Consider the following 72089-nt stretch of genomic DNA (forward strand, 5'->3'; position numbering starts at 1 on the left):
CAGCCATGGTGGCCTGCGGCAGTAGTCCCAGCGACTAGGGAGGCTGAGGTGGGAGGATCACTTCAGCCTAGGAATTAGAGTCCAGTCTGGGCCACATAATGAGACTCTAATGTCTTAAAAAAAAAGGGGGGGGGGGGGCGGCGGGAAACAGCCAGAAGAAATTCCTTATATATTAAACCTGTCTTTCTTAAGCAAGATAAAGCTCCATTGCTTTATCTTGCTTAAGTACATCTATTTTGTTGCAGACCTCCACTTATGAAATTGGCCCTTAAGCAGAAGCAGAAATATAAGAAGGAAGTTCAGCTCCTGGTTTTACAGTGCTGCAGTCAAGGAACCAGTGAAGGGCTAGTCCTGCTCTGATGAAAAGCTGGATAGAGAAAGATTACCAAGAAAGATCTTAGCCTGAGCCATGTGCTCTGGGTGTCATTACATCCATTCCATTTAGGTGATAACATGAAACCATTACAGTTCAGGTTTGGAGTCTCCTGAAAGATGAAGACCCACACAGAGGAGCTGTGGTTCAGAAGAAGTTATTACAATAGCTTCTCCCACAAGCTACATCCATCCAGAGGAAAGGAATACGTGGTCCATAAAAGCATACTCTTCCCAAGACCTGAAGTAGCAAAGGGGAGAAATGAATATGTTGGTGCCAGTTCCTTCGTGGTTCGCACCACCTAAATAAATAGGTTTCTATTCTTAGGTAAGTGCCTGGTGTTCCATCAAAACACGCGGGCAGGGTAGGAAGAACTGAAACAGACTGCGTATTACTCAAGTTAGACCAGAGGCCTTTCTGGCAACCTCAGGGAGAAGAAAATGGAATGGACAGCAATAAGGACAAAGTGATTTTATATGTGTGTGTGTGACAGCAAGGACACATGCAGGCCTTAGAGATAAGTAGATAAAGCTCCTATGTGAAAGATTAAAAATCAAATACATAATGTACTGTGTTAAAATGTAGAAAGAACTCAGAAAATACAGCATGCTACTGACCTCAGTCCTATGAATTATTAAACTATATAAATCCTAATTTCAAAGGGATTTTATTAATTGCTTTCAAAGAAATTAACCATAACCTCAACAAATCACACTTTTATTGCTTTTTAAAATTTATAACTAAGAACTTTAATGTTCTTAATTAAAAATCATAGTGCTCAAAGAATATAGTTTGAAGCTATAGTTTTTGTCAAAAATTACAACACAAAAGTTTTAGTTTATATAATTAAAATACACACACACATATTTTGTTATAGAATATCCTTTAAAAAGCTAATAAAAACAGTTCTATAAATTCCCGAGTATTCAAATATGACAAGGCAGTAACAATATTTTACTTAGACGTACAAATGGCTAAAATAATCATCATTTTAATTAGAAATATCATGATGAGATTATAAATACAATCCTATTAACTTCAGTGAAGTCTTTCCCATAATGCACTAAAAAGCATGTGTATCCTAAAAAGAATTCTGTAATCAGAAATTAAGAACAAAAGAAAAATTAGGTGGTTGCGCCTCATATGCCAGCTTTATTCTAAAGAGCAGGAAAACAGAATGATCTCTTTACAGTGGTCTGTGATGAGCAGCACAGTGTTGTCTCCAAAACTAACCTCAAAAGCTGTTTTGGGAAAGCAAGTTTACTAATAAATACTCTCAGAAGCTGTCTTGTATTTATTTTTACAGGCAGAGTCTTGCCGTGTTGCCCAGGCTGAAGTGTAGTGGCTATTCACAGGCAAAATCATCGCTTACCACAGCCTCAGACTCCTGGGTTCAAGCAATCCTCCTGCCTCAGTCTCCCGAGTAGCTGGAACTACAGGTATGCACCACTGCACATGCTAGAAGCTGCTTTGCTGGAGAGTATGATTATGTGCAGATACTGGGATATGTATCCAACAGTAAAATAGTTTAGATTTTTGTTAAATCTGCTGAATATCAAGACAAAGGTACCATATGTGATAAAAGGCAAAATGTTCAGAAGCTCATACTTCTGTAAAATAGAAAAGAGAGTTTAGACTGATCAATCACTTCCCACCTATATCAATTATCTGGACATGCTCTTTTGCTCTCTACTTTGACTCTACAACTTTATTTCTCAATTCCCTTCGAGCTGTCTCACTAAATCCCTAAATTTTTGCTCTCTGTTGACATAACAAATCATTAATAAATAGTAAACCTGTATCTTTTACTTCTCTTCTACGATGTGCTATTTTAAGTGCCTGATGTTAATAAAACAGTCAAATAAATATTACTCCTTGGCCTGGCATCGTGGCTCACACCTGTAATCTCAGCACTTTGGGAGGCTAAGGAAGACAGATCGCTTGAGCTGAGGAGTTCGAGACCAGCCTGGGCAATATGGCAAAACCTGTCTCTACCAAAAAAAAAAAGAAACAAAACACAAAAAACAAAACACAACACACACACAAACTACAAAACGTAGCGGGGCACAGTGGTGTGCACCTGTAGTCCCATCTACTTGGGAGGCTGACATGGGAGGGTCACTTGAGCATGGGAGGAGATTACAGTGAGCAGTGATCACGCCACTGCACTCCAACATGGGCAACATAGTGAGGCCCTGTCTCAAAAAAATAAAAAAAAGAAAGTTACTCCTTAAACTGACCCCAGCAATTTCTCAACAAACTGTTCTTAAGATGGTCAGGTTATACGCCATCAGAAACCACTTACGCAGCACTGGCTTACCCTTTTCATTACTTTCTTCTAAACATGGCCATACGCTTACTAAAGTATCATGAGATATAAGGGGGGAAAAAAAGCCTTAAAGAAGCCGATTTCGTAAATCCCTTTAACATTATACAACAACCTTAAGAATTATCTGACCACACCCTGCCTTTCCAGCTTCCTCTTCCCCTCACATCGATTCTCTCTTCTAATTTCTACCTATCTTTCAAAACCCAGCTCACTGTGGCCTCCCACAGCAATTCCTTCTCGGCTACTCCTCCCCAGCCAGGATCAAACACCCCCAATCCCTTTCCAGATAATCCCACAGTATCCTATAATTTCCGTTAGAACAACACAGTATCTTGATGAGAATTTTGTAAATAGGAATTTCAATGAAGCCAGAGATATACCTTAACATACAAATTTAAGCCAATATGCTGGATTTTTAGTTAATTATTAGCTCCCACACTGGTCAACATGTCCCTTGAGAACACAGGCTTTTTTTCATCTCTGTATTCCTAGGGAGTTGCACAAACTAGCCTGGACCAGCTTCTTAAACACTGGCTACTGGACTCTCCTATTACTGCCCCACAAATACCTATGTACACTTCCAGAAACTGGGCAACCAGACGTTCCCTAAACCCAGGATTAACCCAGCATCCCTTGGTCAAAATTACCTCTTCCCCATGCTTTCAAGTCATTCTTGATGTAAGCATCAGTTGGCATATTTAATAAAGTGTGATTGGTTATCAGGGTCTAATTAGATGCAAAAATGAGTCTCTTCAACTAAAGCAGAGGTCTCTTGGAGCAAGGACCCAGTTATTCATCTTAATTCATTCCCACCACCATCTATACATGCCTGGAGACTTTATAAGCACTCCATAAAATACAAAACTATACTTGAGGGTATTCTCAGAACATGTGGTTATGTCTCTTTCATGTCAATAGCACATTTCTTTTTATTGTAGCTCTATCCTACTAGACTGGCAGTTCCTTGAGAGCTAGAACTAAATTTTCTTAAAATCACAAATCTAAATTTAAATTTAAAAACTAATGTACCCTATTTGAGAGAGGTCAGAAGAGAGATCACCTGTAACCTCATTACTGTAGCACAAGGATTATAAATTATTTTCTTTTCTGGGGATTTTTTCATATTAATACTTAATAAACTTATAATGACAATTTACATATAATCTAGTCCTTTTTATATGCATCTTTTCATATTACTATATACCTTGCCCATTTATTTTTATTGGATATATAACCATCCAATGAATGGACTAACCCTAATTTACTCAGCTATTTCTCTTCACATAATATTGTTCACTTCCACATTTTCATTGTCACAGGTAATAAGTCCATATTTTTGATCATTTTCCATAAAAGCCCCTTATATGAAATTACTGAATTAGAGATTATGAACTAACATTTTTGTTGCGACTGAAGCACAGTGCCAATGTGCTTTCAATTTAGAATTATACCTTTCACAGTCCACTAGAAATGGTAGTGGTTTCAGCAGCACTATGTACAATTCCTTGTTTTAAGTCTCATTTCCTAGATTACTAACAAGCCTGAACATATCGCACATGCCTGTTTACTAACCATATTTCCTCCTTTGTGAACGGTTTGTGTACTATGTCCATTTACCTATCACAGTCATCACAGGTATTTTCACTGGCTTGTCATCCTCTGTCTGTCTCACTGTGAATACATTTTTCCAGTTTGTTATTTGCTTTTAGTGGAGTATCTTTTCCTCCCTCTTCACCAAACACATACTTTTTGAAAGTATTTTAGTTTGTAATTTTATCTAGTCAAACCGATTATTATTTTCTGTATAATTTCTTCTAACATTTCTAGAAGTCAGCCTCCAAATCTGTTTTCTCCTAGCTTTATTTTCTTTTATATTTAACCCTTAAACCACAGATAAGGAACATGTCATCTCTGCATGCCCTCATAGAACCTATTTCAGGACCTTTCACATGCTAAGCATTCAATAAATGCTTCTTACATATTCTTTATTAAAAGATAAAATTTAGAAAACAGTAGCCATTATTGGAATCTTACTAGTCTCTTTACAAGCTGATTAATCAATTTAGATTTGAAAGTAAAATAGACTCCATAATGAATGACAAGGCAATGCTGCAGATTTGATGTGTTCTTTCTAGTGCAGGGATACAAATAATATGGTTTAAGAAAATCTGGTGGTCAAGTGTGGTGGCTCAGCCTGTAATCCTAGCATTTTGGGAGACCGAGGTGGGTGGATCACCTGAGATCGGCAGTTCAAGACCAGACTGGGCAACACGATGAAACCCTGTCTCTACTAAAAATACAAAATCAGCTGGACTTGGCAGCAAGTGCCTGTAATCCCAGCTACTAAGGAGGCTGAGGCAGGAGAATTGCTTGAACCAAGGAGGCAGAGGTTGCAGTGAGCTGAGATCGTACTACTGCACTCCAGCCTAGGCGACAGAGCCAGACTCCATCTCAAAAAATTTAAAGAAAAAAAAATTTTTTTTTAATCTGTTTTGTTTTACTGGCAAATCAATTTTAATGTCTATGGTTAAATCAAACAAATTCTTTTTCATATACATAGTCTGCAGAATCATAAGCTGAATGATAGTGTTATTCATTTTTCTAAGTCACAGTCCTCAAGATCACTGTTACAGCATCCTAAAACTACGCAGCAAAAAAATAATGAACAGTTTATTATAACTCACACCATCATATACACTGCTGTATAATTCATAGATGCAACAACTTTTATGGTGATGACACTCTGGTACATTTTCAGTCAGTCATCAAGTCTTCAACAGGAAAATATGTATGTACACACAACTTGTAAATTTAAACCACCAATATCGCCTAGTAAAGAGCATATAGCTTTATTACACTTTTCCAGTTTAATTTTTTGTTGCAGAGAAATAGTCAATTAGGACAAAAAACTTACTACAATAAAAAATGTAATACATGTGCCCCCTTTGATTACAGCACGTTTAAGTGGAGTACCTGTTAATATAATTTTCATTTGAAGACCTATAACACTGTTAAAATGACAGCTGTGGAAATTAATCTGAGTGATGAGGTTAGCAGCGCTGGCTTTATTTTCCTCTAATGGTATAGCATTTGCCTATAAACGTATGCGTATGGCAAATAATTGCTGGTAACCTTACTCTATCCACGTTTTTTGGAAGAGTTGGATCTCCTAATACATAAATAGTCCAGAGAGATTATTGTCATTTCATAACCTTTTCTACTTACCTACAAAACAAAGAAAAATTATATGAGAATATTGTTTGCATACATGTCTTATGGTTTGAATATGTTAATTCTAAATATAAGCTAATAACGCATCACTTAACAAATAATTTACTATTACTTATTTAAGGTAATTTAAGAGAGACAGGCTCCTTTCATAGAAGACAAACATAGTAGGTACATGGTTTGCATGAACATGTCAACGACTTTGTTAAGTTTCCAAGACTGTGTGTTACTAAAATTACAAAGAGGCTGCTCTTTAACTTTCTGACAACTGAGAAACAGGATGATGATTAGAATATAAGTGTATGATTAATAGCCCAACTATCACGAAAGAGACTATCAGAGGCTTACAATAAGAGATACACAATTAGATCATTATAACATAAAATGAAAAGTCAACCCAGAGAATGGTTCTTCATCTTTTTGAGGGAGGCATTCCTGGAAGGAGGTCAACGAAAATCTGAGAAAAGCTAAGGATGCTCCCCCAGACTCCCACACAAGCTTGCACGCAAGCAAGTTCACCTATCATTTCAGAAGGGTTCATCAACTCCCTAAAGCTGATACACACACAATGAATTAAAAGCCCCTGTCACAGGTGAGGCACAGTAATCCCAGTACTTTGGGAGGCAGAGGTGGGAGGACTGAGTCCAGGAGTTTGAGACCAGCCTGGGCAATGTAGCAAGACCCTGTCTTTACAAATAATCTTTTTTTAATTAGAAGCATAATGGCATGCACCCATAGTCCCAGCTACCTGGGAGGCTGAGGCAGGAGGATCACTTGAGTCCAGGAATTCAAGGCTGCAGTAAGCTATAATTGTGCCGCTGCATGCCAGTCTGGGCGACAGAGTGCGACTCTGTGCCTAATAAATAAATACTCCTGCCACAGAGAAATGGAGAAGAAATCATCCATCCATACCAGAAGCCTAGGCTAATGAAGCTACTATAATTGAAGTGACATATAACTCTAAGCTTTCTTGCAGCCAAAGCAAACAGAAAAACTCAACAGGATATATAATTCTCAATGACTGACAGAAGGAACTATGCCATATCATAAGGAAAGAAACTTTTCTCTGAAACTGAATTCTTGAATAATTTATCACACTAATTCTTATAAAGGGAACGGAATATCATAAGAAACAATGCATTCAACAGTTTCATAGGAGATGCAGAAATATTCTTCATAAAAATGCACCTAACAAAAGCTGACAAAATATGAGGAAACAATACTAAAATATAGGACTAAATAGTTTTCTGGTGATCTAGTTTGATATGAAGTTAGAAGTGAGTTCATGCCACCATTTTCCCAATCTCATGTTTATAAAACAACCTCTAATACAAAATCAGAAAACTTTTGCCAAGTAGAGACCTGGTCTCAGAATCCTCAAAGTAGCCACTTCAAGGAACTGGAGTAGGCATTTGAATCTTTACAGATGAGATAATAATAATGTAAAAGATAATTAAAGACCAGCATAGAAGATGGGTTAATAGTACAGGAAATGGAGCCAGGTGGTTTGATCTGAATCATGGCTCACCTACTTAATGGCTGTGACTTTGGCAAGTTTCTAATTGTGACTATATTGCAGTTTCTCACCTGCAAGATTGTGGTAACAACAGTCCTTACTCAGAGTGACTGCGAACTAGCATATATAAAGCTCCCAGAACAGCATCTATCTACTCTTCTAGATTAAAGGGGTAAGACAGGCAAACCACTTAGATCAGTGTCTGGCATGTAACTTACCAGCTACTCTGCAATCATTCAAGAATACATATTCTTAAAATTCTGAGTTAATACACATATTTTAGCCATCAAATTAAAATAACCTGAATTTTAATTAATCTACACATTTATTTTCAAGGTCACTGGAATCCCTAATCTTGGTTAATTTAACTACGTTTATCCTGAATCAATCTCTTGCTTCCCACTTGTTCCCAGTGACAAAAATTTTTAGTGTGTGGAAAACATAATAAGCTTTTAATGAAAATTGCTTAAAGAGTTCTTTTTCTACACATATCTTACTATATATCCAGTATTTTTCAGTCATTTGTTCTCAAATGCGTTCACTTGGCTTCAGCTCTGCTGACCTTGTTAATCTTCAATTCACATATTATGGTAAAGTCATACCTTACTCCAGAATTAGGTTCTTTTTTTTTTTCTTTTTTGTGAGACAGGGTCTTCCTCTGTTGCCCAGGCTGGGGTGTGCTGGTGCAATCTTGGCTCACTGAAACTTCCGCCTACCAGGCTTAAAGGAATCCTCCTACCTCAACCTCCCAAGTAGCTGGGACTACAGGTGTGTGCCACCATGCCTAGCTAATTTTTGTATTTTTTGGAGAGACGAGGTGTGTTGCCCAGGCTAGTCTCAAACTCCTGGGCTCAAGCAATCCTCCCAGGTCAGCCTCCTGAAGTGCTGGAATTATAGGCATGAGCCACCGCAGCCAGCCAGAATAAGGTCCTAAGGTAGTTGCAACGGGCAAAAATTGCATACTCGAAATTACTTTTGAACAGCTCTTAAATCAGTCGGTCAAGTATTCTTCAATAAGGCCAAAATAGCCAGTGTTCCTCCAGCACTGCAGATCACTCACCGTTCATTCAGCTGAATAACAGATGAAGTCGCTGACTAAGTTTAGGAAAGACTAAAAATCACTGTCAGGGAAAGGAGCTATTCACACTATGAAATGCAATCAAGAACTAAAAGGACTTCTTCGATATCTCACTCAGGGACACACATTCACTGATCAGAATAAAAGGAATGGCTGAATGACTCTCACCTGCACTCTTTTTTTTTCTTTTTTTTTTGAGACGGAGTTTTGCTCTTGTTGCCCAGGCTGGAGTGCAATGGCACAATCTCGGCTCACCACAACCTCTGTCTCCCGGGCTCAAGCGATTCTCCTGCCTCAGCCTCCCGAGTAGCTGGGATTACAGGCATGTGCTACTATGCTCGGCTAATTTTGTATTTTTAGTAGAGACGGGGTTTCTCCATGTTGGTCAGGCTGGTCTCAAACTCCTGACCTCAGGTGATCCACCCGCATGGGCCCCCCAAAGTGCTGGGATTACAGGCATGAGCCACCACGCCCGGCCTCACCTACACTCTTAAATAAGTATGTTCTCTCCTTTTTGTAAAGAAGACTATACATAGTTGAATTTACAGAAATTAACAAAAGTGAAATGCATGTGATCTAATGCTTCCACTAAAAATTCTAAAGGTGGTTCTAATGCCATACAAATTTAACGTTTATATTTTATTGTACTGAATGTTCTAAATTCTCAACATTACACTTAGCTAGCACAACTCAGATTTTTCTGGAACAATTTTAAAATTTCGCCTGATCCCCTAACTCTTCCTTCAGTCAAGGATTATAGTAGAGAATTAAGGTGCAGTCTCAGGGAAATGACAGAGAAATTCCTTTCCTACATATGGGAAGGAGTGGAACACCAGTGAGGATGTGAGTTAATTCTGGCCATGTTGTCTAACAAGCGTTCCCACATTCAAAAACAATCAGATGTCTGTTGTGAAGACAACCACCTGATCAAATCATCGACAGAAATGTGTGAAGCTGAGGTACATCAGGACACTAATTGCTTTTTTTGATGGAAGAAAAAATGTACTCAGCTACAAAAAAGATGGGTATCATGATCTATACTTTTGCAACAGTGAAAAATGAGGACGAAATTTATTAGAATTGGGAATTAGAGACAAAAATGCACTTGGCTTGGTATACGCAATGGAATTCCTAAAGCTTTACGCTAATCAGAATTTTTACATGGTAATATTATCGTTCTTTTAAACTGCAAAGTCTAAAGACTTTTATAACTCAGTCTTTACAGTTGCTATCTGAATCAAAATGGAAAACCACAAATGAATTTGCAAAGGACTTTGTACAAGCTAGTCTCTTTAATAAAAGGGGGAGAAGAAGAGAAGGAGTAAATGTCAGAATTATTTTATAAGCAATTTCTGGGGTAGAGTGGCAGTGGAAAGTGCCTTTGCAAATAAGCCTCCAAATTCAGGCTATTGTCAAAGAAATGCCTTTTATCACTTTGTTGAAGAATTCTGCCTGTTTAGGTCCAAATACCCCTACTTAAAAAATAATACCTCACTCCTGTAATTCCAGCACTTTGGGAGGCTGAGGCAGGCAGAACACCTGAGGTTGGGAGTTCGAGATCAGCCTGACCAACATGGAGAAACCCCATCTCTACTGAAAAGACAAAAATTAGCCAGGCGTGGTGGTGGGCACCTGTAATCCCAGCTACTCAGGAGGCTGAGGCAGGAGAATCGCTTGAACTCGGGGGGCAGAGGTTGTGGTGAGCCGAGATCACACCATTGCACTCCAGCCTGGCGACAGAGCGAGACTCTGTCTCAAAAAAAAAAAAATACACTCAGAGACTAAATAATATATAACTAGGTTATTTTCTGATTTAAATATCAGATAATAAAAAAATACAACAATATTAGTACCAGACAAATATGAAACCAACCTAGTTTTATAATATTAATATTTGAGCATTAATGAATTAATAAATAAGAATAAATTCTTTTACTTTTTTTATTATTCAGGAACTGACTTTCTGAAAAAAATGAAAACAGAGTAAAAAGCCCAGAAAGGCACTTTGGGAGCTGAGGCAGGAGGACTGCTTGGGTCTAGGAGTTCAAGACCAGCGTGGGCAACATAACAAGATGCTGTCTCTACAATAAAAAAGGTTTTTAAATTAGCTGAACATATTAGCACACACTTGTAGCCCAAGCTACTAGGGAGGCTGAGGAAAGAGGATCCCTTGAGCTCAGGATACCAGCCTGGCCACATGACTCCATCACTATTTTTTTTTTAAGTCCAGAAAGTCTACATTGTGGTTTTTAATTAATAAATGACCGAATACCTACTACATGCCAGGCAATGATCCACATGCTTTGTCATAATTCTTGGGGAAGACACACATATGCCAGTGTGGTTTTGAATAGAACACAAGACTTATAAAATGTTTCATTTTTAACCAATAATAACCAGGTACTACTCGAAGCTCAAAATATATTTATTGGTCAGCTGCAGTGGCTATAATCCCAGCACTCTGGGAGGCTGAGGCAGGAGGACTGTTTGAGCCCAGGAATTTAAGAACAGCTTGGTTGACATGGAAAGGCCCTCATCTCTACAAAAAAATTTTTAAAAATTAGCCAGGCATGGCCAGGCGCGGTGGCTCACGCCTGTAATCCCAGCACTTTGGGAGGCTGAGGCAGGCGGGTCACAAGGTCAGGAGATCGAGACCATCCTGGCCAAGACAGTGAAACCCCATCTCTACTAAAAATACAAAAGAAAAAGAAATTAGCCGGGCACAGTGGTGGGCGCCCGTAGTCCCAGCTACTCAGGAGGCTGAGGCAGGAGAATGGCGTGAACCCGGGAGGCGGAGATTGCAGTGAGTCGAGATCGCGCCACTGCACTCCAGCCTGGGCGACAGAGCGAGACTCCGTCTCAAAAAAAAAACAAAAAATCAAAAAAATTAGCCAGGCATGGTGGCATATACCTGTAGTCCCAACTACTTGGGGAGGCTAAGGTGGAAGGATCACTTGAGCCCAGGATGTGGAGGCTTCAGTGAGCCATGATCACACCATTGCATGCCAGCTTGGGTGACAGAATAAGACTAGATCTTACATATTTGTTGGCTGGATGCCAATAAATATGAACACTGATTATTGTCAACAACTTATGGGTAGCTATTCAACTGAAGTCTCCTGCTTCTCCTTTTTAAATGTGTTATTTTACTTATCCTTTTATCCACCTACTTATCCTTTAAGTGTTCAACCTCAGGTCAAATAATTGGTGGGAAGATAAAAGATGTATGTGTGTAAATATGAAAAACACAGTTTACGAACTCAAAGAGGCATAGTTTTTCTTCATTTCACAAAGGTCAAGAGGGAACAAAACCAATTATTTGGTAGGCCTCATAAAAGGTTTAAGGTGCTAAGATAACAGATAGGAAGGTGCCCTTTAAAACTGTGAAATTCTACTCTAATATATTATTACTAAACAAAATTGGCTTATTACTCTAATGCCTTCAATTATTCATGCTATTACTATGGATATCAAAGGTCCCTTACTACCTGAATAAGTTTAAGAACTAAGTAAAGCCTGTGATATTTTATTAAGTTTAGTTGTAGTATTTAAATAAAGATAACCAATACCTCGTGTCAATTCAGTCAATTTGAAAAAATTACATCCTTTAAGGGTTTTCATTCATTTAAAGATCTACCATTAGGATTTCATTTTTGGCTTTGTGTGACCTTCAACAATGTAAACTCTCTGAGATTCAGTCACCCCAATTATAAAATGAGGGTGATGTGAAATTTAAATGAATGAGAATATGACAATATTCAGTATAATGTATACCACATGAGAACTCAACATTTTCTTTGCATCTTCTTTCAAACAGTATAAAACATATCAATTATATACCCTCTTTTATCAGACAGTAACTGCTCCAGAGTTTTTTCTTTATGATCCTCCCATTTTTATGTAAATGGCTACAATCTCAACAACATTCCACTATGTCATCTTTTTTGTGTCTCCACAGTGCCTAAAATATTGGTTAACGACATTTACTAGACCATAATAAACCCAAAGGATATTCTCATTTCTAAATGTATTTATGTAAGAAGAAAACGAGGAGTATCTGAAATTAAGACCTTCTCAGAAAATGTGGGATGAACAAAGCTCTAAATCAGCTGCATGGTATTAACTCAATTGCAAATTTTTATTCTATAATTAAATAAATTATTGCAATTTATCATTGTTCTTCAGATCTGATTCAGCAGTAATAAAATTTGTACCTTGAAGTTGAGTCTTACCTAACACTATTCATTTGTATAAAGCTCAAATATTTGAGCTTTATACAAATGAAGAGCTCAAAGTATTTCAGAACCAAAGTATACAAAACATTTCTCCAATACAATCATTTATCCAAGCGAAGTTTCCATTATTTTCCTATAACAATGCAATAGAAATAGCCATTTAAATTACATATTTTCATTCCTATTATCTGGAAAATGTAAGCATGTGCTTACAAATTCAAGAACCACCCAATAAAGGCCTTATTACAATTGGCCAGCCTCACACATTGCTATGTTATTTACTAATCTTCTCTGTACGTTTTCCTCTTTGAAGCATTGTTCTAGTACTCAGCTATAATAAACAAACCTTGTATAGTTAATTATGCTGCTGCACTAACAATAAAAAGTTGGCCCTCTTCCACTTTGACTATAAAAATCTTCATTAAGGAGGCTAAAGAACACAAATACAGAAAAGTCAACTGCATGAAGACATACATAACCTGCTAAAAGAATGTGTATTACAAAATGCAACTGCATGAAGACATACATAACCTGCTAAAAGAATGTGTATTACAAAATGGAATGCACACAAAGCTAGACACTAATCTATCTTTATATACAAATAATGTATGCAAATATGAATTTGCAAACATATGGTGACAACATAATTATAAAAGATCATTTAGTCTTTCCTGGTTAAAATTCTCACATAAGGCATATTCAGCTTAAAAGTGTCTAAGTATGTTTCTTTTTAAACTTTAAATTTTTCTAAATTTCCTCATTTAATAGTTTATTACTCTTTTTTTCTCCAAATGAAATGCAGGGTATGTTTTTCTTCCTATAAAATCACCCTTAATTGATATCATAATAAGAGACTAAAAACTACAGGTTTTTTTTAAAACCTTCATGATTGGACGAGGGAAAAATCATCATGGTTGTGTCACTAATATGCAGTGGCAACTAAAACACGGAGTGTGAAAATGAATAAATACACAGGTAAAAAAAAAAGATCCTGAGGCATCATAATTTTAATACAAAAGGTAAAAGGTTCTCTAAATTGACATTAGGTGGAACAAACTCTGCTGCTTCCTACTATACTTAAATATTTTAAAGAGGACTACAGACAGCACGCTGCCACGCCGACGCCGACCCCGCTCTGCACGTCAGCCAGCCCGCGCCCACCATGGCCACAGTTCAGCAGCTGGAAGGAAGATGGCGCCTGGTGGATAGCAAAGGCTTTGATGAATACATGAAGGAGCTAGGAGTGGGAATAGCTTTGCGAAAAATGGGCGCAATGGCCAAGCCAGACTGTATCATCACTTGTGATGGCAAAAACCTCACCATAAAAACTGAGAGCACTTTGAAAACAACAGTTTTCTTGTACTCTGGGAGAGAAATTTGAAGAAACCACAGCTGATGGCAGAAAAACTCAGACTGTCTGCAGCTTTACAGATGGTGCATTGGTTCAGCATCAGGAGTGGGATGGGAAGGAAAGCACAATAACAAGAAAATTGAAAGATGGGAAATTAGTGGTGGACTGTGTCATGAACAATGTTACCTGTACTCGGATCTATGAAAAAGTAGAATAAAAATTCCATCATCACTTTGGACAGGAATTAACTAAAAGAATGACCAAGCTCAGTTCAATGAGCAAATCTCCATACTGTTTTTTTTTTTTATTACTGTGTTCAATTATCTTTATCACAAACATTTTACATGTAGCTATTTCAAAGTGTGTTGGATTAATTAGGATCAGCCCTTGGTTAATAAAGAAATGTGTTTCTGCTAAAAAAAAAAAAAAAAAAAGAGGACTACATAGAAAAAAAAAAAAAAACAAAGAAATACTATTTGTAGACAAGTGATTTCAGATTGTTAAAAAACCACAAAGGTATTCAGAAGTTCAAGTAGCCTAACCAAAGCTTGAGGAAAAGGTTGTAAACTTGCCAAAATGATTATGGTTGAACAGTAGAATTATTTTTTGCTGAGCCATAAAGCTGTACTATTCTTAACAATAAATGATTTTCTTAAAGCCATTAATCTAAAATGAATACATGTTGTAATTTAGAGAAAATTCAGAACATCAAATACAAAATGAAATAATCAGGAAGAAGCAGAAAAGGAAGCGGGCCATAAAATGTAGGGTAAAAGGCCCAGGATCTGAGGTCTGAGGGGGAACACTGAGGCTCAGAGATTGAATGTATTTAGAAAAACAAAATGGTATTACCTGCCATTACAGAACTGGTGGGAGCATAAAAGATGAAGCATGAGACCTAACACCTAATAAGTGCTCAACAAATAATGATATTAGTAGTAGTATTGTTTGTCCATATTGCTGGCTATAGTGCAGCAGGTGAAGAATAGTGCTCAACAAAAAAAAAAAACTAGGATGGAGTCTTTTGGAGATTTTCTTTGCAGTTTCCTTTCACTTCAATAGTTACTTGATCATCTTTATATTTCTATTTTCTTTTCTTTTCTTTTTTTTTTTTTTTTTTTTTAGACAGAGTCTCGCTCTGTTGTCCAGGCTAGAGTGCAGTGCAAACTCCGCCTCCCAGGTTCAAGCAATTCTCCTGCCTCAGCCTCCCAAGTAACTTGAGATCACAGACATGAGCCACCACATCCACCTAATTTTTGTATTTTTAGTAGAGACAGGGTTTCACCATGTTGGCCAGGCTGGTCTCGAACTCCTGACCTCAGGTGATCCTCCCACCTCAGCCTCCCAAATTGAAGGGATTACAGGCATGAACCACTGTGCCTGGCTGATACCTATTTTCAAGCAAAGCAGTTATGGCATGTTAAAATAAATCTGGGGATTTTAACTGTTTATTTACCCAATTTACTAACCTAATGCCACCTTAATGACAAATAATTAGATTTTTCTCAGCAGAAAGACTGTTAGTAGAATGTACTACTTCACTTTTCAACGTAACAATGAACCTGATATCCATCTGCAAAGTGCTCCATACTGTCAATAGAATAAAATGATCATAAAGGTACTGGTAAAAGGGTGAAAGCTTTTATTCCTGTGACATTTGTATTCTAAGAAGCAAAAGAAGATTATAGAAACAATTTAAAACATATTTCCATAAATTTAACAAATAGTCTTTCTGTTTCTATGTATATTTTGGCTCTGTGGACTGCTCATGACCATACTAGCGGGAAAAAAAAAAAACACAAGATAAAAGGATGTGACTCACACCTCACCTGAAGAACAAAGTTCTATGCAACAGACTACTACTATACAGCAGACCTTTATTTGTATGAGAATCACATCCAATCATACTAAAAACAACTTTAAAAACCATCAGACTTGGTCAGGCTTGATGGCTCATGCCTGGAATCCCAGAGCTTAGGGAGGCCAAGGCAGGAGGATCATTTGGGAGGTCAAGACAGGAGGCTATGAGTTTCAAGACCAGCCTGGGCAACATAGCAAGACTCCATCTCTACAAAAAAATAAAAATAAAAATTGAGCTAGGTGTGGTAGCCCAATCCTGTAGTCTCAGCTACTTGAGAGGCTGAGGCAGCAGGACAGCTTGAGCCCAGAAGATACAGGTCGCAGTGAGCTATAATCACGCCACTGAGCTCCAGCCTGGGTGAGAGTAAGACCCTGTCTCTATATTAAAACAAAAAACAAAAACATCAGGCTTGGGGAGAGGTATAAATGATAGGGAAGATACGGCAGGCTTCTGAGGAGTGCTAATAATGTTATGTTCCCAATAAATGTCAATGAAGTGCAATTTATTGAACATTTACTATGTTCCAGGCACTCTTCAAACTATCAGTGTCTTTCAGATATTCACATTCTAATGGGAGAGAATACACAACACAGTTAATAATAAGAAACTGACAGAAGCAAACGTTAGGAGGTGTTAACTCCTATGGAAAGAAAAAGCAGAGTAAAAATAATTGGATATGTTGAGGTAGGGTGATCAGCATTAGCCTCACTGAGATGACATTTGAGGAAATAGCCAGCACAGAGACCCTAAGGTAGAAGCATGTCTGGCACATTTGAGGTATAGGGAAGAGGCCAGTGTAGTGGCAGCAGAGTGATCAAGAGAATAAGCAATAAGGTCAGAGAGATAAAAGGGGCCCTGATCACTTTCAAAGGCCATTATAATGGGAATACAAGGAGTAATATGATCTCACTTTCATGTTTAAAAGATCATTCTGGTTGTCATGTTAAGAATATACTATATAGAAGGAAGGACGGAAGAAGGGAGACCTGTTGGGAGGGGTGTGGCAATAACTCAAGTAAGATATGAAGATGGCTTGGACCATAATAATAACAATGGAAAAAGTGAGAAGTGATTAGATGCCAGATTTATTTTGAAGGTAGGACAAAAAGGATTTGATGACAGAATGAATGTAGAGTGAGAGAGAAAAAGGAATCAATGACTCCTAAATGGAAAGACAGATTTGCTATTAATTGAAATGAAAAAGACTGTGGGTGAAGCAGATTTGGGGGGGGGAAGCAGAAGTTGTTTTGGACTTGTTGAAGTATCTATTAAATATTCATGTGGGTCAATGAGTAAACAGTTATCCACAGAAGCTAAATTTTAAATGAGAAGATTTTACAGACAGCCAAAGAAAAACAAAATTTAAATAATAAAATTAAACCTTAAGTGTTAATATATAACTAGCTAATCAATATAATAAATTTTCACAGTTATTAACCTTCACTTAGCACATCTATGAAATGCTCCATCATTAAAGGTCACAACACTACAAAAGAAAAAAAACTTACTGCATACACTCTAATGGATTAATAATTTTGACCCAAGTTAAAAGTGAATGCGGGCAAAAAGAGAAAATACTTAAGCTATCCAGTAATCTTAATCACAGCTCAACAATACAAAGGGCTTAATTCATCCCTACATTCAATGTATAATCATAGAAGTGAAAATGCCAAGAGATCCTATCAGATTTCATCTGTAGCTTTCACTGCAGACACAGTGAGTTTTGCAGGTTCATAGTAGCATAAATAGTGTGGCTGTGTGCCACAGACACAAAGATACTTCATGGCAGATTTTCTCCCTAAACCAAATAACTTGATCATTACTATTTATTAAGAATAATATGATAAAACCAGAACTGAGTATCGATAGTAAATGTAAGCACACTGCCATGCAGCTACACACTGTCATAAAGTATTACCCAAGTTAGCTGTTTATTTGGTAAGGGTTTAAACAATTTACCATATAGGAAAAAAAAAATTTCATTGGGTAATCCACTAGTATAGCTCCAGAACAATATGAAACAAAACTTAATAAAGCCCTGTAAGCAATGTTAAGCTAAAGAAATAAAATTTAGAAAAACAAGTAAAATTGGGCGAAAGGAAGGACTGTCCTTATTCTCTGGAATAAATGAGAAAGGATAGTTACCAGCTAATAAAATGTGAATGGTGAATGTTTATCCAATTATCCTAACCTTAAATATTAAGCAATAAGGTATAAAGGGAAATTATTGAAATGCCTATTCTCCCAGTCTATAATAGTTCCAAACTTCAACCAGGCCCTTTATGAGCCATAAAAAAGTTATATCCCAGGACAAGGCTGGAATCATGTGGCAGAGCCCTACGTGCCTCAAAAATTATTTGAAACTAGGTAGAAACAGAAATTACACTTTAAAAGAGGAATAAATCATACTAGGCAAAAGCTGACTGATCTGCTTTCCTACTCCTTTTCAAAGAATTTATTCTGTAATTCTGTACATCAAGAGGACACAACTGTCCTTTCTACTCAAAGTCCAAATCATCAAGCAAAGGATGGAAAAACAGCATATTTTTCAGAATCTCTTCTGCTTTATCACCCAACAGACTTAGCACAGTGCCTGCCTTATATAACAGATACTCAATGTTTGCTAAATCTGAACTTCATCTGATCTCATCTCTCCCCCTTATTTCACCTTTCTTCTTTAATGGAATCTCTTAAAACTCCCAACCTCTACCCAATTATTTGCCTAGCATTTTTTATTATAAAACTAAATGTTTTAATTATGTTAACTGAAAGAAGCCAGACACAAAAGGCCACACCTTGTATGATTCCATTTATATGAAATGCCCAGAACAGACAAATCCATAGAGACAGAAAGTCGATTCGTGGTTGCCAGAGGCTGGGGGGAGGGGAGAATGGAGAATGCTAATGGATGTGGGGTTCCTTTCTGGGATGATGAAAATGTTCTGGAAGTAATGACGGTGACAGTTGCACAACGTTTTGAGTACACTAGAAACTACTGAATTGCATACTTTAAAAGGGTGAATTGTATGGTATTTAAATTATATCTCAATTTTTTCTTTTTTTTAAATGGGCAGCCTGAGCTCCTTCTTACGGCGTGAGACAAGAGTCCTATTACCTCAATAACTTAGTAGTTCCATAATTGATCACTATATTACAGTATCATAACTGAGGTTGAGAATGAGGTCCTAAATAATTAGAAAATGTTAAACTCATACTATGTTTTGAAGAAGAGAGAAATATACCACTATTCAGAAACAAATTTTATCTCAGATAAATTAAATTTGGGAACCTGAAGGTATACATTTCAGTTATTCAACAAATTCACGCATCTTCCATAAAGGCATGATTAGATAAATTTTCCATCTTATGGAAAACTATCTTCTTTCTCTGGCTACAGGTTGAACATTCCTAATCCAAAAAGCTGAAAACTGAAATGCTCCAAAATCAAAAACTTTCAGCACTGACATGACACCACAAGTGAGAAATTCCACACTTTACCCCATGTGGCAGGTCCCAGTCAAATCACAGGCACACAATACACCGTTTATTCAGTGTCCCCATGGGAAAAATAAAACTACCTTCAGGCTATGTGTATAAGGTGTGTAAGAAACATAAATGGATTTCATGTTCAGACTTAGGCCACATCCTAAAGACAGCTCATTATGAAAATGCAAATATTTCAAAATTCAAATTCTGAAATCCAAAAGGCTTTTGGTCCCAAGCATCTCAGGTAAGAGATATTCAACCTGAACTTTATTAATCCTATATACTAGCTTTTAAAAAACAGCCTTTACTGACGATGGTTTCTAAGAGGAAAATTCCACCCACCCTAACTATTTCAGCTCTCACAGTTTTGTTCCTTTTAACTGCTACCATAGGCATGGCCGAGTCCCAAACAATGTAACATTTTATAACTCTTTACATTTGCACAATGCTTTAGTGTTCTAGAAGCTTTCATATACATGATCATGTATGATCCTATGAGGTAGGTGGAGTAAATCTGGTAAAGGAAAGGTACTTGATCAATTTCACAGTGGCGGATCTTGTGCTAAAACTCAGAAGTTTTGATATTAAGGAGATGAAAGTGCTCAGTAGACTTTTAGTGAATAAATGAACAAGACTACTAAATGAATTATCTCACTGCTATACAACACTTCCTTCTATATGCTTTCCAATATTTTTCTCTAATTATTTCAAGGGAATCAGGCTTTTTTCAACAATAAAGATTATAAACTAAAGCCAAGAGACCACATCTCATATTTATTCCATATCCCCACAGCTCTGAGTACTTGTGGATGGAATGATTGAAATGTCAATCTGTGAGTCCTGAATGTATTTATGGTTGTTGAGTTGCATCACCAAAAAAGACAAACTAAACTGGAAAACACTAAAAAAAAATTGTTTTAATTAAAAAATGTTCCCTCAAAAATTTGTATAAGACCTTAAAACAAAATTTAAGCCATGTTCTAAAGAAATATTAACAAATGAATTAAGACCCTGTTAGTAACTGCATTGTAAAGAATATTTTTTGGTTTCAATAAGGCCTTATACATTTCAAAAGCTATTATTCTCCTAAACTACTGATGGTGGCAGGCCCAGTAAAGACGTAAGACCTCTACAATTCACCTACCTGTTAAGAATGAAGCAAAAGTGCCTCATATTGAGTATAATTAATGTAAAAAATTAAAGATTTCATTTTAAGAAAAAAAATGTTTTCACCAATAAACACAACCCCAATTAATATGTTGTATACATGGAAAACGAATGATTTAATTTAATAATAAAAGAGTCCATGTGATCTCCAAGTGAATTTTCTAATCATCTTCCTTTTACTAATACCAGCCCAGCTGATGAGGCTTCTACAAACAGATGAAAGGGAAAATCTTTATTAAGAGATACTGACAACCAAGCAATCTAGGGTCACACACAAGTAACAAGATATTTACACGTATGCTTACCTTTTTAGAGAAAAGTAAGACATGCAGAAGTTATCTTAGTAACTACTTAAAAATATTTGTCTATTACATGAAACATATCATATTAAAAAGATAATAAATAACACATTATATGCCTTCACCATTCCAAAAACAAATGAAGAAAGGAAATGCATGCAAGCTTTATAAATAACAACAACAGCATCAACAACTAACAATGTTTGAGCTCTTATATGCCAGGCACTACTCTGTGTGCTTTACATATATTAACTCATATCATTCTCACACAACCCCATGTGGTTTTACAGATGAAGGAACTGAGGCACTGAGAAGATATGTAACTAACCAAGAGGTTATGTATATGTAGTCTAGCCAGTCTCTCCAAAAGAAACCACTGTGTAATACGGCCTCTAACTCAACGTAACAAGTCCCAAGGGTGCACTGGGAAGAGAAAATTACAGAATGGAAGCAATATTTGAGTGAAGCCTTGAAGAACAAATGAAAGAGACAAAGGACTATCCTGGTGCACATGTGTAGGAGAAGGTTTGCCATCTCTGCTACTACTGTTTGGCCTCTGCACCCACAGGACACAGGCAGAAGTCACGACAGAGATAGAGAGATAGGCGTAGTCCACACATCCATAGGAAATGTTTAAGAGCACACTTAGGCCAACACTGGCTTTGAGGGTAGTCTTTCCTGTTCTCCAGATGTAAGAGTCCTGACAGCTTTCTCAACGGCAAAAACAAAGAAGATATATGTTGACCACACTTAATTGCGTGTTCCAAGAGATGGGAGCTAGACACATGTAAACTGACATGCTACCAGCAACAACTTCTCCTGCGATAAATAATCTATATTGAGAGGAAGATAATAAATAATGACACACACTGAACCAGCTGTGTTCAGTCCATGGGCAAAAAAAAAAAAAAAAAAAAAAAGAATCTAAGAGTCCTCAAAAGCCTGACTGGGCAACATTCAGACGAACAGAACTCTGCTTCTCTAAGGGAAAGCCTTCCCTCCTGAGCCCAATTATGGAGTCTGGTTGCATAGGTAATATAGATAATCTTGCAATATTACTAAAGAAATTACTCTTGAAATCTCAATGCCACTAAATAGTCTTTATTTCCTTATTACTTTCCTGGTGAAGAAAGTAATTACAATTTTATTCTACTTTTATATTCACTTGAAAATTTCATTAATGATTAATTTTAGATGGACTCACTAAGAACTGGGGACTCTCTTTTTCTCTCAACATCATGGAAACCTCTCTCCTGGTTTTCCTCCTAACCCCTAGATGGCAAACTTCTTAGGACTCCTCTGCTAGCTGCTAGTTCACCCATTTCTGAACGTTATGAGGGCTTGGTTTTGAGTATTACTGTCTGTCTATATTTTTTCCACACACAAATTCATCATTACCCACACATTTAAATATTTCTATGATGACAATTCAAATTGATATTTCCAGTGGAGAATTGATATATCTCCAGGAGAATTGATATATCTCCACTGAGCGGCATGTTCAACTGCCTACTTGACATCTCCATTTGGATGTCTCACAGACATTTCAGAATTAACATATCCATAACAAAACTCTTGATCCTGTCCATCAAACCACTTATCTCCCAGAAATCTTCCCCATCTCAAAACAGGCACTACCATTTCCCCAACAGACTCAAACCCAACCCCATGATTTCTTTCTCTGTTCTAACATTCCCCCTAACTCTGCCATTTATGCATCAGCAAATCCTGTCCACCTGCCTTCAAAAATCATACTTCAAATGACCCTCTTCCCACTTCCACTCTACTACCATAATCTAGAACACCATCCTCGATCACCTGATGACTGTCAGCATCTACTCTTTTATCCACCTCCAATCTAGCAGCCAGACTGCTCTTAATAAAAGCTAAACTCTGCCTGATTTGGCCACAACCTCATTCTGCCACCTCATCTTGTACAACAGCATTCCCCTGCCCACTCCCCACTTCCTTCAATCCAGCCACACCAGACTTCTTCCAGCTAGCTCCCTGAACATCAGAGCTACCTGCTTTCGAACTTCACCACATGCGGTTTGTAACACTAATGGTTCTCCACACCTTAGGTACCTAACACCTTTTTGTTCTCAATGAAGATGTCACCTCCTTAGAAAAGCTTTCTCAACCCAAAATAAAAGTAGAACCCCACACTAAAATTCATCCCTTGTTTTCTTCATAGCAATTATTACGTCTGTTCACTTCCCCAGCTCACCATGAAGGCAATTTTTCTGTTTTGTTTTGTTTTTAAACAAGTTCCAGTCTGTCTTCACAGGTAAAATCTAAGCTCTGCAAAGGCTGAAGATGCCGTCCATCTTGTTCGTAATTACATCCCCAGTATACAGCACGTGCTGATCACATTTTGGCCCTCAGAAGATATTTAACGCTAAATGAATGTTAACCTCAAAATGTATCTTACCTTATCTCATTTCTCTTAACCTAGTAGGAGATATTTTCTGAACACATCAACACCTGACATTCTTTCAAGAATATAATTGTATCTGCTATTTCCCAGGCCCCCCAATACCATTTTGAATCTATCCATGGATTTCCCTATTAATTTCTGACTAGCTGCTTTATCAAACATGGAGACTATTCTTAACCCTGTGACAAATTTTTACCCCTTAACAACATGATAAAATGTATCCAACCCTAATTCAAGCCTAATTCTAATAAACACTTAGAAAGAGACACTTATTCTAAGCCATTAGAGATTAGTACAGCAAGAGACTGCCCGCTACCTCTTTCCCAAGCCTCCAAAACACTATGGAGCATCAATCCTAACCGCCCCTCACTGTATCTAACTTATAGAGTCAAGGTTGTCAACATGTAAATATCTATTTAAGCCTACCTAATCTCTTACCTAGAAAAGTGTGCTTACTAAAATGCAGGCTCTATTTTCTAAATTAATCAAAACTCTCGGCTGGATTCTCAGCTGATGGGGCTGACCATGGAGGAGCTGAAGGTCAATGAGTGAATTTGAATGTATGTGTCCAACTGAACATCAATCTCTGACTACCCTCCACACAGAAAACTACCCTCCACACAGAAAACAAATTTTGCTCAACCAAAATTTACCCAAATCTCTAAAGTCCAGTCAGGAGTCCCCAGCTGGCTGACTACAAAGCTGCACTCAGTTTGGTCATGTCCCACTCCAAACACCTCATTTCTCAAAATGATGGCAAACTGAAGAATAAAAAAAGAAAGAAAAAAAAAAGGGCACGGAGAATGATGACACAGAAACCATGTGCAACACTATTTCTCTGTACAGAGATTTTGTCAGCAACCAATTCACCAACCCACACCCGAGTAAGCTCAAAAATCTAAGATCTGTTTAACAGCTTTTCCCCTGACTTCAAAGTTAAGATACATCCAGCCAAATCATAATTTGAAGAAGGAAAAAAATCAATTTAGGATAACTGACATTTGATAATTTTGATATATATTTACTAAATATTTTATATCACTTATATTTACACATTTGATAGAGGCTACTTAAACCCTGAATTTAGTATTTAAAACACTTTGTCCATTATAATATATTCAGAATGCCATCTGTGATTCATATCCCATGAATATGTAGTTTTTTAAATACTACATTATTTTCACCTTGTACTACATAGTAAACTCTTAATTTCCCAGTAATGCAGATCATCAAGAACTGAGTAAGTTTGCTACTTAAATATTGGAGGCTACTTCCAATGTTCTCTTTGGGGTCAAGTTTACCTTTTAGGCAAAGCTTATAATGAGGTTCTTTTGTTATTATAACATTAATAATCAAAGCCACTTGGAGATCATACAAGCCATGTGGGTAGTCCCAGAAGTGCCTTACAACCACTCAAATTTAGAGTAAAATGCATAAGGTTTTGTTCCAATGTTTAGGATATCACCCAAAAAACAAAGTATCTATTATATAAACTCTAAAAATTTCCAAAAGGTTTTATATTAATGCAACAAAACAGTAAATTGAATTCCTTTGTTCACTCCCTCTTAAAATGCAAATTTATCTGTTCTATTCCACTCACTTCAAATCTCAGGGGTTTGCAAAGTAGGACCATAACACTGTTTAATATCATTTATGAACCATGCTATTACAGAGCATTTACTGAAGTGATGTACATTGGCTTTGATAAGAATGCAAATATTTTACCTTAAGCTAAAAATAAAAGACTGATACTATTCCTGTCCAATCCTGCCCACCTTAGTCAAGAGAGCCTGATTCTCAAACTCTTACAGTCCTACTTTCTCATATTTTCTAAACCATCTCACCTTGCCCTTACAGGCTCAGGCTATTGCCAACTCCCTCATTCCACTGCACCCCTACAGACACCCTTACTCACCAACTAACCAGCCACCTAGAATCCAAAGACTGCAAATGCAGGGCTCCACTTGCCTGCTAACTTGAGCCTGACACTGAAATGTTCACGCTTAAAGCAATGAGCTGTGCCACTCTTAGGAAACTGCCCTACCTTCAGGCAAAGACTTCCCTTCAGCACTTGCAGCTGAATCTGTCACCTTCCTCCAGTTCACCACTTGCATACTGGTCTCAAATCATTCTACTGTAATAAACTGTGCCACAGAATTGTGCATTTGCCTATAGACGTGATGGCCATCTTTTCGTAGGACTGGACAAAGCTTTTAAATAAGTGTCTCTTAATCGATTATAAATGAAACAACGTATGTGCAAAGAGCAAAGATGATTTCTTAGTGTATTCTATCATTTAAAACCTTTTACAAACTTTGACTTCTCTTTTAATCCTAAGATTTCTTGGCTCATGCAACATTTACACGTGGGAAGGAAAACACATCCCAAATAAACCATAGCTTTTCTTCACTGACATTTATTCAATTTTTGAGGAGGCAAGTATTATTTTTTCCAGGACCAAGGGGAAGAGGGGGAAATCAGGAGGATTATAAACAGTTTGTTACATGGTTTGATAAACTTGAAGGGGTATATACTAACCAAATGAATAGTCAAAAGATTTACATTAGATGATGAACTCAATGTATGTTAACATTTGATTAACAGTAATATTGTTCTTTCTTGATTATCTCAGGTAAACGGTATTTATGAAACGACATGCAATAATCTGAGACCTAGCAAAGTGATGGATATTTTGAAATAATATTTGTTCTTCAACCCTGTTTTCCTGGCATATAACTCCTGAAATCCTTGGGATGTACAAAGTGATGTCTTTTTGTATGCCAAGATTGATGGCTGGCTGGCAGTCCTTAGGCAGCTTCAGGATACAGGCTGGTTACCAGAAGAAAGACCAAAGCATGATTAGAGGGTTTAGCCCTACCCTTCAACTTCCAGGCTGGAGAGGGGACTGAAGCTTAAGTTCACAGCCACTGGCCAAAGATTTAATCAATCATGCCTAAGTAATAAGGTCTCCATAAGAGGTCCAATAAGGACAGGGTCAGCAGGGCTTCCAGACAGCTGAACGCATGGAGGCTGATGTAAAGGCGAACAAGAACTCATCCAGGTGCCAGGAGGGTAGCATACTCCACTTCCACGGGGAGAGAAGCTCCTGTGCTCAGGATCCTTCTAGACCTCACCCTATATATATTTTCATCTGGCTGTTTACTTGTACCCTTTAAAATATCCTTTGTAATATACCGGTAAACATGGTTCCCTGAGTTCTTTGAGGCACTCTAGTAAATCAAACAAACCCAAAGACGGGATTTGTGGGAACCCTAATTTGAAGCAAGTCAGTCAGACGTTCCAAGAGGCCTGGACTTGCGACTGGTAGGAAGGAGGATACACTCTTTTGGGACTAAGCTCTCAATCTGTAGTTTCTGAGTCTATCTCCAGGTAAAGTGTGTCAGAACTGAATTGGTGGACACTGAATCAATTGCTTGATGATTTCAAGAACTGACTGCTTGCTTGGTGTGTGAAGAGAAACCCCCAAACATTTGGTTACAGAAGTCTTCTGTGTTGATTGTTGTTTAATGAGAAAAATTTTAAAAGCGTCCTGAGTTTGTGTTTTCTTTTCCCACACACACAATCTCTATCCTCAAACCACATTACTTTATTCATGTTCTTCCTATAGCCTCTTCTTCCTACAAATCTAAGTTTTGAGGAAAGAAGGAAATAAAAGCCTCACTAACCAACCAAGATGTGGAATTGATAGCAAGTAAACAAGCTGCTTTAAGCAAGCCAATAAAGTATATAAACTACCTACCCCTCGTTTCAAGAGGGCAAAGAGAGGAAAAATGAGTCACAATCTATGGGTGAAGGGGACAAAAGCAGATAAAAATCTGCTTCGTTTGTTTAGGCTCCAGCATTCGGGAAATAAAATTCTAGTACTACTACCAACCATCTAATAACTGAAAATTTCTCTGAAATAAGCAAATAAATTCATTTTCAATTCCTCTAAAGGTGGAGCTCTCATTATGTACTGATGTCTCCTGTTACTTCTCTAGATAGCCCTGGCTGAAGATGAAGCCTTTTATCAAGCAAAAAAAAAATGGTTTCCCTCTAACTTTAACATAGCAGCGCTAGTTCTATTCCCCAAAATCACACAGAATACGCTTAATAAAGAATGTTAAGGCTCTGAAAACAGTTCAACACTGCTGTCATGACCCCTCACCTCTCCAGGAAAAATAACTCCAACTCTTTTTTTTTCTTTTCTTTTCTTTGAGAGGGAATTTAGCTCTTGTTGCCCAGGCTGGAGTGCAATGGTGCAATCTCAGCTCACTGCAACCTCTGACTCCCAGGTTCAAGCGATTCTCCTGCCTCAGCCTCCCAAGCAGCTGGGATTACAGGCACCTGACACCACGCCAGGCTAGTTTTTTGTATTTTTAGTAGAGATGCGGTTTTACCATGTTCGTCAGGCTGGTCTCAAACTGCTGACCTCAAATGATCCACCCGCCTCGGCCTCCCAAAGTGCTGGGATTACAGGTATGAGCCACTGCATCCAGTCAGCTCGTTTCTAATGTACCTCATGATCATGGATAAGAACTCCGAATTTTCCTTATTTATGAGCTTTCTAAATTCTCTAAGTTTATAAAATGCATCCACATTCTATCAGTGAAATAAGCAACACATTGAACTACGAGGACTGAATACTAGTTCTGGTTTTGCCTTTAAACTCCACATCCTTGGGGAAGTCCTATTTCTCTCTCTGGGCTGCAGATACTGCTGAACCGTAAACTTTCCAGTTTCAGTAGCCTCAAAGTCTATATTAAAAACAATCATTTGCAATATTGCTTTCATTTTGTTCAGAAATTTAAAATAAATATCTAACCAACTAATAGTACTGACAAAGGTATTTTACTTAAATTGTCTCCCACAATATTTAAGAGTCCTTAGAATATAATGGTGGGTAGCGGGGGGAGACAAATAAATATATACTACAAGTAGTTATATAGTATGTAGTTAAGTATGTATGTATTTATACACATGCAAAGTATAAATACAAAACTACAAGCACCATCAAAATGACCTCGTAGTTTACTCTTACCCAATACAAGCATAAGTTTAAGCATATACTTATAAGTTTAAGCTTAAGAAGTTATTTTTCTAGATTTATGCTGTCCAATACAGTAGCCTCAAGTCACATATTGGTATCTAAATATTTAAAATTAAAATCTAAATTGAAAATCAGTTATTTCATTGCACTACTCACCTCTCAAATACTCGATGTCCACATATGGTTAGTGGCCACTGTACTGGACAAGGCAGATAAAGAACAGGTCCATCATAACAGAAAGTCCTACTGGGACAGTGCTGTTCTACAACAGTTCACCTAAATCTATTTTGCAAATGGAAACAGAAAAGCAAGACCTCAAAACACCTGAGCTCTGAAGTCAGAAACAAGGTTGAAATCCTAGTTCTGCCATTTACTTGCTAGGTGACTTTCAGCAAGTTAGTTACTTAACCCTTCTAAGCCTGTCTTCCCATCTATAAAATGCTGTATAGAACTACTATCCACCTCAATGCAAAAGTGTAAGAATGACACAATAGACTTTGGGGACTTGGGGGAAAGGGCAGGAAGGGGGTGAGGGATAAAAGACTTCAAACTGGGTTCAGTGTATACTGTTCAGGAGATGGGTGCACCAAAATCTCACAAATCACCACTAAAGAACCTACTCATGTAACCAAATACCACCTGTTCCCCAAAAACCTATGGAAATAAAAACCTTAAAATAAATAATTAATAAAACTACTATCTACCTCAAAGATAGTCATAAAGATTACATGAGATAATGCTGGTAAAGCATTTAGCAGACTGCTTCAAATACTGGAAACATTCAATAGTGTTAGCTCCCTACTATAATTAATTGTATTTACTAATTCACAGATATATTGAACTGAATGCTACCTGAAATGCAGGGATTAAAGAAAGAGCTCTTGCCAGAGTGGATGAAACGGGTAAGAGTTGTAATCTGAAGCATCAGGAGAAGTGACAGTAGTGGGATGCTGGGAGGGTGATGCTGCATTCAAGGTAGAGGAAATGGCAGATACTGAGGCAGAAATCTTGGCTCTGGTGTAAGAGTTCTGCCTCTCCTTTTGGTCATTTCAAATTATTACTAAGCCTCATCTTCCAAACAGGTAAAAGTGTGTGGAGAGAGTCTACCTGCTGTGTACTGAAGTAGAAAATGAATTTTAGCTTATGGCTTTGCCTGCTTCTATTAAACGTTTTAGAAGAAAGTGCTGCTTCTACACAAATATGGATTGAGATATACATTTAAAGGCATCTCATTAGGTCCCTAAAGTAAGTAGACATTCTGTTTCACAGTTCTAAACGAACATTTATTTAGAAACATAGCCCAAAAAGCAAACTGACAACAAAAATGCAAAAATCAAATTTTACACTGTCTTAAAATACACTAAAAAATTTTATTTCTTTGCAATACAGCTTAGGTGATTAATTTTAAATCAATGAGCATAATAATCACTGTAAAGAAATTTGGATACATGAAAGAATACAGTTTCAGGATATCTTAAAAGATAAAAGGGGTATGGGAATTAAAATATTACATGTTGGAGGGTAACATGACACTTCCTTCCTATCTCTAAAGTGAAACAATAACTAGTTATAAAGCTGGGCAAACTAAATAATAAAATGTTCTGTTGCTATTATAAAATACAGTCCCAGTGTGATCATTTAATATATACTTTTCAGACACATTATTTTATTGTTCTTAAAGCAGTAAAGAATTTTAAAAAAATTAAAAGACCAGAAGTAATGGACACTAAACTCACTTTACCATTCAACATTTTCTTTTATTAGCAAATAAATACTTTTAAAACTATGATTAAAGGCAGACTTAAACAATAACATTTTGAAATAACAAAGCAAAGAATTTTTCTGGTGGTGATTTTATTGAGACAGTTATGTCTTCCCTTAATACCGTTTTGAAGTACAGGTACATGACAGCAAACAACTATACATAAAGTTCCCCATTTGAAATAACAAGCAGCCAGCCTTTTAAAGTTCTATGCTGGTTGTACCTCAGGTGAAAAGTCAGCCTCAAGGTAAAGGCAAAAAGAAAATATACTCTTGGCAGTAATGAAGGGGCTCATTTTAAAAATTATAAAAGAAAGTACAGAAATGAGAATATAAACAAGCTTCAAACTTGAAATTTTGAACTGCCAATGGAACATAAGGTAAGACCATGCTCTCTCACTCTCTCTCACACAGTACACATACTCCAACTCTGCAGCTATCCTACCTGCAGGTGCTACTCCATTCTTGCTAACTGTTCCAGTCACTTAGTACACGTATTTCTAATGTCATTTAAAGTTTTTTTGTCTTCAAAAAGTCTATCCAAAACCAGTCAACACTGTAGCAACTGAGTCAAGAACTCACAGGATTGAATTAAAAATATTCCTCATTACCTGTTTTAGATAAAGGAAGAAGGGATGGATACAAATAATTCAGTACCCTAAATAAATAACATAGGTCCTCAATGTATATTTAAATTTTATCATGTTAATGACTCCTCTTAAAAACTATGCCAGCATTTTGCTAACCAATACACATTCACATAAACTTTCAGTTATTCATATTGTACGTTTACCAATAATATGCCTCCCTCCAAAAGACTCTGAGCTGGCTTACAAAAATGTATGTAGTATGAAAGTACAAATGAAGATATGGATATACAAGAGGGAAAAGGGTAGAAAAACAAAAATACAACCAGAGAGTTGAGGTTTCCATACAAAATGCAATTAATTACTAACACTGAGGAGCAAATAAGGCTATGAGTTTCCAGGCAGCCAAACTAAACAAAAAGGGATGTATTATCAATTTTAAAATCTGTAGAGGCCATAAATAGAGACAAATCTGTTTCTGCCAATAGTATCACCATTCTAGTCTACAAATATTACACTCTTTAAAGTCATCCTTGACATCATTAACTTTGTTTCTCAAAACCACACCATCAACAAGGTGGGCCAGTCCAAAAATGTCTCCCATTTCCACTGTTTTTTTTTTTTTTTTTTTGGTCTTCCTAGTATCACATCACCAGGTCTTATATACCTTGAACCTATATTAATGCAACACTTTTCTTACTGGATTCCCAAACTCTTTATATCTTTCTCTACTCCATATTACAAATTAGTTTCTATGACATGATTTTTTTAAATCGAAACTTCAATTTCATTCTCTTTTACTCAGTATTTATACCTCAAACTATAGCAACTGGTAATTTTAACACCCTTCCTAGAAAGTCCTAACAAATCTTACCTCCTACATGGGAAGGAGGGCCAAACTCACTGTCCCAAGAATAACTATACTAAATTCTCCCCTTTTACGTTTCTGCTCCCATTCATTCTCTTACCTAAAGCCAATCCCCATTTCCTTTTACCTTTCCAAATCCCACCCATTCTTCAAAGCCAAGTCCACACCCTTCCTTAAAGATGTTTTCCCAGCTGGGTGCAGTGGCTCACACCTGTAATTCCAACACTTTAGGAAGCTGAGGCAACCTTGAACAAGTTACTTAATCTCAGGAGTTTTAGAGACTGGTTGAAAAGACTAAATGACATCACATACAGAAATCCTTCAAGAGTTAAAAACTGCTGTACAAATATTACAATAACCAGAGAAGAAAAACAGTGACAATAATTAGATTTTGCATTGGTTGTTCCTTGTAGAGATCACACAGACAGACACTGTTTCCAACTTCTGTCTCAATACCTTCCTACTCTATAATTTCAAAAAATACCCCCCCAACACACACTTTCCCTACATACCATTTTAGTTACTATGATATGGAAAATACACTTCTCGGCTGGGCGCAGTGGCTCACACCTGTAAGCCCAGCACTTTAGGAGGCCAAGGAGGGCGGATCACTTGGGGTCAGGAATTCGAGACCAGTCTGGCCAACATGATGAAACCCATCTCTACTGAAAATACAAAATTAGCCAGGCATGGTGGCGTACGCCTGTAGTCCCAGCTACTCAGGAGGCTGAGGCAGGATAATTGCTTCAACCTGAAAGGTGGAGGTCACAGTGGGCCAAGATGGTGCCACTGTACTCCAGTCTGGGCAACAGAGAAAGACTCTGTCTCAAAAAAACAACCACTACCACCTAAAAAAACCACACTTTCCTCTATAAAATGGCTCCCATGATTAGTAAAATGACACAGTTTATGTCCACTCACAGCCTCTTCCCATTTCCGCTGGGAATGCCTTACCTAATGAGTTAAGACAATGAAAAAAGTAAACCAATTGGAAGACTTACACTTTCTGATTCAAAACTCAGTAAAGCTATAGTAATCAAGACAGTATGCTACTGGCATAAGAAGGGACATACAGACCAATGGAACCAAATTGAGAGTTCGGCAATAAATCTTCACATTTATGATCCACTGATTTCCAACAAGGGTATCAAGATAATTCAATGTGAAAAACAGTCTTTTCAACAAGTGGTGCTGGGACACTGGGTCTACACGAGCCAAAAGGAAAGAAATTGGACCCTAATCTCATACCACATACAAAAATTAACTGAAAAAGGATCAAAACCAAAATGTAAAAACTAAAACTATAAAATTCTTAGAAAAAATACAGACATAAATATTTGTGGCCTTGGATTAGGCAATGGTTTCTAAGATATGACACCAAACGCACAAACAACAAAAGAAAAAACAGATATTTAGACTTCATAAAAAGCAAAAACTTCTATGTTTCAAAGGTCACTATCAAAAAAGTAAAAAAAAAAAATCCACAGACTGGAGGAAGATATTTGCAAATTATATATCTGATGTACAGGACTTGTATCCAAAATACATTTTTAAAAAACTCTTACAATTCAACAACAAAAAGACATTAAAAAATAGAGCAGGATTTGAACTAACATTTCTCCAAAGAAGACATACAAATGGACAATAAGCACATGAAAAGATGCTCATCCATCATCCATCAGAAAAATGCAAATCAATACCACAACAAAATACCACTTCGTATCTACTAGGATAGCTATCGTTAAAAAAATAAAAAAAGGGGAGGGGGCAACAATAAGTGCTGCCAAGCTTGTAGAGAAAAATTGGGCCCTCAAACACTGCTGGCAGGAAACACAGACTTAGTATATAACCCAGCAATTCCACTCCTAGGTATACACCAAAGAGAAATGAAAACAAATGGCTACCCAAAAACCTGTACATAAACGTTCATAACAGGATTATTCATAGTAGCAAAAAAGTGGAAACAATAGAAATATCCATCAATTGATGAGTAGAAAAATACAATGTGGTATATCCATAAAAATGCAAGTTTATTTGGTAACAAGCAGGAATAAAGGCCAGAGGAATTAGGCAAGAGAAAAGAAATAAAGGGCATCCAAACTGTAAAGGAAAAAGCCAAATTAGCCTTGTTCTCAGATTACATGATGTCAAAACCTAAAGGCTCTACCAAAAATACACTGTTAGAACTGTCAAGAAATTCAGCAAAGTTGTAGAATGCAAAATCAACACACAAAAATCAGTGGCATTTATATGTACCAACAGCAAATAACCTAAAAAAAAAAAAAAAAAAAATCAAGAAAGCAATCCTATTTACAATAGCTACAAAAATTATAAAACGCCTAGGAATCAATCTAACCAAAGAAATGAAAGATTCATATAAAGAAAACTATAAAACTGATGAAATAAATAGGACACCAAAAAAAGGGAAAGGTATTCCATATTCATGGATTGGAAGAACTATAATAATATTTTTAAAATGACAAGACTACCCAAAGCAATTTACAGATTCAGTATAATCCTTATCAAAATACCAATAACATTCTTCATAGAAACAGTAAAAAAAAAAAAAAAAAAAAAGAAAAGAAAAAAATTTCCTAAAATTTACATGGAACCACAAGACTACATATAGCCAAAGCAATCCTGAGCAAAAAGAATGAAGCTGGAGGCATTACATTACCTGATTTCAAAATTTATTACAAAGCTATAGGAATAAAAACAGCATGGTAGTGGCATAAAAACAGACACATGGATCAATGAAACAGATGAGAGAACCCAGGTATAAAGCCATGCATTTACAGCTACCTCATCTTTGACAAAGGCATCAAGAACATGCAATGGGAAAAGGAGAGTCTTTTCAATAAATGGTGCTGGGAAAACTGGATAACTATATATGAAGAATGAAACTACACCCCTATCTCTCACCATACACAAAAAAATCAAACCAAAATGGATTAAAGACTTGAATCTAAGACCGAAACACTACAACCCAATGGTCTGGGCAAAGACTTCTTGTGTAAGATCTCAAAAGCACAGGCAACCAAAGCAAAAATAGACAACTGGGATTACATCAACCTAAAAAGCTTATGCACAGTAAAGGAAACAATCAACAAAGTGAAGAGACAACACACAGAATGGGAGAAAATATTTGCAAACTATCTATCTGACAAAGAACAAGGGATTAATAACCAGAATATGTAAAGAGTCCAAACAACTTGACAACAAATTATATATATATATATTATATATATATATATAATCCAATTTAAAATAGGCAAAAGGGCCAAGCACAGTAGCTCATGCCTGTAATACCAGCACTTTGGGAGGCCGAGGCAGGAGCATCACCTGAGGTCAGGAGTTCGAGACCAGCCTGGCCAACATGGTGAAACCCCGTCTCTACTCAGAATACAAAAATTAGCCAAGTGTGGTGGTACGCGCCTGTAATCCCAGTTATTCAGGAGGCTGAGGCAGGAGAATCACTTGAACCTTGGAGGCGGTGGTTGCAGTGCACCAAGATTGCACCACTACACTCCAGCCTGGGTGACACAGTGAGACTCCATCTCAAAAAAAAAAAAAAAGAAAAAAAACATCAGCCAAGCGTGGTGGCATGTGCCTGTAGTCCCAGCTACACAGGAGGCTGAAGCAGGAGAATCACTTTAACCCAGAAGGTAGAGGTTGCAGTGAGCTGAGATCACGCCACTGCACTCCGGCCTGGGCGACAGAGAGACAAAACTCAAAAAAAAAAAAAAAAGGGGGGGGGGCGCAAAAGATGTAAACAGACATTTCTCAAAAGAAGACCGACCCACAAATGGCCAAAGCATACATTAAAAAATGTTCAACATTGCTACAATGCAATATTATCTCACTGTAGTTAAAATAGCTTAGATCAAACAGACAAGCAATAATAGATGCTGGCAAGGATGTGGAGAAAGGGGAATGCTCGTACATTGTTGTTGGGATGTAAATTAATACAGCCACTATGGAGAATAGTACAGAGGTTACTCAAAAAATGAAAAACAGAACTTCCACATGATCCAGCAATTCCTATACTGGGTATATGTATTAGTCCCATTTTCACGCTGCCAATAAAGACATACCTGAGCCTGGGCAATTTACAAAAGAAAGAAGTTTAATGGACTCACAGTTCCACCTGGCTTGAGATGCCTCACAATTATGGTGAAGGTGAAAGGTATGTATCACATGATGGCAGACAAGAGAAGAATGAGAGCCAAGTAAAAGGGGTTTCCCTTTATAAAACCATCAGCTCTCGTGAGACTTACTCATTACCACGAGAACAGTATGGGGGATACCGCCCCCATGATTCAATTATCTCCCATCAGTCCCACTACACGTGGCAATTATGGGAGTTACAATTCAAAATGAGATTTGTGTGGGGACACTGCCAAACCATATCAGTATACCTCAAAAAGAAAGGAGATTAATGTATCAAAGAGATATCTGCAACTCCATGTTTACCCAAGTACCATTCACAATAGCCAAAATACGGAACCAACCTAAGTGCCCATTAACAGATGAATGAATAAAGAAACTGTGGTATATACACACAATGGAATATTTAATTCAACCATAAAAAAGAATGAAATCCTGTCATGTGCAGCAATATAGATGAAACCACAGGCAAAGGTTAAGTGAAACAAGCCAAGCAAAGAATGACAAATGTCACATGTTCTCACTCTTACATGAGAGCTAAAAATGTAGATCTCAAAAAGAGAGAATAGACTGGTAATTACCAGAGGCCAGGAAGGGGAGTGGGGGGGATGAAGGGGAAAAAAAGAATATAAATATATAAATGTATATTCACTGAACTTTTACACTAAAAATGGTAAAGATGGTAAATCACGTAGGTATATTTTACCTCAATTAAAAATATTTTTAAAAAAGAAGTACTAGGGTAATCAAGTTCGAGACCAGCCTGGCCAACATGGTGAAACCCCGTCTCTACTAAAAATTAAAAAATTAGCGGGTATGGTGGTAATCCCAGCTACTCAGGAAGCTGAGGCAGGAGAATCGCTTGAACCCAGGAGGCGGAGGTTGCAGTGAAACGAGATTGTGCCATTGCACTAAAGCCTGGGCGACGAGCGAAACTCCGTCTTAGGAAAAAAAAAAAAGAAGTACTAGTGCATGCAGCAACATGGATGAACCTTGAAAATATTAAACTTTGTAAAAAAAAATAAAAAATAAAAAAAGCCAAACACAAAAAGCACGTATGATTTCATTTATACAAAATGTCCAGATAAGGCAAACCTATAGAAACAGAAAGTAGACTAATTGCTACCGAAGGCTGGTGGTGAAGGAGTTGGGGGAAAATGGGGAAGGAGTGACTGCTAAAAGGCATGGATTATTTTTTGGGAGTTTTCAAAATATTACAAAATTGACTGTGATGATTACAAAACTCTGTGAGTATGCTAAAAACCTAAAAGTATAAGTGAATTTTACACTTTATGTCTTCGATAAAGCTGTTATCAAATAAAAAGCAGCACCAGTGTTCCATGAGCAGATCCTTGAAACATACAGAAATAAAGTGTAAACTGCTAGTATAACCACATCCTCCTTTTTGGTTTACTTCCTCCTTTTACTTGTTCAATTACTAGACCAAAAATCAAATTCCAATAAATCATTTCATTTTACCTTAGTCTTTTCTTCCAAAAATGAATATTCTCTGTCATTCCCCTGCTCATAAACCTAATGCAAACTTTAGCAAATAGCAGATCATAATAGCATTTGAACAAGTTAGCTTCTCTGTGATACAGGGGAACAAGTTATCCTTTGGATGATGACAATTTTAATTTTAATTTTAATCTGGAGATTTTCTGGCCCACTAGCTGCCAGTTCTCCACTAGCACCGAGGAATTATAAATGAACACACTGACATGCACAGATCTAAGATGTTGCTTTAAGCAATTTGTGAAGAACTGTGAAAGTCACAACCTGTAGTCATTTACAAGGGGCAGTGAATCTACCTGTTAGAGGTCTGCAAGGAGGGAGCAACAATTTGATCCACTCTATCCATCTAAGCTGGTATGCAAGGCACCGAGGTAGCAAGCAATTCTAACCAACTGCCCAGCACCTCTAACTCAGCAGTAGTATGAAAACATTTACGGATCAATGGATCTGTGAAGGCCTCAGGATAGAGCCCTTGCAAATGTCATGGGTCAGTTATGTTATCCAACATGAACGTTAAGGCCAAGAAAAATACCTTCCACTACTTACAGGAAATACTCTAAGCATAGACCAAATTTCACTCAAATGATGTGCAATTTTCTATGCCGATGGCCCTACAGACTCCATGATTTTTATGAGCAGAAATTTTTTCTTAGCTGTAAATTTTTTTAAAATATTTACCCATTAAACTATGAGTAACGTTTTTAAAAAGAATGACTTATTTAACCCAACTTCAAAAATAAAACTATCTTACTGCATTTTTACTTCAAAGACAACAATAAAGTGAGAAAAAAACTGAAATATGTAGAGGCATATATTTCCTATATGAAAGAATTCAATCTATTAAATCATTTGTGCATGTTCTTTAAAATAATATTTGTTTTTTCAAAACCTGAAAAAAAATTAACCAATACTATATTAGAATAACTTTCTCTAAAAAATGCCTTACATAAAACTTTACACTGAATGCTGCAATTTGGGGTGACTTGATATTCTCAACTTCTTTAACAGATTTGTACAACGCTTAAACACATTCAGTTCCTTCAACATGATTCCAAAAGCAGCTTAACTAGGTATCACATAAGAGATGCACCAAAATTCAGAGGTTCCATCTAACCTGACATACACACAGTATTGGGTTGAACCCAGTCTCTTAATGTTCCCGAAAATAGGATAAACCACACTCTAAATGGAATGTGACAACCACCCACCCCTACCCAGACAACCAATAGAAAAAATCATTCTCCACTCTCTGACTAAACAGGTAAAACCCACAGATGTTCCCTCGCATATAATCTTTACATGTGATAGCAGACTAACAACTACCCAGGGAACCAAAAGGCAGGGTTTTGAGAGACTTGTGTGATAGGAGAGGTAATCCACAAAGGGAGTAGAGTAAGGGGATGCTTTCTTCTGAAATGAGGTATGACTTAACTGATGAAGTAAAGGACTCTGACTTCTGTTAGGCAGGTAACTTTAATTCGCACTATTTTGATAAATTAATCCATTACAGTCATTAGGCCAATGCAGGCAGTGCAGAACTTGTAAAAATCAACCACAAAAGCACTGTTAACTTTAACCAAAAATAAGCCCAACTAACACTATGATCTAACCTCTTTCTGAAGATGGTAACCACATTTTCATTGAAATACAGATGGGCAGATTAACTACAAACCACAATCAAATATTTGACACCAAACAATCCAAAGACCACAGTGATGCACTTAATAAGCACACCAAACATCCATATTAAGTAACACAAGCACACAGAAAATGTAAAACTAGTTAATCAACACTTATCAATCAGCTACAGCACAGAGGATCCTTTGCTTGCCAAAGGGAGTGCCACACGAAGGTAAATAACCTTTCTCTCTGCCTGACCCAGTCCAAGCAACTGTTTTAGAATCAATAAAAGGAGCCAAAGCCACTGTACTGCAAACGTAGCTTCTAAAGCAAACTTATCAGCTGTCCAATCCTCAGCCCACAAGTGAGAATTCTCCTGAAATTCCCATCAGGAAATTAACTAAAGTAGGTATCTTTAGTTACTTCTAATTTTTAAAAATTAAAACCTGTAATAAACATTTTGCTCTATTTATGAAGAGCTTACATATGAACTAGTAATGTTATAATTAACTAAGCTCAAAGACAAAGTAAACCTCCAAATTTCAGATGACACTATAGTTAAATGTTTTTTACCTTTAACAGAACTATGGTTCAATTATTTTATTTAAACAATAATCTTTATATAGTTCCTTTTCTCAGTCATCTAACAGCAAAATTGCAGTCTACATCACGTGATGCTGTATGTGGATTTCATTTATTAAAAATGAGTCTTAAACAAACTTATTAAAACAAAGTTGCTCATTTTACCAATGATTGGGGTTGTCAAAATTTAAGCAAAGAAGTGAATGAATTAAGTTCACTTATTTATCAGTTCAATTGTTCATAAAAAAGGTTACAAAAATAATATATGTAATATATTAAGAGCATGATTTATTTTTTTAAAGATTCAGACCATTAAAACAAATATCCTAAGAAACAAAGGATGTTAGGTTTAATTCAAACTGGAGTTTTTCCACAAATCAATCCACTTACAACCATTGACCACCAAATGCTAAACAATCATCTGCCATCTGAAACAGCTTGATGTAATACGGTCGTAAGAGTGACAAAAAGTCTTATGTTAAACAGTTTTACTTAACAAAGACATATTTGTTCTATTCGAGTGAAACATTCTTTGAATATTATTACTGTAAGTTTATAAACTGTATATGATTCATTTAAAGAACCATATTAGATTCACCACAAAGTAAGTCCTATTAGAATTTTTCCTACACAAAATAGTTGTCAACTAGCCAACTATCAATATAGCCATATGCAAAATTTTCACTTTCATTAATTCTCACCATTGTTATCTTTGTTTTTACATAAAAGTAAGATCAGTGAAGTCAGATATCATACCAAGCAATAAATTCTACCTGCATTCAATGTTGGGAAGATTTTTATTTAATCTGCCCTTCCACCTTCAATGCATAAGATTATCATTTTAAACCAGAAAAACTCCAGGTTGGCCTGGTTCCAACGTTGACCTCATCTCAAAACAGAAATAAGTGTCTTAAAAATAATCAGTCATCTTCTAACCACTGCTCCAGACCCAAGGCAGTAGCTTAAAGTAAGAGGTTATTTTTCTCCTCTTTGTCCATGTATCTGTATAACATTAACCATTTCCAGGTAAGCACTTTTCTTTCCTAAAAGTAAACACTGACCAGAAAATTCAGGGTCATGATCATAAAGGGAGAGACAGTTTTACATTTAACATCATTGCCTCAAATCACCCAATCTCACCTAGTCACAACCAATGACCACAGTAACGTAATCCATGAAGAAATACTATTTAATGCGTCTGCACTTTTAAAAATCAAATTCCAACAAGATAACAAAAATTACAACATAGCAAATATTTTAGCCATGCTATTATTCTATCATTAAAAAACCACTTAAGGCCCTAACACCTCTTCCACTAAAAGGTAATTGTATTTGTTACCCTATAATTTCATTGTCTTATTGTTACCGCATTACACTACTTCTGGCAACTCCGTTCTACCACTACAAACATACTTGCTGAACATTCCATTTCCGCATAGAGATGACAAAAACCACTATCTTCCATAGTCACTTAAGTTCAAACAACAATGATGTGTTTACTAATTAATCAGATTACAACAACAGTTGCACATAAAACCAACAGTTCAAATGTACCTTCCACAAAAGATACAAGTAAATAAAAAACCATAAGTACTTACCTACAGTTGGGAGGAGGGTCCAATGTAATTTCTGCAAGTTCCTTCTGAATTCTTTAAAATAAAGACAAAGAACATTATGTTAAAAATATCCTCACTCTTAACAATTTATTTCATTAAAACATTATGTTTTAATAATACTTCCCTTTGGTATATTAGTTTGAAATACTAATACTGTGTAAAGCATCACATCCAACAATAAAGTAGCAATTTCCGCCAGGGTTTTGAGGATGCATCTAAAAGATGACTCCATCAGTACATGCAACCTGTGGAAGGAACACTGTGACTTCACTGAACCACTGACAGCACTAATTAACATTTCTAAAGCTGGAAATTTCTGCCACACCATTCATGGGTCATTCTAACTTCTGTTTTGTATTAGAGCATTCCCATACAGGATGGAAAGCTGATATTAAGTTAAATTCAAGCATCCTGACTGATAGAATCAAATGGTGAAGAAAAGATTCAGGATCTCATTCCAACACCTGAAACTGCCATCAAGACGCATATGGTATTCCTTCCTGGCGCCTCTAATTTGGAGCAAGTTGGGACTTCGACGTTTAACACTATTTCATCGGCTAGAACTATCCTAATATTACATAAGCAATTAAATCATTTCATGAGCTTCATGCCAAAAAAAAATTTTTAAGCCTGCTCTAACTATCCTCATGTGTTACATTCTAGTTTTATTTTTAACTGCATCTAACATCCTATGTACGTATAAAAAGGCTGAAAGTGCGCCACTGTTTTCTAAGACTATACTTAGCAATTCCTTAACTATCATTCATACCTTATTAAATGTAGGCTTTGCTAAATCAAATACCAAAATATTCTCAAAACCGTTTCTTCTCCTTTGCCTTGGTTTTTAAATATGGGGTTATTAACAGCTGGATGCCTGTTGTCTGGTAATTATTGTGACAGTATATGGATAATAACTGATTAAAGTATCTTTAAAAAACAAAACAAGAATTTGAGCAAAAATATTTACACTCAAGCAATTTCATTCTACTTCTTTTTCAAGACAACAAACTGCTAGAATAAACGGGACCCCTCCAATAGAACTGGTATCAACTTCCCGAAGGAACTGCATGCTACTGATACAATTTTCACTTTTCTAAACCATGTGATTCAAGGTTGGTGAGGCATTATGAATCAGAGGACGGCTAAGAAATTCAAAGTCAAAGAAAATTTCATTGTAATTCTGCTAGGCCATTAAATTGAGTCCCTGGGCAAGAACACTGCTCATACATGCTTGCTTTCTCTCCCTGTGCCTCAGTTTTCTGTCCTGTAAAATAGAGGTTAACTAGAATAAACTCCTGATCTCTTTTAACACACTGTAACTTCCTTCTAATATGGATTCTGTGATATATTTATATGCATACAAAGTACATATTGCCTGTATTTAAATGACAATAAGCTCAAAGATTTGATACAGGAGAACACATTTTATGGATTTCATACAAAAGTATACAACAGACACTTCAAAATTAAATGGCTAAGTCCAGGTTAAAGATGGCAAACTAGGCACACACACTTTCACCTCTCACTCATTCAGGACCACTCATTCAGGGTGGGAAAGGGAAATGCAGAAAATGCAAAAAAGGAATAAACACCAAAGAGAAGGGTGGTGGTCACCAATGAGTGAGAAATTTCAATATATCTCTGCAAGACAAAACAAATGGGTGTAAATCAAACAGGCTGAGACAGGCAAGAGGGGGCTACAGGTGTATACAGATAAAATAGACTACAAAAGGGGACATAGGGGGAAGTAATCAGAAATCCCAGAAGGAAGAAAAACTGCATAAGAAAGTCACAGATGAAATATGAAGCAAACTAAAATGTAAAATAACTTTAATTAAGCATCAGACATTGGGAGTAAGGTGGGGAGAGAAAGATTTGATCTATTTTGCCTAAATGCTATGACTCATTGAGAAGCCCAGAGATCATGACACTGGACTTGTAGTTAATCTAATCCTAATATGCTGTTTGGTCTGGCATTTAATGTTTACACTTATAATAAACGTACAATTTATTGGTCTTTTACTTACAGACAAAGCATAGAAGACTGGTTGTTGGTTGCACTGTACAAAGTAAATGTTATTAACCTTGAAGATGTAAAATTAAGTGTAGCTAATATAAACCAGCTAAAAGTGGATGGAGAAGATATTATCCCCAATTTACAAAGTAGAGAATAAAAAACATGTTATTTGTAGGAATAAGAAATAGAAGCTTAAATATATATTTTTAGAGTATAAAGGCAACAAATAATCTTTTTAAAAATTTTTAACTATCATTAACTGGGAGGAAGGAAAAGAAAGGAAGAACAGATAAGCAAACTAAATCCTCATATTTCAGAGCAGGGAATCAAAAGATATTACTTCAATTAACAAGTCAATGAGAAATAAGTGTATTATTTAGAGTTGTACAGAAATCCAACAGAAGGAATAAGACCAAAGACAGCTAAACAGTCTGCTTCAAGGGAATGGAATTGGGAGAATTAGGGGCAGGGGATGGATAAAAAAAAACTGTTACTTTTCATTAAAAAAAAATCTATGTACTGTTTATTATCAGAAACATGAACAACTTTTAAAAACTGTTTTTAAACTAAGAGAACCAAAAGAATAATCATTATAAAAAGCATGCTTAAGCTGTCAAAAAAAAAAACTATTTTTAACATAAAAAAACTTCTTTGCAATTTTCAAACAACACATCTTGCTTTATATTTATACTGCCCTTTAGATTTTTAAAAAACAAAACAAAAAACTCATAAATTCTGGGCCAGGCTCAGTACTGGTGGCTATGCCTGTAATCCCTGGGCTTTGGGAGGCAGACGCAGGAGGATCACTTGAGGCCAGAAATTGGAGACCAACCTGCACAACACAGTGAGACTCCTTCTCTACAAAAAATTTGGGAAACTGTTGGTCATGGTGGTGTGTGCTTATAGTCCCAGTTACTCAGGAGGCCAAGGCAGGAGGATCACTTGAGCCCAGGAATTTGAGGCCACAGTGATCTATGATCATACCACATACTCCAGCCTGGGCAAGAGTAAGACCCTGTCTCTAAGGGAAAAAAAATTGATATATCATAATTTGCTGTCATATAGTTCTATACAAAAGTTGAACTCCAGATCCCTATAATTCTAAGTCTCTATTATTCAATATAAAAAGCAATTTGCTGATGAATTCAACAAGTCTGAGCAGTGAGTCAATAATATTATAATATATTTTGAGCCACTGTTACCTAAAATGGTTGTATTTCTCTTGACAGAAAAGATTATACTAAGAATTGCTATTTAAACGGTTGTAAGATGTCCTGCTGTTTTCAATGACAGCAATTCAGTTCTATCTCAAAAGTTGTGATCATGGTATGTATTAAGTTTCTCAGCCTTGACAAGTGGGGATAAGGAAGGTACCTATTTCAGGCACTGTCTCTTAGGGTGAAGAAAAATGAAAAGTATCAATAATTCACATTTACAATGTACCTTTCCCATGATGATCTTTTACCATTAAAAGTGATCCGGTAAATCTCACAGAATTCTCTAAGTATCTGTTTTATCAGTTCCCATTTAAAAGACAAGGAAAACTAAGGCTAATTATTTTATACTGGTAAGGTGAAAGATGGAGAACTATTATCTTGGTAAGTCAAACAAAAAGACTTTCCTCATCAGAACTTTTAAGACAAAATTATTTTACACAAAAATCACCTGGACAATTGCCTAAATTTCCAATTTCCATAAGGCAGTGCCACCTCTTAAGCTAGTGTGATACAGAAGTCAGCAACTGCCCATTGTTACTGAGACAAGTCACAAGCAACACACAAATTAAATTTCAGTGTATATTACTCTACCTTATACCTTAACTGTTTCAGGAATGAATGATAAGAGTACAATAAGAGTACTGTGTAGGATTGTTATTTGCTTTAAAAAAATAGCAGGGGAGGGGAATCATAACAATCATGATTCATTCAGACTTAAATGAAGAATATGGTACCAAAATTATACAGAACAGAGAGGATATGAAACTCTTATTTTAACATCAATATATTGGAAAAGGGGTTCAGAAAAATGAAGCAGTGTATATGTACTAACATGTTTAAAACACACACACACATTTCTTGGGTTAAAGAAAATTCAAAAATTTACTCAGAGTCAAGTAGAACATGAATGTGTGGATATGTAGATTTGCAAAGTAATTTCTTAGCAGGAATTTTTTAAAAACCCTTCATCTCATCTAGATAACTTTCTATATTCCCTTACAGACTACAATCCTCAGTCAACCTAAAAACCGTCTATTCTAATCAATTGAATCACCTAGCAAAAACCTTCCAAAATGACCTTATTCTCAAGAAAGCGTCATGCAACTAATAATTAAAATTTTTTAAATGTCAAAGCAATCTTTAGAAAACACACTGCCATAGCAAATAAGAAGTCTAGCGTTTCATTCTGGATGGTGGTAAATACTACATACATATGATTCTAAAAGATCATTGATTTTAAGTCACACCATCAATAATTGTGCACATAAATTTTAAGATGTGTCCCAATTTCAGAAACATTAAAAAGTTTTAAAATGTGCATTTAGAATGAATAAAATACAGTAATTACAAAAGATTATCTGTAAAAGTACTATTTCGTTCTCATGTGGAAAACAAACTTACAAGAGCCCATAAGATAAAAGTTCAAACTGGAATACAGTGGAATCAATTTTTCAACCTAACAAAAATTTAGAGTCTGAAACCAAAAACTACACCTCGAATAGTATCATATTGAGTGTCCAAAAATAAAATCACCATGTCTACTCTGAACAAAGTTAATTTAGAATAAATATGATTTAAAATTCACATTTACAGATGTATCAACCCATAAAAGAAGCAGAATAAATTCAATGAAGATCTCAAAATAGATGTTTTATTGAACTGACTAGTCAATTTAATCAAAATAATCTAAATCTGTCACTGCAGATATAGTCCAACTACAGACTTGCAAATATAACAAGAGTGATATAGACATATCAAGAGAACAGACTGTGATAAGAGCATGACAATTTTTTAAGAAACAAACTCTTGCCAAAGAAAAGCAAAAATGCATATAAGATGTAACTGTAATCTTTCCTCCTAACTCTGAGACAGAAATTAATTTCTACTACTGTTTAAATACCCACTTAAATGTTTTCTGTATTATATATCACTATTCTGTAATATCACAAATGAGATTTTTCAAATCATATTTCTGTATCAGCTTATTAATTCTATAATTACTGCATTACAGCAATTATTAATAGTACATTTCATATAACTGAGCACCTACGTGCAAGCACTTTCCTAAGTTACTACAAAATGTATTTAATTACGGCATCTGAGTATTTCTAGTTTAACATCACTAAGGCCTCCAAGGTTAATATATACCTCATTTTTCCAAAGTCTGTACCAAACAGACTTGGAAAACATCATTGCAGACTTTAACTGACATAAAGTCTATTAGTGACAGCATCAGTTTATGAGAGCTTACTATGTGCCGAATCAATGCTTTATCACATTTAGTTCTCACAAGAACCTTGTGAACAGTGTACCATTATCATCTTCCTCCTATGAAAGAAGAAATTGAGGCTTTCAGCTGTTAAATTATACATCAGGATCGCAGAGGCTAGGCACAGTAGCTCATGCCTGTAATTCCAACACTTTGAGAGACCAAGGCAGGAGGATCGCTTGCAACCATGAGTTCAAGGCCAGCCTGGGCAACACAGCGAGACTCTCGTCCCTACAAAAAATACATTAAAAATTTAGCCTGGTGTGGTGACACACCTATGTAATCCCAGCTACTTGGGAGGCTGAGGCAGGAGGATTGAATGAGCCCAGGAGTTGGAGATCATACCACTGTACTCCAGCCTGGGTGACAGAGCAAGACTCTGCCAAAAAGAGAAGGAAAGGGAAAGGGAAAGGGAAAGGAAAAGGGAAAGGGAAGGAAAGGAAAGGAAAGAAAGGAAGAAACAAAGGAAGGAAGGAAGGAAGGAAGGAAGGAAGGAAGGAAGGAAGGAAGAAAAAAAAAGAAAGAAAGAAAAGACCACAGAGCTACAGCTACTAAATGCAAGAACCTAGATTCAAACGTAGATCCCATCTTTAGAGTTCAAGCTCTTCAATGCTACTCTTTCTCATAAAATGACACTATTTGGGAAAGACTTCTCATCTGAATAAAAATGATTATCAACAAAAGAGTGTGAAATAAAATTTATGCTGAAACTACCTCTAACTTTTAATCTGAACACACTAGTACTAAGATCCTAATATCCATGGAAAATCTGATCCCTAAAATAAGCTCAGGGTTCCAAGGCAACCAGTAAGTAAATATTGTGACTGTACTCTGCTAGGCACTGTGGATATGACAGTGAACTTAAAAGATGCGGGGTCCTCTGCTCTCATAATTTCCAATTTTTTTCCTAAGTTAAGCAGAAATGGCAAAGAACCAATAACTTCCCTATCAGCTGAATTGGAGGAAGAGAGAGGGGAAAATAAGTTTTTTTTTTAATTAAAAAATTAGTAGCAAAGCCACATTTTTATATTTAAAATAAATAGTAAATAATTACATCACTTCATACAGTGGCACCCGAAAACCAACTGAAGATCTTTCTAGAGGAAGATCATGAACCACAATTTGATAATCACAGATTCCCAAGAATTTGCCAATGGAGGGATTCTTTCAGCCAGGAAGCAACTCAAAAGAGACTTCTTACCTTCACCAACGCAACACAACCACTTACTATTTACTGCCAATCAGGCACTGTCCTGTGCTCTGTACATACACTATCACTAAACTAGGTTTTATCTCCTATGTACAGAGCAGAAAAATATCTTCCATATTTTTCCCTCATGAAATCTATCATTAGGTTTGAATAATCTGTACTTTCTACATATAGTGTAGTAAAATAAAGATGACCCATGTACTTGAAAAACTCATGTTCACACATAAAGCAGTACATCTTTCATAAGCAGAATTTGGTCTTTGGTATATCATGCAAGAAATATGATTTTAAGGTATATTATAGTGGTGCTCCCAGTTAGGGGAAAAGGCAGAGCCTCACCACAACAGGTGACTTTGCTAACTAGCAATCACAGAATAAAACGCAGGCCCAGCAGAACCCTATTCCCCACAGACCTGGCCAACCAATCCTTGCCCTTTTCTGACAAACTGAAAAGGCCCCGTAAAAACCCAATCAGACACTGAGGACTGAATTAGATTTTCCTCATCTACATGGAACTACAATCTGTACCTGAACATCTCCTTCCCACCCACATCGACTTCCTTCTTTCACCTAAATGTTGTATTTTCTCTATTCCTCACTTTTCTTACCCATCCTAACTCCACCCCCCATTTCCCAGGTCACTTCTAAGCAGGTCATTTGTGTTGTGGTCTGGCAACAGAAGGGTCAGCCAGCTGAGTCCCCTGTAATTGTAGTGTGATGGCAAAACAAACTGAACCCTCTTCCTCACCCTAGCATGTTCTAGTATACAGGTCTAAACGTTTAAAGTTCAGGGCTCTCTGACTTTCAAACAGCTCCTTCAACAGAGATCAGCAATACACCCCCATGAAAGGGAAACTGAATACTCTAGTACCTTGGAATAACCACTCACCATCCCTCCAACATCTCTCACTAAGGGGCCTGAGAAGGTTCCTTCCTACTCTGTAGACTGACTAAGCCAAAGGGAAACAAGGTCTACTAGAACATAATAATGGTTTTTTATCTTTGAGAAAGGAGTTCCCCTTAATTCACACCATAAAATAACATATAAAGCTGTAATTCAACATTCAGGCATTCCACTATGCCTAAAAGTTACAGATCGCTTTTATTTATACTTCCTATTTGGGCAATATAAAATATATGAAAACAAAGCAAGAACATAAAATCACAGGATCAGGAAAGACACTACTTTATCTTTCAAATTGTTTTCCAAGGAATATTCTATAATGTAACAATATCAAAACAGATTCCCTCTAAGTCCATTGACATGCCAATCATTTTAAGAGATTGATGTACCAACAGAAGACCATTCGAATACCTACTTTCCAGATCCACCTACTCTCCAGAGAAAGAGAAAAATCTGTATCAAGATGGATCCACTGACTAACGTAATGAAACCAAGAAGCACTTGTTGCTAATGTCGGCATTTCTGACTTTACCAACTGGGAGTAGTGGAAAATAAACTGTCACTCACTCGATAACCACTTCAAAAGATTTCTAATCTCTATTCTGTGTTACAGAACAGAAAAAAAAAATTTATGGTCAAGTAACCATAAAAGAAACCACTGCAATTTTACATGCACGCCCTGTATATGCTTCCCTAATAATACACAAACACACTATGGAAATATATTTTATGAATCTGCCATGCCATTTAACTGACTTTAAATACTGAAGTTCCCTATGGCTAAAACCATGTAAAAGAGATCATCTTGAAGGGGAAAGAAAAATCCACGAAGTTCATGGCCGACAATCCCAGAAAAAAATGACTAAATGCAAGAGAAAAATAGAACTTAAGATGATAAACTGATACCAAAAATAAAAAGATTATAATAACTGAGATACCTTTTAGCACTAGTTGACAATTTAGCAGCAGTTTTGCTGGATATTTTCCCCTCCTTTTTCTTGGGCTGAACTTGTTCTCTTTCTGGTTCTTGCTGAACACTTTCACGTTGATCTCCATCGGAACTTCCTCCACTAGTGCTTGGACTGTCATCAACTCTCTGTGCCTCAGTGGACATTTTAGATCCTGGATTAAAGAATCAAAAATCATTTATTCAGCTGTGAGGAGGACTACAGTAAGCTACCTCCAGAACACAGAGAATGAACCTCAAAGTAAAACAAGTAAATCTCAATATAAAACGGATTAAATTGGTCATTTACAAAACAATGCAGCTTTGGGACTTGCTAAAACTTTTCCTTCATCCATTCAAAATGTACTGTAAAATGAAAACATACAAAATTTATACATGAAACGTTCACAGCAACATTATTCATAATAACCAAAACCGGAAACAACTCAAATATCCACTAACGAATGAATGGATAAACAAAATGTAGTAGTATATTCACATAATGTACTGTTAGCCATAAAAAGGAATGAAATACAGTGTCTACGTGCTACAAAATGGATGAACCTTGAAACATTCTGTAAGTGAAAGAAGTCAGCCACAAAGGACCACAAACTGACTATATAAAATGTCCAGAATAGGCAAATTCATAAACATCAAATTCAGTAGTAAATCTCACGCCTGTAAATCCCAATGTTTTGGGAAGCCCAGGCAGGACCAGCCTGGGCAACACAGCGGGACTCGATCTCTACAAAAAATAAAACTATGATTGATACCACTGCATTCCAGCCTGAGTGACAGAGCAAGACCCTGTCTCAAAAAAATAATAATAATAATAAAAAAATTAAAATGAGTAAGTGGTTGCCAGGGAGTGAGGGGAGAGCAGTGAAGAGTGACTGCTAATGGGTAGGATGCTTCCCTGTGGGGTGATAAAAATGTTCTTAAATAAGATAATGATAATGCTGCTCAATTCTAATAATAAATATTCTAAGAACTACAGAGTTGTACATTTTTAAAGGGTAAATTTTATAGTATGTGAATCACGTATCAATAATGCTGTTACAAAAAATAAGAAAAAAATGACTAAGGGTCTACTCTCTACCAGGCGCTGTGCTAAACCCTTTGGTCCCACAACTGTGAAAAACCTGGACTAGCCAACTTGCTAAGTACAAAAACGAAGGTTAGTACAAATAGTTGTGGGAACAGAAAAACGGGAGGACTCTTTCAAATCCCTATTCAATCAATACATCCTCAGGGCTGGGCTAAAGTTAAAATTCTCCAAACTAGTAAATTGTTTTAAGTAACCTTTGTGATAACAGAAGAACACAGAGGCCTGCATGACTGCATGATTCTAAATAAAAATTGAACCATATGATGGTATCAGCATTGATTCAGCTATATACTAAAGCAACCATATTTCACAAGAGATGGTGAGACACTGAAGAATTTTTTTTTTTTCTTTTCCCCACAGTCTAGCTAAAATATCCCTCAAGGCTTTCAAATTCCCTTTGCTCTGAGTTCAGGCTCCCCAAGCAGCTCTGATTACCAACTCAATTTCCTCAATAGCTTGATATTTAGGTAGCTGTTATAATCTAGACAGCAGACACAAACAATTCCGGTAAGTGAAAAGGACTATCTCAACTGTCATTCTATCATAATCAATTTCTGAGTTTGATGACTATGAATACATCCCTTATGAGCTGACTAGCTTACAGTGTTCTGACAAATCCAGAACTGAACCAACAAAACCCATGGCCAGACTCTAAAAGGTCTTGTGCTTACTACGGTTTTGTCACCTAATAATCACTTTGAGCACTGTATAGCTACCTTCTCAGACACCTCTTTAAAAACAAATACCTATACGTAACAAGTACCATTAACAACAAAAAATATACCTTTAAAAATTAAAGGTACACTGAACAAATTTCTTTTGAAATGGATCCTTTTGATTACTCTTATTCAAATTACGGCTTGAAATAAAACTGTTTCTGATATGATCAATAAGAATAGGTAAAGATACCTCAAATAAAGCAAAATTTTTAATGACTATAATTTAGTCCAAATGGATAGCTATTTGACACTGATAAAAATTCATCACTACTAAAGATTTAACTTGTAGTCTGCTCTAAGCCAAAGCAATGTTGTAACACCGATCTTTAATAGACTGAAATTTTTGTTAAGACAAACCAAAAAGCACTGCCAAAGAATGGAGGCATCACGAAGCAAACAGCCTCAGAGAGTCAAAAGAAAATAGTGAATCCTTTCACTGACACGCCACATACACCACCACCAGCAGCCCTTCAACCCCAACAGCTCCCCATGCCACACAAAAACAGGTCTGCCTCAACAGCTCTGAAACATACAATGGAAAAGTGACTACTTTTCTGCCTATTCTGTAAATGGAGAGCGCCGGTCTCCACAGCTGTGACATCTTTTATGAGCACTAAAGTCACTTAATAGAATACTGAAATTTTATATCAGTATGTTTCACATCTAGCTCTAAAAGTCATAACATATTTCTTGCTTTTTTTCATTTTTATTTTACTCTAAATTCTCATTCTTGGATTTAATATTTTTTTCACCTTACTTCTTTCAGTTAAAATATATCAGAAGTTTAAAACCTTCTAAGTATGTACATAATGGCATGCAGCATGCATCAGAGTGAAAACAAGAACAATCCTCAGGGAAAGGTGCTCAGATACAGCAAAATGCTGCCAGCAATACCTTAAGAAATGTGAAATGAGTGAGAAAACATTTTATGCATTTTAAAACAGGAGCAATCTGTTCCATGATAAATATACGGGAACCTCAATGAAATAATATGCTCTATACTGAGGCTGCAGCGTCAGTTTAATAAACTATGATTTAATAAACTATGCCGAGAGTTTCAGTTGTGTATCACATTCGTTATAAAGCCACACATTCTTCTCAATATTCTTATTTATGTGCATTCACATACTATCGAATGCCATAGTTATATAATTACTTAAAAAGATTGCTCAATGATGTGATCTGAACCATAATCTGAAACCCAAATTTCATAAACTACTGCTGAATATCAGAGGAAGACTAAAGTAAAAATTAGTCTCACTAGAGAACTAATAAAAATACTATTAGAAATTCCCCAGTAGAAGCGTAATTTCTAGTTTCACATTAAGGAAAATAATTATTTCCACTTTCGACTTAAGACACCTATTTCATCCAAATGTTAACCTACAAATGATAAATCCATCTGAGGCCACTGATAACCACTATAGGAACTTTTAGAAATAAAGTTTTCACATCTCTTTTTCAAATATCAATAATAAAAGGAACTTCTCGGTTTGTTTTTTGAATGCTTGCTTACAGAAAACGTATAGAAAAAAAATTATTGTGCCACTCAGGTGCAATGAATTTTTATGAAGAAAAACTAGTGCATAAATCAATTTAATTAGTCATAAGTGTAAAATTGATGTCTTGTCTCTCTAAAGTACAAATGAATAAAAATTTCTGAATTAAAATTCTTTAAACATTATCTTCTAAATTCGCATTTTAAAATTAATTCCTAAACAGTTAATCTGATCTCATTATCTAATCTACAGGGAAGATAAACTTAAATCCCAGGGTTAGAAACAAAGAGCTACTCTCCAATGATATTTTCAAAGATATTGAGATATACAAATTAATATGCTTACTTCGTAACTCAAAGTAAAACTTAATTTTTAAACATAAAATAGGCAGTCCTTCCTAAAACTATGTTAAGAGGCTTACATTCTATTACTTCTTCAACACAAACTGTCTAAGCTTGTATTAGCTATGTACCCTACGTTGTAATTACAGTCCTGGAAATTAGCAACATACAGTGAACGAAACTAACGTGTTCCATAAAAATGAAATGATTTGGCTTGAAATATTACTGACTACATAAAGGCAACTATAGTCATTCCATAAATCCAGCCTACTATCCAGGTAAGCCTTATAACAGTATCTACTAGTATAAAACTGCAAAACCAAGGGTTCATTTGAGCTTTTAAAACAGGAAAGCGTTTAATTCTGTCATACAGATCTTGCTGTCTTCCTACTCATGTTTCTAAACTTTTCTAAAATGTAAAATAAATATGTAGTATATGCACACAGCAATATTCAGCTTTAAATTTAACTGCAAAGACATTTATGCAGAAAATAATAGTGGAACACCTGATTTGGGGATAAAAGGTGCTGCAGGGGAAACAGAATGGGGTATAGCATTATATGAAAACACTCTATCTTCAGCTTCAGCCCACATACAGAACTCCAAAGAGCCAAGGAGCAACCAAATTGCCGTAGTAAAGGCAAATATTTAGATTCACAAAGTGCAGACTGAATTATCACATATCTAGAAACATACTTTTTAAAGAATCAGGGATTAAAAACTAAGAAGAGGGTAAAATCTTTTAGAACCGCGAGATAATTTGAAGGTAAACCTTAGCACTTCCTTTCGTACTTTTAAATGAAAATATTTGAGTAGACTCTCAAGAATACACAATACAAAACGATGAATCTTAGAAAACATGCAAATAGGTCTAAACAGCCACCAAGCACAGGATGATGTCTTTCTAAAGCGGCCTTAATTTCCTTAAGGGAAGATGGATTGGACATCCACGCTTTATCTTCATTAGAAATTGTAAAGGGCAAAAAGATCAAAACATTACGAGAGAGAGGGGAGAAAAGAGGGGGAGAAGTGGAGTGGGGGGAGAAGGGGGAGAGGACAGAGGGAATCCAGTTTCAAACCAGGCCAGTGGGGGCTGCAGAGAAGAGACCAGAGAAAAATGAGCTTCGGTTCCAAACTGTGACAAGCGCCAGGCATCACAAAAGACCAATACAACACACATCCCACACCAGGACACACACAAATACACCCCACAAGGTCTTCTCCGGGCGGGCCACCGGGGTGCGGCGGCGGAGGAGCCAGACCCGGCACTCGCCAGGAGAGACACCATGTGCAGCAATTATGCAATTAGGGAAAATAGCAAAAGATCAAGCCGGGCACTTTCCACCGTGACATTTATCCTGTACTTTTGCAAAGACTTAGTTCCAGGATGCGGCTAGGAGAAGGAAGGCGCTGGGAGGGTGGAGAAGGATGGGGAACTGAGAACGGAAGGGGGTAGAAGGAGGACAGGGAGAGGAGAGGCAGAAGTGGGGGGGATGGGAAGGAGGGGGAGGGGTAGAAAGGGCGAGAAACGGGGGCAGGAGGCTCGCGGGAGGGGGCGCAGGGAACCGGGCCCGGGGAGCGAGGAAGGAGGGAACTAGGACACGAGCGGTGTAAGCAGAGACCTGCGGCGCGGAAGGGAGGTCGGGGGAGTGAGGAGGACGCTAGTGAGAGGGAGGACGCCCGAGGAGGGGAGGCACCCGCGCGGCCCGAGCGAATACCTGAGGGGGGTGTCCGTGCAGGTCGCAGGCTCGAGCCGAAGCCCGGGGAGAGAGCTGCCGACGCGCGAGGGGGAGGGAGACTGGGGAGGCCCCAGGGACGGGATGTCCCCTGCGGACCGTCTAGTCACCGAAAGCCGGACCCACGCACCACGCACCCGACCACGCCTGTCCTCGCCGCGCTCGCGCCCGCCCGGACTCACCCTCAGCGCCGCCGCTGCCGCCGCCCCCGGCCGTTCCAGCACCGGCTCCTGAGGCTGCTGCCCGCGGCTGTCGCTGTGGCTGCTCCAGAGTCCTGGAAAGTGAAGCCACCACCTCCGGGAGCCGCCGCCGCCCGGCCGTCCGCGCGCGCACCCGTGAGTGCGCGTCCCCGCGCACCCGCCTGGGAGAGACCGCGAGAGCGCGAGCCCCACGTCGGCCGTGCGGCGCCGCGCGCCTACCTCCTCCCCCGCCCCTCCTCCTCCGGCGCGCGGCCGCGAGGGGGCGGGGGCGGGCGCGCGCCCGGGCGGGCTGCCCCGCTGGTCGGGAGAGGGGGTGGGGAGGCGGCGTGGAAAAGTAAAGTGACAGCTGGGTCCCGCGCGCAGGCCGGGCTCTGACAGGGGTGGGCGAGGGGCGTCCCACGGGGAAGGAACGACAAGGAGGGAGAGAAGTGGGGGAAACCGAGGCCGACGGGGTGGCTTGAGGGGAGGGGACGCGAGGACCTTGACGGGCACGCGCATTAAAGGGAAATGCCGGCTGCGGGTTGGGGGTTGCCCCAAGACGGTGCAGGCAGTGGGGCGAGGAGGCCTTTCACCCCCATCCACCGCAGCCCTTGACTTCACGCTCGCCTCGAAGCTTTCGCAAAGTAGCTACGGGGACTGACCCTGTTGACACACTAACCCCAACTCGCAGACGCGTGGGGCCCGCATGTACCCAAGACAGGAAAACTTCACGTTGGCCTGGAAAGTTCGCCCAGGCTAAGCCTGACTCTGCACCCGACACTGCGGCACGAAGGCCCCTCTGCCTTTTGGCTCGCCCTGGCCCAGAATGCACACTAGCCGGGAGAGAGGAGCGTCAGGCCGTTTAGCCCTGGGGTATTGAAGAGAGAGGGTGGAGGGTACAGGGTGCGCCACTGTCAGTGAGTGGGAAGCTGCCTTCATGCCCAGTTGAAGGATATGGGAACAGTAGCAGTGCTGTAGGTGGCCTGAGGGAACATTAGGTTCTGTTGTACTCCTCACCCCAAATAACCGTTTAAAAAAAAAAAAAAAAAAAGTACCTGCTTTGCAAACTTAGCTTCCACGAAATTTCTCCCACCCCCACCTCCAGCCTCACTTACCAACGGAGTGCTGGGTCGTTGGCAACGGGGTGTCCAGAGATGCAGCAAAGTTAACTTCGATCTTTGTGGAGGAAAGGATTGAAAGACCTTTCACTGCTTAATTGCTGAAATTATGGTTGCTACAGTACTTCGTTTGACTGTGGATGTTTTAACTGCTATTTACTAAGTTGAAAATGGGTTTAATACAAATCAGTTACCCTTTTCGTTTATTCAAGGAGTATATATTGATGCCAGGCACTGTCTAGGTGGTAGGTATATGACATTGAATAAAAGAGAAAAGTCCTTGTCCTCAGAACTTCCATATCTCTGAACCCTCTCTGCTTTACACTCAGCATCATATTCGTCAGCAAATTCTGTTGACTCTGCTTTCACAAATATATGGTGAAAATGACCACTCCTCATTCCCCTCCCCACTGCTAGTGTCCTGGTCTAAGCCATCATCTCTCAACAATTATGTCCTACCCGATCCCACTCTCCGCCCCTCCCTCCCCCACACCTACACACAGCCGACTGTCCTTAAAAAACAAAGATTAGATTATGTCTCTCTTCTCAAAAAATCCAGTGGCTTCCCATCATAGAGCAACAGCCAAAGTGCCGAATATGGACACATGCCCTGCATGATCTGCCCACCATTCCCAGGCAGGATTCCTCTGACCTCAAGCTGTGTGATTTTACTCCATCCTCATCTCCTTCCAGCTACACCCACCTGTAGTTATGGACAGACACACCAAGCATTCCTCAGCCTCAAGACCTGTGTACTTGCTATTTCCTCTGTCTAGAACATTCTTTCCTCCCACTCCTCCCCCAGAACTTCCTATCCACATCCTTGCTTTATTTTTCTGCATGATCACCACCTGACATAATACATTTTTTTACTTATTTATTAGTTTCCCCCTTCTGCTTTCTTTTTCCTCCCTCTCCCAGCCCTCCCACATAAAAGCACCTTGAGAAAAAGGATTTGTCGTCTGGGGTTCAGTGCTGTATATATTCAATAGATAATGATCGAGTGAATGAAGTTGGTCTCTTTCAGTTGATGCCACAGTAGGTATTGTTCTAATTTCTTCAGTAATAATAATTAGTGCTTACCGTGTTCTTAATTTATGCTAGACAGCATGCTAAGCACTTCTTATACTAGGTCACAATTACCACATAGATTGATTTTATGCAATCAGCCCTGCTGTACAGATAAGAATACTGAGGTGCAGAGGGATTAAGTCACTCACCCACAGTCACATAGCTAGTGAGGAGCAGAGCTGGGACTTGAAATCAGCAGTTTGACTCTGGAGTCTGAACTTAAGGACACTTTATCATGAGTCTGGTGTTACAAACATAAATATTTATTTGATTTTCTCCATTTGTCACTTCTGTGGCGCACACTTGGTCTCCAAGACAAATAGCTCACCTTCCTTATATTTTCTGCTCTGGTCCATCAGTCTGTCATCATGAACTCACTTCTTTCTTACATTTTTTTATTTGTGAGCTTTAATTTAGAGCCTACATTTTTCCCCCTGAAACTGGCAAATGGGAATGTTGTTTGAAGGGTCCTTCTTGAAACGTTGCTCCTGCCAATTTCGTGAGTAAGTAGAGCCACAGTTAGTTTTCCAGTTTGACTGGATGGATGGGTGATAGAAAAGACCTCTCTCAGGCGAACTGTGCTGAATTTTAGCAGAAGCATTATACTGATAGAGCCCTGCTGCTTGTTTAGGCAACTTCTTTTCTTATTAGGCACCCAATTATCAGGGGTTGTTACATATTTATATTATACCCTTTGAAAGAAACATCATATTAGCTCAGGTTTTCCAAAGATTAGGGCCCTGAGAGAGTGGGATAGAAAACAATGATCTGTTGCGTACTGTCTGGCTTGAGGGAGGCTATAGTCACCCCAAATGTTTTGGATACTTAAGGGCAACAGTGATGTAGGAAAATTGAAACTCCGTTAGAACTGTAACCCCATGACCTACCTAGTTCAGTACCAACACAAAGGTACAACCAGGTGCTTTTTAAAAAATGTTTGTTTCATAAATACACAAATAAATGAAGTTCTAGCAGGGAATAGAAGAGTACTGAGGACAAATTCCCCTGACTTCCCCACTTGTTCAGGAACTGCTACCTGGACGACTATGTATGATCATATATTTTGTATACTGAAAAATGTCAGGGGCTGCCATTCATGTAAATTAAGATGCAAACATAGAAGTGTGGCTGCTCCTCTCACCCCTAGACGTTGCCCGAGTATGGTAATCAGTCTCTAAGATGTCCCACTGATCCCTGCCTCTTGGTATTCACACCCTTGTGTAATCCTCTCCTATGTCATGCTAGGGTTGGTAATAATGCTGTGAGAAGTGAGCGTATGTCACTTCCAAGATTAGTTTAGGGCTTCCATCTTGGTTGTGCACACGTTGATGTTCTCTCTCTCTCTCTCTCTCTATCTATCTATCTCTATCTCTATCTCTCTGCTGTCACTGACTCTGGGGAAAGCTAGCTGCCATATTGTGAGCTGCCGTATGGAGAGGCCCATGTGACTAAAAAAGAAAATCTGCTAACGTCCGCATGTGTAAACTTGAAAGCAGATCCTTCAGCCTTAGCTAAGCCTTCAGACAATGAAGCCCCGATCAACATCTTAACTGCAACCTCTTGAAAGACCTTGAGCCAGAAACACCCAACTAAGCCACTCTGGAACCTGGAGATAATGTTTGTTGTTTTCGGTCACTAAGTTTTGAGGGTAATTTGTTATGCATCAATGGATGATTACTACACCATGCTCTCTGCTCACTAATGAAGTTCCCCAAGGAGGTTGCTGTCATGGTAGTTCTTCCAGGGCGAGGAGTCCCTCTGACTCCTGAAATGGACTATTGCATCTAACTTCTCAGTAACTACAAACACAGAGGCTTAAGGAGGTACTGAGACATAAGTAAAGGATCTCAAGAGACAGCACAGGCCAGGAAAAAAGAAAGAAAAGTGGTTCTGAGGGGCTGTCTTTAGACACCACAGGAGTAAGAAAGGAAGAATCGGCTCTGGAGAGGACTAACCAAACAGAAAGGAAAGAATCAGAGATTTGTTGAGCAATGAGATTGTAGTTGAGGTTTTCTTTGTTGTAGTTATTATAATGCTATTAGTACAATAAACAAAAATATGGAGAAACCTTAACATGGAGAAACCTCAGAAAGAAACAGATGGAAAAGTCTTACCCTGGTTGGTGCCTTTCCTGGGCATTGCAGAAATGCTTTGGAATCGAGCTATCTGGTTTCTAGATCCTGGCTCTACTGCTGCTTATGTGACCATGAGCAAGTGGCCTAACTTCTTACTGTCTCAGAGTTCTCCCCTACAAATGAGGCTTATTTGAATGGCCAACTCTTATATAGGGTCAGAGGGAAGATTAAATGAGTTAATATACGTATGCAACTTGAATAGACATGAAGCAAAGTAAGTACAATAGAAGTGTGAGCTACTAGTCTTCCTGGTGCTTTGATAAGTGGGAGATCATCTCACCCTCAAGTCTAGGTGTAATTCTCTCACTTGAGTTTGCCACTTTCTCTTGCAAATAGTCTTCTAGGTCAGCCACACAGCATGTCTCCCTGTACCTTACACTTTAAAAGCCTACACTCTTTATTTTGCTGTGAACTTCTGAAGGACATACACCATGCCTTATTTATCTCCACATCTACACATTAGCAAAAAGAAAAAGCATCCCTGAAGGGTTGGTTGAATTAATAAATATATACCTGCTTGTTCAGCTGCCATTTCCCCAAACTACAGAATTGTGGAGATGGGTGTAACTGTTTCATAACTGTTGATATGATAACTTCATATCAACAACCATTTCAAAGAATACATAAGCTCTTTACTATGTTTTATGAATTCAGAAAGTATACTAATGAATATTTTCCAGTATTTCATGAACCCTCTGGCTTTCTCTGCAGGCTCTAGAAAGAAAAAATGTGAAATCTTTTTAAATATGACCAAATGACAAAACATTTTTATTTTTTAGATGGACTCTTGCTCTGTTGCCCAGGCTGGAGTCCAGTAGTACAATCCCAGCTCACTGCAACCTCCGCCTCCCGGATTCAAGTGGTTTTCCTGCCTCAGTCTCCTGAGTAGCTGGGACTACAGGCGCCCACAACCAGGCCCAACAACTAACTTTTGTGTTTTTAGTAGAGATGGAGTTTCACCATGTTGGGTTTCACTAGTTCAAACTCCTGACCTCAAGTAATCCTCCCACCTCAGCCTCCCAAAGTGCTGAGATTACAGGTGTAAGCTACCATGCCGAGTCTGAAAAAACTTTTTTTTTTTTGGCTGTCATTATCTTATTGCTTTTATTTTCTTTCACATGTATCTTAGTACTACCTTCTATACTAGGAAGTGTACAATTTTTAAATAACAGCTTTATTGAGATATAATTCACAGACCATATAATTCACCAATTTAAAGTATATAATTCAATGATTTTTAGTATACCTACATATCCAGAGGAAGGCACAACTTATATGAATGGAGAAGAATGAAGACTCTTTTCTCTTTTGCTTTCTATTCTGTTTTTCTTTTGACCAGGGCTTCCTATGAGGACTCTGTAGGTAAGTCATTTGTTTAAAGTCTCTGGGATTAATATGCAAACCAGGGTCAAATGAAAAACCAACACCATCAGAGAAGCCAAGTGTCAAGGCCCCCAGCTGATGATTTATCTTACTAGCCTGGTTCTAGTCAGGTTATATCCTCAAATTCTGGGGGAGCTGATCATAATCTCAAAAGACAATTCCAAATGCCGTAATCCCAAAAATCCTAAAAGACCAAAATCTCTAAAGTCCAAAATCCTGAAAATCACAACCCAGAAAGATCAAAATCTCAAGAATATAATGCTGAAAAAAAAAAACATATTTATTTACATTTTAAAAGGGGGATTTCTTTGAGCAACGTAAAAATACAACAGAGCACTTCATAGGCCAGTTTAACAATAAAATAGGCAATACATATTTTTGCAACACTCAGGTATACTAATGACAGTCACATGAGTATCACAGTTATGAGCAGACAAGCCTTATTCATAAATAAATAGGTCAAAGAAGGGAATGTGTAAACATATCACTATAGTTGGTAAGTGAGTGCACCAAGCTGAATTATTGTGGTCATCCTGAAATACCATGACAAATACCTAAATGTTTGGAGAAATCAGTCAAAAACCTCAGTGGGTCACCACCACGTACGCCGTTGCCCAAAGAGCTGAGATCTTGAGAAATTTTACTTTTTGCAAATCAAATGTACAAAAAAAGGCATGTCTTCATTTATTAAGGTAGTTTCAATGTTTTTACCTACATGAACAATACTTACATGCAAATCATCATTGTGGTAATTCACTCTCATGGAGTGAAATTTGCAAAAAAATGCATAAAACAAATTAGAACTCTCTAAAAGTCTTTACACAATTTATACCTCCAGTATTGGAAATGATGGCAAGATGAAATACATAGCATAGCAAATTGTAAAAAAAAAAAAAAAAAAAAAAAATTGTTGACAATTTAAAATATTGGGGGAAAAAAACTTAAAATAAGAAGAAAGAGTCAGTGGCTCACCCATACCAGCAACTCAGGGGGCTGAGGTGGGAGGATTGCTTGAGCCCAGGAAGTCAAAGAAAATTCAACATATGAAATAGTGTATTACAAGGAGAGATTATGGGTAATTGCACAGATATAGTCCCAGAAGACCCAGCTGACTTTCACAATCATTAACTATAGTTTGAAGTCTTGCATCACAACGAATAGCTGCTTTTTTTTTTTTTTTTTTTTGACATAGCACTCCTCCAAAATACATTCACAATCATTTTGTATGTGGCCCTGCTCTTTTTGAAATTCTTCTGTTATTTGATATACATCAACACGAGCACTTCTTACTACATTTTCCCACCTTGTGTCTAAGAATGTTGATCTTTGAGGGCTTCAACATTTGGGATTATGGCGTTTGGGACTGTGTCTTTCTGGATTATGATCCAAACCTGAACATCAGCAACCCCCCTTGTATTGGCTGAGTCCTCCAGGAGGTAGGCACCAAGATGCAGTTAGATGTGCAAGAAATGTACGTATTTATATACGAAAGATAAAGGGGAAAGGAAGCAGGAGTAGGCAGGGAAATCCTTCAGGCTATGATACAGGTTTGATAGCTGTGAAAAGATAGAAAGGAGGAAGAAGTGTGTAGGAGGAGCCTCATGCTGAAATGCAGTGCTGAGGAAGTCTCGTCCAGCCTAACAAAGTTCCAGTGCAAAGATTGCCCATAAGCATTGGGCAGAAATTGACAGTTTGTACTGCTCCCATCATGTTCTGTCATTTGCTGGGATGCCTAGGGAGAGCGTGTCCGTGGATCAAAAGCTAAAATGGGTCCTGAGGGCACTAAGAGCTGCCAGTTGGCAGCAGCTAACTTGGTCTCCTCACAGTGGATAGGCAAATTTTTTTCTTAAAGTGCAATCCAAGCCATGCATTTCCATTCCTCTTGCGCTTTTGTCATCAGAACTCCACGTTCACAACCATAGTTTCACACTCTACTTCTAACTATCTTGGACTTGCTAACTGGGATGAGCTTCACTCATGCCATTGCTCACCATCTCTACTTTAACCTAGCTTCTGAGCTTTGAGCTTCTGATTATAACTGATATCCTGCCTCTAATTCTTCCATTTGCTTAATAGTTGATGTGTTCAATCCTGTACCAGGCTCAACTTTCATTAGACGGGCCTCAGAGAGCCAAAATAAATACCTGAATTCTTCTTCAGAGGCTTAGAGTGAGTAGAGTATTAGCTTTCTTATTAATTCCTGTCATTTCTCTCTCTTGTACAGGCAAGAGAAAGAGGCCCACTACAATATGCTGTGAAGAATACATAAGAAGTCAAACTGTTGACCTCTTTACCCCCAGCCTGTTCCCAAACTACATCCCTAAGGAGTTGTGCACCTCTAAGGAAAGTTCACATGAAAGAGCTAAATCCCCTTGATCTCTCTTCTTGTTCAGAGTGGAGGGCAAACATATACTGTCCCTTCCATCAGTCCTCAGCATGACTTTGCCAAGGACACTGGTAACAAGCTACTTTTACCTCAGAAGTTGGAGAGCATCAGTTGACCCACATTGTGTATGTGTAAATACCTTTGTTCAGTGTATATACAATATATTCTTAATTTGACTCTCAAAGTTTATAATTAGCATTGAATGAGTATGAAAAATTGTTTTCCAAATACTATCAGCAAGCTATTGAATATTTTGTTCCTGATTTGTGAATGAGATTTTCATCGAAAACTTATGACAAGTGACCAATTACATTGTCACTGCTAAGTTCCAGGAGCATTTCTTTCAGTTATACTATTTAGAGTATAAACATCACACTTCATTATTTTTGAACTCCACTCAACATTTTTAATTAAGCCATCCACATCACATAATTATTTTCCTTTCCCCTTCTGTGAACATTTATTTTTTGAGACAGGATCTCCCTCTGTCACCCAGGTTGGTGTGCAGTAGTGCGATCTTGGCTCACTGCAACCTCCGCCTCCTGAGTTCAAGTGATTCTCCTGCCTCAGCCTGCTGGGACTACAGGTGTGGACTACCACTCCCAGGTAATTTTCGTATATTTTGGTAAAGACAGGGTTTCCCTGTATTGGCCAGGCTGGTCTCAAACTCCTGACCTCAAGTGTTCTGCCCACCTTGGCCTCCCAAAGTTCTAGGGTTACAGGTGTGAGCCACTGCACCTGGTCTCCATAACCCATTTTTCAATCTATTATTTTTATTTTCTTCTTTCTCTGCTCTTAACCCTCAGTCACAGAGTCATATTGCAGGGAGAGCAGATAGGGGAAAAACAAAAGGGAAAGGCTACAGCTTGAGTCTAATTTGTCTCAACCTAGGATTCAGAATGTCAGGTATGAACTGAGGGTGGTGGAGCAAGATCTTACGAAAGAGTGGCCTATTTAAATGAGGAGCCAAGCATTGTCCTGAGAAGAAGGATCCTAAGGAAAAAGAGGTTGGAGGCATAGAAGATTGCTTAAGGGTGATAAGCATATCACTGGATAAAGGTAATTTTAGGCAAGTCATAAAATCTGTTGCTTTCTGATTATTGCAATTCAACTCCAGTAGACTTTTATGGTCCAAGGGGAAGAAGGTCTATGACTAAGGACTAACAGCCATATGCCCACAAAATCTGTATGACAATTGCACAGTGTAACACATAAAAGGGAAGAAGCCAGGCATTGCCATGTTGAGGGAACTGACAGAGAGTGGGAAGTAGCCCCAGGACTATCAGTGGCTTGGCTGGTGGTGCAGCTTGGAGGCATTTGTGCAGAACTATTTGGGGCTGATCAGTCAGGGGTGAGATAGGCCCCTTTTAGCCAGTGGTAGAGAACAGATTACTTCCGGGGATTTCATAGGCTTTGGAGGCTCCAGAAAATGCTGCCACTTCTGGAAATAAGAAGTGGGAAAAAGGAAAGGAGCTGTTTTTTTAGCTCATATGAGACTATACCTGGTGACTCCCAGGAGTGATGATAAGGGAGGAGACCACCCCTCGTATTGTCTTATGCCCAATTTCTGCCTCCAAAGAAAGAAAAAGTAAAAACTGAAAGGCAGAAATGAAATCCACAAGCAGACAGCCTGGCACCACACCCTGGGCCTGGTAGTTAAAGATCGACCGGTGATCTAATCGGTTCTGTTATCTGTAGATTACAGACATTGTATAGAAATGCACTGTGAAAATCCCTAACCTGTTCTGTTCCAATCTAATTACTGGTGCATTCAGCCCCCAGTCATGTACCCCCCTGCTTGCTCAATTGACCACGACCCTCTCACACGCACCCACTTAAGAGTTGTGAGCCCTTAAAAGGGACAGGAATTGCTCACTTGGGGAGCTCAACTCTTGAGACAGGAGTCTTGCAGATGCCCCCAGCCGAATAAACCCCTTCCTTCTTTAACTCGATGTCTGAGGAGTTTTGTCTGTGGCTTGTCCTGCTACAATGATATGGGAGTCTCTGAAGGACATCAAAGCTCTCACAGTAGTGGAAAGAACCTTGCAGGATGTCAAATCCGACCATCATCAAATTTAGAATTCTTTCTTTAAAAAATTGCTTGAATACCTCCAGTGACAGGGACTGTCTACCTCTCCTAATAGCCAATTCCATCTTTGGGCAGCTTTGACTTTCTTCACCCCAAAATTGCCTCCCAGTTCTTCCCTTGATATGCTTTTGAGGTTACAGAACAATGCCAACAGCCCTTCTTCAGGAAGGCTTTTGTTATTTAAAAATGTTGAATGTACCCCATTAGTTGGTTCCTCCCTGAATTAATATCTCCTTTTTCTTCATTTGTCCCTCATATGACATGGGTTTGTGTTTCCTCGCCATTTAAGGCACTCTCTTCCAAATGTACTCTAATTTGTCTATGTTTCTCCTAAAATATGGTGTCAGAAACTGAACACAGTATTCCAGGAGGAGTCAAATCAGCTGAGAGCAGAAAGAAGCTACTTGTCACTAGCTATCCCCATCCCAGGAATCTTCCATTCCCAGCTGCTAAATGTAATATAAATTCCCATACTGCATGGGGATATTGGTTTTCAACCACACATTAGGTTAGTGTCAAAGAATTTAAAAAAACATGCAAGAGACCCGCAAGTTCAGGAAACAATCTTGACGTATCAATTCACTGCATTTTAAATCCTTATCTTTCAAATTAGCATGCACCCACCACTCCTAAAGCCTGTAGGAAATAACATTGTCAGCTTTAAAGAATAGTCATAAATTTTACATCTTTCACAAACTCATAGTTGGTTCTCTTAGAAATGTGTGTTTAGGGAGAAAAACGAGGGTGCTGATGATAGGTCAGAATTATGTACTTTGATGTCCCGAGAATGTGGGAACTTATCTCCCACATAATTCAGGTGGGTTTTTTATTTGTTTCTGAAATCATATCATGTTTCCACTTTGGTAGTAAAGACAATAAATTGATTTCTTTTGGAAATTGTCTACCAGGGCTTAATCTACAGCATACACACAGCAGCAGATTATTCGTCTTTTTTTTTTTTTTTTTTTTTTTAAGTGAGACAAGATCTATGTCTTTTGCCCAGAATGGAGTGGAGTGGGGTGAACATGGCTCACTGCAGCCTCAACCTCCTGGGCTCAAGCGATCCTTCTGCCCCAGCCTCCCAAGTAGCTGGGATCACCGGTGTGTGCTATCACACCTGGCTAATTTTTAAATTTTTGTAGAGGCATGATCTTGCTGTGTCTCCCAGACTGGTTGAATTCCTGGACTCAAGCATTTCTCTGGCCGCGGCATCCCAAAACAGACATGGGAGGGATTGGGATTACAGGCATGAACCACCATGCCTGGCCAGTATTTTCTTTCCAATAAGAATTTAGTATTTTACAGCAAGAAAACTTTGTTATATAAATGCCTTAACGTTGTATCTAGAAACTGTCAGAGTTGTGAATAATAATTAATCCAAGAATTGTTGAATATATAGTACAACTACGTTACATTTTCACTACTAATGGTTTGTTTACTAAACTTTTTCCCTCCACTCCACATCTCAGATTCAACATTCTCAACAGGTCCCATCTTATTATGTTTTTTTTTCTACTAGCTGAGTTATATATAAACATGCCCATGTTTGTGTCATATTTTTAAACACCAGGCTGCTTTACACCTTTTTACCTTTAGATATTGTTACGGGAATCTCTTCTGGATAACAAACCACTCCAAAAGTTGATGGTTTAAACAACAATCATTGATTTTGCCCATGGATCCACAATTTGGTCAGGGCTTAGTGGAAGTGGCTTATCTCTGCTCCACGTAGTGTCACCTGGAACAGTGTGACAGAGGCTGGAAGACCTTCTTTCAAAATGGCTCGTTCACATGGCTGGCAAGTTGGTGTTGGCTGTCAGCTAGGATCTCAATAGGAATAGTGGGTGGGGTCCTCATTTCCTCCCCACCAGAACTTTCCATGGGCTGCTTGGCTTCCTCACAGCATAGTGGTTGTGTCCCAAAAACAAGCATCCCAAGAAAACCAGGCAGAAGATAGGTAGCCTTTTCTCATCTAGCCACATGAGTCACACAGTGTCACTTCTCCACCTTGTACTCATGGAAGTATCCTAACAAGGAAAAGAGAATTGGAATTCACTTCTTAATAGGGAAGTGGAAAGTTTCTAGAAGATTTTGTGGGAGTGGAGATATTGTTGCAGCCATTTTTGGGCAATATAGCCTGCCACGAATAAGTTATTCCCTTGGCTTTGAATCCCCTTTCTGTCTTTGTTCTCTAGGAAACTCAGCGCTCTGCTCAGACACTAACTTTCTTTGTGAAACATTTTTCCAACAAAGAGTTAATCACCACCTCTGCTCTGTCACCTATGTGCTTCATATATACCTCTGTTATTCCCTATTACACAATGTCATGCAATTAGTTATTAATGTCTAACTTGCCCATTAGCCTATAGCCTTTCAAGTGCCAGCACTGCATGCACTGTTTGCCAGCCCTCCGTTAGCCATTACCAATGTGCTCCATCCTAGGCAATGATCTCCTGGCAGTCCTAAGGTCACCTTCCACTCCCATAGATATGGCTCCCGTTCTACAGCTGAGTTCTGCCCTTAGAGCCAGCTTAGTAAGGCCCCTAATCTAGGCCTCGTGCTTTACATCTTTGCTGCGGACTAGACAGACACCAGTAACAGATTACTAGCTGGAAATTTGTTAGAAATGCAGACTCTCAGGCCTTACCTCACCTACAAACCTGCATTTTAACAAGATCCCCAATGATTGATTTGCATATTAAAGTTTGAGAAACTTGCTTTTGTCTCCCCTCTGAGGAGCGGGGGGCCTAGCTGATGTGCCCCTCTGGAGCCCAAGCCTCTGCTTCTAGACTATGTTTCAGGTAAACAGAACTATGGAATTGTCCAAATGGCTCTGAGAGAGCTTTTCCTAGCAACTGCTTGAACTTCTCTGTGTCTGTTCTCCTGAAAGAAAACAGTTTTATTGGTGCACACAGCTCTATGTTGAAGGGGTGGCCAAGGGGAAGCTGTTTGTGATGGGGCTAGGGGAGGAAGGGTTGGAACTTGTACCCGTGGGCCAGAATGCACACACACACACACACACACACACACAGATGCACGCACACATACCAGCACATGAAGCTACTGATGTAAGACAAGGTTGGGGGTAGGAAGAGAAGAGAGTAGGTTGTGGCTGGGATTTCTATTTGTACGTTTGCCCCTGGGCCCCAAAATAGTTAGGGGGCAAACTAACAGAGATACTCACTTTTCCAGCCTTTCTAGTGGAATTTTGATAGAGATTGATTGCATTGAATTTATAGATCAATGTGAAAAGAATAGCTATCTTGACAATATTGAGTCTTTCAATCCATGAATATGAAATGTCTTTCTATTTAGGTCTTCTTCATTTTTTTAAATGATCTTTTATAATTATCAGTGTAAAGTCTTGTATTTCTTCTATATTTCATTCTCTTCACTGTCATTGTGAAGGAAATGTTTTCTTAATTTCCATTTCCGGTTCGCTGTTACATAGGAATACAATTAATTTTTGTCTATTGATCTTATACCTGTGCTAAAGTCTTTTATTAATAGTTTTAGTGAAATTCCTTTGAATTTTCATATAGGACTACATTATATAAAGAGGCAGTTTTACTTCTTTCTTTCCAATCTAATGTCCTTAATTTAAAAACAAAATTTTTATAGCATTAGCTATAGAAACTTCAGCATAAGATAGAATAAAAGTGATGAAAGCAGATATCTTTGCCTTGTTCCTGATCTTAGCAAGAAGGGATCCAGCCTTTCAGCATTAATAATGATGTTAGCTGTGGCTTTTTATAGATGCTCTTTATCAAGTTGAGGAAGTTCTATTGTTAGTTTGAGAGTTTTTATTATGAATGAGTGTTGAATCTTTTCAAATGCTTTTTCTGCATCTATTGAAATGGTCATGTGGTTTTTGTTCTTTATTATATTAATCTAATACATCTTAATTCTTTCTTTCTTTTTTAAATATGTACTTTCAGGAACTTTTAGGGCTTCCTGAAGTTCAAAGCCAGAAGTTGTTAAAATTTCACTTCCTCTGTTTGTCCTAGAGGAAACTAATTTTCTGCTGTGAAATAAAATAATTGGATTGTCAAATGTTACTCCCAGTCTCCTGCTGGAATGAGTCTAGTTGCTCTCCCTCTCTTGAGCTTTAACTTATCTCAAGACTTTGTTGGCCGGGCGCGGTGGCTCCTGCCTGTAATCCCAGCACTTTGGGAGGCCGAGACGGGCGGATCACGAGGTCAGGAGATGGAGACCATCCTGGCTAACACGGTGAAACCCCGTCTCTACTAAAAAATACAAAAAAACTAGCCGGGTGAGGTGGCGGGCGCCTGTAGTCCCAGCTACTCGGGAGGCTGAGGCAGGAGAATGGCGTGAACCTGGGAGGCGGAGCTTGCAGTGAGCTGAGATCCGGCCACTGCACTCCAGCCCGGGCAAAAAGGCGAGACCCCGTCTCAAAAAAAAAAAAAAAAAAAAAAAGGCTTTGTTGCACTAGTCTAAAAAGAATTAGATTTCCAAGGAACAAGTTGATATAAATTGATATAAAATTTAAGCAATCGGTAAAACCTACCTTCACGCCACTTCTTTCTTCTTCTTTCTTTCCTTCTTTCTTTTTTTTTTTTTTTTTTTTGTTTGAGATGGAGTCTCGTCCTGCCACCCAGGCTGGAGTGCAGCGGTGCGATCTCTGCTCATTGCAACCTCTGCCTCCTGGATTCAAACACTTCTCTAGCTTCAGCCTCCCGAGTAGCTGGGATTACAGGCACCCACCACCACGCCCAGCTATTTTTTGTATTTTTAGTAGAGATAGGGTTTCATCATGTTAGCCAGGCTGGTCTCAAACTCCCGACCTCATGAGCCACCTGCCTCGGCCTCCCAAAGTGCTGGGATTATAGATGTGAGCCGCCACACCTGGCCATCGCTTCTTTCTTTGCCATTGTTTTTGTAAATCACCTGGGAGCAAGTGAAACGTAAGTCTCTAGGTATTGCTGATCTAGAAATTAGTGGTAGAAATATAATTGAGAACTGGAGGAGAGAGATAATGTGGTATTGACAAGGATTCTAGAAAGAATGTGGTTAGGTGAGCACTTTAATAAACAAAACTCAGATTCTTTGTCCTGATAACTTCAAACATTTACTGAGTGCTCACTATGTATTTGAACTGTTCAAAGGATGTTAAATAGCATGACTTAGATATCACAACCATTTTTGAGGTGAGTGTTATCACTTGGATATCACAACAATTTTTGAGGTATTATCGTTGCCCCATTTTAAAGAAGTAGAAACTGAGGCACAGATTCATTAAGCACTTTGTCCAATGACACACATCTAGGAGGTGGTGGAGCCAGTGTGTGAGCCAAGACAGAGTGACTCCATAATCTGTGTGCCTAATCATTCTGTTATATCAGAGCAGGGGCAATATTAATAGTGGGTTCCAGTGCTTGGCAGCTTACATAGGGGCAAAAATTCCACCTTTCATGTACAAAATTAGACTCCACCCTTGACTACTGTGTCTGATGCCTACCATTAGAATCAATCCTTTGAGTTCAGCATCTTAAGTACCACACATGTACGTATGCATGTAATAAAGCAAATGATTCATTTAAAATGAGCAAAGGATTTGAACAGGTACTTCAGAAAAGAAGCTACACAAATGGCAGTAAAAAGTACACGAAAAGATGCTTATCATTAGTTGTCAGAGAAATGCAAACTAAAATCATAATGAGATACTATGACATGCTTATTCAAATGGCTAAAATCGAAAAGGTTGACAATACTAAGTGTGGAGGAGAATGTTGAACAACTGGAATTCATACATCATTGGTGGGAATATAAAATGATAAAACCACTTTGGATAATTGTTAGTTTTTTTATAAAGTTAAACATAATTTTACCATATGACCCAGTAATTCTACTCAAAGGTTTTTACCAAAGAGAAATGACAATATATGCCGAAGAAAAATTGTACACAATGGCGATGACAGCTCTGTTTATAATAGTTGCAAACTGGACACAAATTAAACGTCCATCTACAGGAGAATGATTAGCCAGACTGTGGTATATCCATACATGCAACATCATGAATGAAATTCAAAAGCCTTATATTAAGGGGGGAAAAGCTGGACACAAAAAGTACCCATGATATGATTTCATTTATATGAAATTCTAGAGCTGCAAAATTTACCTATGAAGCAATCACTGTCTGAATGTGACCATGAGCAGCTCAGTGGTTGTTTGGGGTTAGGAGGTCAGGTGTGGGGTGAGTTTCACCGCAACGAACCGAGAGGGAACTTTCTGGGGTAATGAGGAATGTTATATGTCTTTATTGCAGAGATATTTGCACAGATGTATATTGTCAAAATCCTTTGCACTGTACACTTAATATGGGTAAATTTTACTGTATATAAATTATTATTCAAAAAAGATTTTAAAAGAAATGCTTCTGGGTGCAGTGGCTCATGCCTGTAATCCCAATAGTTTGGGAGACCGAGGTGAAAGTATCACTTGAGGCCAGGAGTTTGAGACCAGCCTGGGCAACGTAGTGAGGCTCAGTCTCTACGAACAAACAAAACAAAACAAGAAAAGCTATATTCATGAGAAATACCAAAAGAGAAGATTTTCCTGGTGATTTGTTTTTTGCTTTTTTTTGTTGTTGTTATTTGTCATTCATTTTGTTCACCC

General features: G+C 38.1%; 1 protein-coding gene and 1 pseudogene across 2 annotated transcripts; one reads left to right on the top strand and one right to left on the bottom strand.

Moving 5' to 3' along the window:
- Positions 1 to 13867: 13867 nt before the first annotated feature.
- On the top strand, positions 13868 to 14443 carry LOC111539474 (annotated as a pseudogene).
- A 15813-nt stretch (positions 14444 to 30256) lies between these two features.
- Positions 30257 to 55529, bottom strand: UBE2E2 (ubiquitin conjugating enzyme E2 E2). Of its 2 annotated transcripts, none has more exons than XM_031935265.1 (4): positions 55275 to 55529; positions 49682 to 49865; positions 41109 to 41159; positions 30257 to 32580 (listed from the first exon to the last, which is right to left on the bottom strand). In XM_031935265.1, exons 2-4 carry the CDS (start codon positions 49855 to 49857, stop codon positions 32577 to 32579), a joined length of 231 nt encoding a protein of 76 aa, XP_031791125.1. In that variant the 5' UTR covers positions 49858 to 49865; positions 55275 to 55529; the 3' UTR covers positions 30257 to 32576. The 2 variants fall into 2 exon arrangements, with proteins under 2 accessions (XP_031791125.1, XP_031791126.1); XM_031935266.1 differs by lacking the exon at positions 55275 to 55529 and adding an exon at positions 55075 to 55222.
- Between the last annotated feature and the right edge of the window lie 16560 nt (positions 55530 to 72089).

Source organism: Piliocolobus tephrosceles, chromosome 2, assembly GCF_002776525.5.
Source record: "Piliocolobus tephrosceles isolate RC106 chromosome 2, ASM277652v3, whole genome shotgun sequence".
Lineage (NCBI taxonomy): Eukaryota > Metazoa > Chordata > Mammalia > Primates > Cercopithecidae > Piliocolobus > Piliocolobus tephrosceles.

Bases quoted from the DNA above. Each gene is read 5' to 3' on its own strand.
- UBE2E2 (XM_031935265.1), bottom strand. From the start codon at position 49,857: ATGTCCACTGAGGCACAGAGAGTTGATGACAGTCCAAGCACTAGTGGA. The intron at 41,160-49,681 runs GTATCTCAGTTA...TTTATTTTAAAG, and splicing joins TTGTCAACTAGTGCTAAAAG to AATTCAGAAGGAACTTGCAG.